This window comes from Cyprinus carpio, chromosome A25, assembly GCF_018340385.1.
Source record: "Cyprinus carpio isolate SPL01 chromosome A25, ASM1834038v1, whole genome shotgun sequence".
Classification (NCBI taxonomy): domain Eukaryota; kingdom Metazoa; phylum Chordata; class Actinopteri; order Cypriniformes; family Cyprinidae; genus Cyprinus; species Cyprinus carpio.
The window spans coordinates 15,722,274-15,794,362 of NC_056596.1; the positions used below are offsets into that span (position 1 = coordinate 15,722,274).

Sequence of the window (72,089 nt, forward strand, 5' to 3'; positions counted from 1 at the left end):
TCATGTTCAGATTTGGACATATAAAACTGTTCCAGAATAGCAGCTAAGGGTTGCCAGTTGCACCTTCTGCACTTGTCTGCGGATGTGTGTGCCTGTGTGTGTATTATGTGTGTATGACTAAGCCAAGTTCAACTTTACAGTGGCCTTGGCTCAGGGGCAGAGTTGAGCATGCTTTGGGGCCATGTCCAAAGGAAGAGTCTCAATTTACACATCAACTATACGACTCCGTTGAGAAGTGCTATAAATAACAGCTTGAATGATTGGTGGCTGGCTCTGCTTTCCACGGACTGTGAGCATGGAGAGTGAAAAACAAACGGTAGTGAATAATTCAGTGAATGACTTTAAACTTTGATGCTGTTTTTATCATGTGTAATTGGCATATTTGTGCAGCGGGGTCCAGAGACCACCAGCAAACTGATGCTTATCCTTCACATTTTTTCATTTTAAATGACATTACCAGCAGAATTATATATATATATATATAATATATATATATATATATATATATATATATATATATATATATATATATATATTTATATATATATATATATATATATTTTAATTTTAATTTTAATTTTTTATTTATATTTATTATTTCCATCTGTTGTACTTAAATAAAATAAAATATAAATTAATTAATATACAACAATTTCTATTTTATATGAGATCATCAGCAGTAAAATTATTTATTTGATTTTTGCGTTTATTTCACTATTTTGCAATTTAAACATATAAAACAAATAAACTGGATAACAATAAATAAATACATTTTTTTATTTTAAACTATATTATCAGCAGTACAATTATTTAATTTAATTTTTATTTGTGTATTTATTTCCTTCTTTTGCACTTGAAAACATAAAACAACCAACCAACCAAACAAACAAACAAATAAATTAATAAATAAATAACAACACTTTTACTTTACATAACATCAGCAGAAAGGATGTTCTTTTTATATTTATTTACTTATTTAGATATATTATCTTATATTAGAAATATTATCTTAAGTAAATCAAATAAAAAAATAAAAAAATAATTTTTATATATGTAAATAATTAAATGCAACTTTTGCATATGAAATTTATATTATCAGCAGTTAAATCATTTTCCTTTTTTGTATTTATTTCCCTGTTTTGCATTTAAACAAATGAAACAATTTAAAGTAAATAAATAAAAAACAATACAACCGTTTATTTTAAATAATATTATCAGCAGTACAATTACTTTATTTAATTTTAATTTTTATATTTAGATTTATGTCCTTATTTTGCACTTGAACAAATAAATAAACATTACGTAGAGAGAGAGAGAGAGAGAGAGAGAGAGAGAGAGAGAGAGAGAGATTATTTTCAATGTGTTGATGTATGTAACTCTTTGCATCTGCACATGCATCCATCTCTTTTATTCTCATGGAGCAAGTCTTCTGGAATGTTTTGGAACACCTTGATTTTTACAGTTGCAGATCTTTTTCATGTACATTCATGTAACATAATATCCCAGGCAATGCAATAACGGAAAATATGAGTGGCATGGCAGTCCCTCAAGGAAATATAAAATGCTGTTTGAAAAAAGAAAAACCTGCAGACCTTTACAAGCATAAGTATTCACTTTAAGCAAAAAGACTTTTCCATCTTCTTGTCTGGATCTTCACTTTACAATTTCCCCTTCCCTTTGGATATTTAATATAACCCTAGCTGGAAAAGTTTCCATAGCGTTTCTCGCGCTTGCTCTTCTGGCGTCTCCGCCACAGTTAACCCCAATCTTTATTTTTTATTTATTTTTCTGGTGCACATATTTCATCTAGCTAAACAAATTTCCATTCTGATTGCCTTGCTGACAGATTTTCCATGCAAATACATTTCCATACAGAATATTTTTAAGAGAATTTTGTTGAATTGGGTGATGGTAGCAGAACATAAAAACATTAATTTCTAGTAATTTACTGATTAAATTAAGCTACTAAAGTTTTACACTTTTTATTAATTACTAGCTAGTCTCTCTCTTACAGTGCGAGTCTAATGTTGTAAGCACTATGGTTTGTAGCAATTTGAATAAGTACTTAATAAAACTAATTAAGAATCAAATTTTCCATTAACTTTAATTAAGATATTTCATGAAAAGTCATTTTGTTCATTTTATATTTTACCCCTCAGCAGAGCAGGCATCAGTTTCAGTCACAAACAAACTGCATGGGCCAATCTATAAATGGCAGCATTGGAAAACAGTGTGTGAACAGACCTTTGCTTGAAGGTTGAGCGGAGTCAGGTTGCACGAGTACGTCTCCTCTAACCCACTCTTTGCTAAACATTGGCACATAGACAAGTAGCTCTCGCACTGTGATTCAATTACAAGAGCCTCGGCCAACTGTCCAAACCCCAAGAGCTCTTTCTAATCTCACTCAGGTAAACACTTACACTGACGGCCAGGTGCTGCTCGTCTCTGCTGAAAATAATCATTATGAGATTTTTGATAAATAAAAGTGACATAAAAAAATGAAAGAACCAATCTGGACACCAAATGGACAATTCTGATACCTTTATTTTTATTATGATTATTAATCACATGCATGTAATACGAATAACAGGCAGAGAGGTGGAATTAAAGGTCCTGCCGTAATAACAGTGAAGAATTTTAATCTTTGGCCTGTGTCCTGGTTAGGAGACCGGTATTTTAACACCCATATATTTCAGTGTTGGTTCAGGTTTGCAGATCACTGTTGTACCGTGGACAAGGCTGCCCTCTTTCTGTTGGAAAAGAGCTTTAAAACACCAACACTCAAAGAGCTACTGAGTTTACAATGACCTGCTGCAGAAGAAGTCTTCAGTTGTCATGTCTGTTGTGACAATGTAAATATTAATAACTTTTAATGAACAAAAGTTGTTGCATTTTAACGTAAGGTGACCAGGTTTCAAATGAAAACAAATTGCATATTTCCTAGTTCATTGGCCAAAATACCAATAAATCTCAATCATTAAATCTAAATTTAAAAAGGGCCAATCCATTTTTGTATTTTGTATTTTTACTTGTATTGTTGCATGCTCCATATAGCCTACTATTAAAATGATTATGATGATGATGTTTGCGGGTCAAACTGGTTTTATTCAAACCAAAACCCAACCAAAATACCACAACCTATCCAAACCAAAAATCAAACTATGAAAATCAGTAAATAACCATAGCAAATAGTATTACAACACAAAATAAATATTTTCTCATTTCTAATAAACATGGTCTGTTTTCATTTTGGCAAACTGTGAATGATTTAAACTGATTATTATATACGTAATTAGAAAATTTACTTTTTTCAAATGTTAATTTAGCCTTATTATTTTGCATAGCTATTAGGTTCATTTTGAGCGTGTGTTTTCAGTTGTATTTATTTATTTAGCCTGTTTACTCATACCCAGATAACCTTGAACTGCAAGATGTCTGTTAAAGATCGCTTCATCTGGAAAGCATCTGATAGACGTCTCTAAGATAGAACTAGGCTACATTCTAAATCACGAAGTTCTTAAAGACATTTTCTAAACGTCTATTAGACATCTGATAGGAAACGTCCAATAGACTTATTGCTGATGAGCAAACACTTTAAAAATACGTCTTCCAGATGTAAATGCAGACAGACAGACGTCTCCGTGATGTACGTGTGCTGTTAGGATAGGCTAGGGTTCCTGAAAGCACACGTACATCACGGAGACGTACATCTGCAAGATGTAGGCTATTTGTGTTTGCTCATCTGCGATACTCTATATCAGATGTAAAATAGACGTTTAGTCAAGATGTTTATGATTTATAATGTATCTTACAGACGTCTATCAGCTACACAACAGATGCTTAGGTCAAACAGACGTCTCCGTGATGTACGTGTGCTATGAGGGGAACGTTTCAAACGCGGGAACGTTTCAAATTTTGTGCAAAAACAATCCTGTTGAGACCCTGACATACAAACAGTATTACTTTGGTTTAGCATGATTAGTGGTTCTGCCTTTAAACCGATACATGGTTAAGTTATATGTTCAAACGCATCTCTATATAGATCTGTAGAAAAATTATTCTGGAAAGATATTCAGTTATTTGGAACTATATTAAAAAAAACAACAGTTTATTTTTTTTTTTCATTCCAACAACTTTTTTTTTTTTTTTTTTTTTATCAAACCATGTAGGCCTATGCAAAATTTTATACATTTCACAACATGTGTAAACAAAAATGTGACATTAGTAAACAACAGAGCATCTTTATTTTTTTTGGCTTAGACGCCCTATTGGCCGCTGGGCGCTGAGATTTGCGGCCGCCATTTTGAACCGGTCGTACTCAGTTTCGTTGCGTAGCAGCAGTGAAGATGCCAGAGCACTGTGCAGCATTTTCCTGTTCAAATCGGCGGACCATCGCAGTAGGGCTCGGGGGATTACTTTTCACAAGTAAGAATTAACACTAATCGTACTATTGGTTGTATTTTGTCCTTAAATCCAGAGAATTGAGAAGGAGCAAGGATCTTTGATAGTACTGTACTGAAATCGTAGCTAGCTAACGTTAGCTAGGCTATGTATCTCCCTCAACTTGGTCAGAGATGCTAGACCAGCATCATTTGACAAGAGCTACCACCTTCTAGCCCTGAAAAACAACGGAGGCCTAGTGATTCCATCACAAGGCACAGTGAAGGTGTGATTGTTATCGTATTTTTTAAATCTTTTAATCTTTGTATATTAAGGTTGCTTTGTTCTTATTTTCTCTGTTCTGTAAAGTGTATTTGAGTATTGTGTAAAGCGCTATATAAATATGTATTATTTTTATTATTATAATAATTTTATATTATTATATATTTTTATTTATTATTATTATAAGGTGCTGAGAGCTGAGAGCTGCAGAGAGGGTGATCCGCCAAGCTTCAGCAATACAAGCTCCTAAGCTGTCAACAGTCACACACATTGTGCGGGAGGAGATTGGGACAGAGGATGTTTTCCTTCTTGGGGATCACATTGAGGAGACCCAGTTTGGCATTGACAACCATCAATCTGGTTTGTTGTCATTGGTTGTGTCCGTGTTTGTAAAGATAAGGCTCCACCATGTTGCCTCTCTTGAACTACATAAAGGGAGCACGTGAAAGAAGCTCTGCAAAACAGTCCTCTTTCAGGGGTTTTAGTGTGTGTGTGTGTGTGTGTGAAAGAAGCTCTGCAAAAGTGTGTGTGTGAGCGTTGAGAGAGAGAGAGAGAGAGAGAAGAGTGTGTGTGTGTGTGTGTGAGAGAGAGAGAGAAGAGTGTGTGTGAGTGTGTGTGTGAGTGTGTATGTATGTGTGTGTGAGAGAGAGAGAGAGAGAGTGTATGTCACAAATCATTATAAATTGTTTCTTATTAAAATATTTTACTGCAACGATCTGTTTCTGCTTCTTTATCATATTTATAGTGTGTGATTTATAAATTACCTTATATCCTACATCACATATTTTGATTTTGGACGTCTGGTCACTTTATATCTTACATCAGAATATTATATAACTGTTAAGCCTACTATGAATATTAAAATACGCTGAACCATGTGTCCTGTATCATAGCATAGCGTCAAAAATCAGTTAGGTATTCAGTGAGATATGATTAATTAAATGCGCTGACAGCTCATTGCACCTGGCAAACAAGTTACACTGAGTGGAGCTGGCGACCGATCCAAGATGGCGGCTCCACGGCTCGACCGTGCCAATAGGCAGTGGCGTTCGATAGGGCGTCTACCTATATGATGTCTATGACATGTGTAAACAAAAATGTGACATTAGTAAACAACAGAGAACAGTCAAAACGTCTTCAGGTGACGTTATGATATTTCCATCAAAATAAAAGTTCCATTGAAACATATATTTTTGGTTTGAGGTAGATATAAACGTGCATTTATTTAATTCTTCTATCTATTGCAATACTGCATATGTGTTTATTCAACTGCACTGTCCAATCTATAAACGACAACAGTGTGGAAATCAGGACTTTTAATTTGAAAGATTTTTTGAGCAGTTTTCACAGCAGTCAGTACTCGAAGATCTTGTGGCTTGAGCACATGAAAATAAAATCAAAACAGCACATATGTGATTGTAAAAGTCCAGAGCTGAACAGGACATGTCGAAACGGATAATGTGAGTGTTTTCGTGTTATATGTAAATATGAACCGATGTGTTGTTTTGCATATATATAAATATATATATATAAATATATATATAAATATATATATATATAAATATATATATATATATATAAATCAGTAAAGATTACATTATTGATACTTTGTCCTTTCGAAAATGTGTAACTGTGTGGGTTTACTGTATGTATTGTAAAATTAGTACTCTTTCAAAAAGTGTTTTAAGGCACCATGGTAACATCATGTTTTGTGTATGGTAAAGTTACACTGATAATGCTATGCTTTCCAATACCATGTTTTTTTAGACATGATACCAGGGTATTACCATTGTTGAGAATAATACCATCGTTCTTGTTTACTGGTACCGGTGCCGCTGCTGAAACAAACAAACAAACAAACAAACAAACAGCCAAAACCAGCCTTAGCTGGTTTAAGAGGGTCCACCTGGTCGAGCTGGTTTTAGCTGGTTGGTCAGTCTGACTAGAAGTGGACAAATCCCTTCCCAAAGCAACCTGCTTACACCAGCTATGACCAGACTAGAAGACCAGCTAAAACCAGCCGACCAGTTTAGGCTGCTGTCAGCTGAATTTTTTTTTTTAGCAAGGATGGTAAAGCTACATGTATTTTGAAGACAAAAACTGGGCAATACTATAGAAAATACATGTTTTTACACATGATAGTAAAGTGATGCTCACTGAAGTATTTGAGTACAATGTAAAAATCTTGGTCAACGCATGTGGCATGAACAAAACTGTACAATAGTTCTTCCACATTTTAGTAAGGAATTGGAGCATTTCATTAGAGACAACTGGAAATTATACATACACACACACACACACACACACACACACACACATATATATATATATATATATATATATATATATATATATATATATATATATATGTATGTGTGTGTGTGTGTGTGTGTGTGTGTGTGTGTGTGTAAGTTAAATGCAGGACTCCTCAAGTCATGAAATGCAATGAATCCTCCAAAAATTAATTTCATGTAATTTTATGTCATTTCTCTTCTATTTGTTCAGATATCCTTTATACCAGCTCGGTAACCCACAGCTGAGAATATTCCGGCCCACCTTCAACCTGGCCCTGGTCAGACCCGGCAAAGAACAGCCACCTGATACCGTGCAGTTTCGCATTCCAATGGAGTACGTGTTTCATGTAATTTTCATCAATGATACCAGCCTTTTTTGACATTCCAAAAGAGGACACAACTAGAAATCAGTGGTTAAAGGGATAGTTCACCCAAAAATGAAAATGTGATGTTTATCTGCTTACCCCCAGGGCATCCAAGATGTAGGTGAGTTTGTTTCTTCAGTAGAACACAAATGAAGATTTTAACTCAAACCGTTGCAGTATGTCAGTCATATAATGGAAGTGAATGGGTGTCACAGCTTTAAGAGTAAAAGAAAAAAACACATGCACAAACAAAACCAAATTAAACCCTGCGCCTCGTGACGATACATTGATGTGTAAAGACACGAAACAATCGGACTGTGCAAGAAACTGAACAGTATTTATATCGTTTTTTTTTTTCCTCTGATTCACATTGACACTCCATCTACAGTCTCAGTTAGGAGTGTCAATGGTCCATTTGAGAGATAGGTGGCGGTAATGCACTTAAAAGTCTACGATCTGCCGTAAAGCAAGAAGAAGACGCGAAGGCGTTCAGGACAGTTTGGACATTGCGGTGAATCAGAGGTAAAAAGTTATATAAATACCCTTCAGTTTCTTGCACAGACCAGTCGTTTCGTGTCTTTACACATCGATGTATCACCATGAGCCGCAGGGTTTAATTTGGTTTTGTTCGTGTATGTTTTTTTGATTCTCAAAGCCGTGATTCCCATCCACTATCACCACTGACAGACTGCAACGGTTTGAGTTAAAAATATTCGTTTGTGCTCTACTGAAGAAACAAAATAAGCAGATAAACAAATTTTCATTTTTGGGTAAACTATCCCTTTAAGTTTTATTTACAGCACTGTTGCATATCAGTACAACCCAAATATTTGAGTGTGTGCAGGGCATTTTACGGAGGAAAATTTTCTGAACTTGGTAAGGGGTGTAACATTTCCATCACAAGCTTGAGAAATTCGGCCAATCACAACACACTGGATAGCTGGCCAATCAGGGCACACTGTGCTTTTCAGAACAATGAGCTTTGTAAAAATCTACGTGTTTCAGAAAGGTGGGGCATAGAAGAGCAACAATAATATCTTGGGTCTTTTGTAAAAGTTTTTTTTTTTGTGTGTTTTTTTGAATATTAATTGAATTAAACATTGTATTAAACATAATGTTCTTTTTAGTGTTATTTTTTGAAACATTTTATGTTTCCTTTAAAATTTTACAATGCTGTATTTACATTATTTTCCACTAGGTGGCAGACAAATCCCACAAATCTCTTTCATCTTTGCACTGTGAATTGCAGTGTGGGAATCTTATTGCACATGATTATCACAAATAATTAAACCGTCTTAAGTGATGCTTAACTATAATTGCAGACCGGTTAGATGCAACACAGCATTTTGTGACAAAACCCGGGATGACGTTTCCGTGTGCGGTTGCATGGCCGATGATGCCTTGGAGCTCCCTTGCCTGTCTCAAGATTTGTTTACAGCTCTTTCACCTGCTTAAAATCCGACATCTCGTTCCTTTATTGTTGACGTTTGTTAAACGTCACTAAAAATACAGCCGTAATTATTGCATTGCTGTGGTGTAATATGAAACAGGCAGTCAGACTGTTAATAATGGGTCTAATTGGAGTCCACACAAGAAAAGAGGACAAAGTCTGCTTTGTTTTCTGGAGAACCTCAGGGCGTACATCTAAAACAGTGACGGTGGAGCCTTGTTCCTCAGTTATTATTCCGCCAGTATGTGTTCCAAACCACACACGTTTGTAATTGGGCTATATGTTATCACTTGAACAAATGCTCAGAGGAAGCTTCTTTTTTTTTTACCTGCTTTTACTCCTTTGTTTTTACAGACTGTTTTGTGATCTTAAGTGTCTTAATCTGCATCAGGCATCCTTGTCACCTGAATCTAAACATTTCGTGCCTGTGCAATCAAAGGAAAAGGTTTTTTTTTCCTTCTTCTTCTTGTTTTGGAACCACTGCCACCTCATTGGACATCAAGATCTGTTTTGTCTCCTCCGGAGCTGCGTTTGACACAGTCCCATCGCAAACAGTATTAAAGTAGACAAGGCAACAGAGGTATCATTAAAACATTAAAGACATCCCCCTCTTCACTTTCTACTTTTCAAAGATACCCTTCACTTTGGCAAGGAGTTGTTTTGCTTGAAACCAACCTGGTTTGCATAGTGATTATCAGAGCCAAAGAATTTCAAAGCACTTGTTTTTGTGAAAGAGGGCCTCTTTACAAAGTGTTTTTACTTGCAGGATTTGTTTAACCTCGTTTATTTATCATCCTATGTGCCTTTTAAGTATTTGATCTATCATCAACATTTGATCTTTCATCTTTTTATTTACTCTTTCTTTTGAATGATTTCATTTTAATGATCTTTTCTTAGTTCATTAAAGCTATTTGTCTACTCTCTTGCCGCCTTTATAGTCCTAGTGGTGTGAATGTAACCTAGAGGTCACCGGCTAACAAAAGATCCCCCTTTTTTTGGATTTCCTCAAAATTTGGAGTGTTTTGTCCCTCTGCCTCTGAGTCACCTACTTGGAAAGCCTTTGAAATGGGCGGTGTGAGTGCACATGTTTAGAGATGAGCGTGGACTGTTTATGTGTGAAGGGTGGGGCGCGGCTCAAATTTGCAGTAGAGAGGATTGAACAACAAGGAGGTCTCTATCTTTATGAGACGTCAGTGCTTACAAAAGATAAGCCACAGGCGCAAGGCACTGTTTACATCTGCTGAAGGTCATGACTGTGTTGCCCAGTGCTTCATTTAATAGATTCTTTGGAGTGGAACTGAGAAACGTTGTCCAAACAGAAAAAAAAAAAGTACAGTATAAATTAAGTGATTACTAAAATTGCAATTAAATGGCTTGCCACTGTTTTGTCTTTATATCTGAGATTTCAATTTTAACTTGATATTTCAAGTTAAACAACATTTATTTACACGATTTAATGAAATATTTAATATTTCATTTTTAGTAAATGATTTATTTTATAGTGAAAGTAAATAAACAATATTATGACTTAATTATTACATTATCATCAACTTACGGACCCCCTGCAGTTTCCCTCATTAACCCACAGGGGTTTGTGAACTCCAGTTTGAGAAACCATGCTTTACATAATAGATGAAGAGGAAAATAAAAAAGAGGGGGAAAAAACATCATGGGGAAAAAAGAAAATACTATAGAAATATGTTGTAGGATAAACTCAAACCTGGATTTCCCATATCAAAGAGTAGCTTGAAACTTTAACAATGCTGTTTTTATTCCTTCCAAGATAAAGTGTCAGAAAGGGTTAGTCCAGTTAGTTTGGTTTGCCCCTCTGACCTAAAATGTTTACTATTATAGCTTAATATTTTAATAATTTAACAAAATTTTTTACACAATTTGTGTAAAACACAACAAGTGCTTATTTTGATTGTTTTAAAATGTATTTAAATTTTAATTAAATGTTACATTTTTCATTTTAATTATACAATGTTATGATTTAATCAATTATTTTCAACTGACAAACCCCTAGAAGGTTCGCCAACCCTTTTATATTTGCAATATTTTGTTGCTCTTCACTATTTTGTCTTTGATAGATGAAGTGGAAAATGTCATGAAATTATCACAGAAAGAAAGAAAATAGGATTGGAATATGTTGCAGGCCAAATTCGACACTGCATTTCTCATCTGAGCACCATTGTTCAATGTGATGGTTTTTCTGCCTTACTAGATGAAGTCTTAGAGATGTGGCCTCATGGTTTAAATGCATTTTCCAGACACATCGAGCTGTGTGTCTCATGTTATTTCAATACAACTCTGCATCGGGTCCCAGTCCTCCTCAAAAAGCCTAAAAAGTAGATTGATACAAAATTCAATCTTGTCATTTAACATCAGATGCTCCAGCCCTATACAGTGCTAGACGTGGATGGTGAAGCAAAGGTTTTTCCAGTTGGCAGAGCTGTCGAGTTCACCAGGGGGCTGGAATTTAAAAAGATCTCAGCTTCTCCACTCCAAGATCTCAGAAAGCACTTAGGTCTGCTAACTATTCGTCTCACTGTGGCTCAAGTGCTCTGCTCTCTAGGAAATCGCCTAACTCTCTCACTTTCACATAGACAAACACACGCTTGTACGCATCTCCTCTCTCACATAAATTACGCGGCCAAAACTCCACTCCACTTCATTGAAATCTGGGCATCACACGCTGGTGCTGTCTCGGAAAGATGTGCGTACAATATTCTTTCCAAAGGAGCATCTGTTTGTTGGGTTTCTTGGAAACCCTCTCCTTTAAAAAAGAAAAAAAAAATTACATGGACTGACTTGTGGACAAACATCCTTGTTTTTCAAAGCAGTTCATTATTTTGTTCCCGTTAGCTCCAGCGTCATATTTTCTGAATGGTTCTCGTTGGCTTTTGTGACTGAAAACATAATGATACAATTTTCATTTGTTTGTTCAAGAAAGCATGTCACAAAATGCAATTTATATCATTTCAGTCCTCGAAAAACAGAATGTTTCCAAAATAACTTGGGGTTCTCAGCATTGGGGTCTCCAGAGATGCAGATTAACATAATTTGCCACCTGTGAGATCCTAAAGCGTTCATCTTTAATTTTGTTATGTGGGTGGGCTGGGGTTGTGGGGTCACAAGAATTTTGGAACTTAAATAGATGGATCATGGACCAAAAAAAAAAAAAGGTTGGAAATCTCTGTATTAAATGCTTCCATATGACATGAATCCTAAGGTCTTACTTCAGTACATATAGATTCTCATATTTTGTTCTCTTACTCCATGGCAACTCTGAACCTCTATCCGTTTCAATTTTCTTCAAGAATGACCAAGTTTGATGTCAGAAATTATCTAGAGAAGATCTACAGCGTTCCTGTTGCAGCTGTACGCACAAGGATCCAATACTGTGAGTAAATCTTTCTGTCATTATATTTGATCTGGAGTGATTAATTTAATCTTGTAAGTGAACAGTATTTAAAGCTGATTTTGGTTTTATTAAACAATTTTTTTTTTTTTTTTTACAAGACAAAAATAAAAAAAAAAATTTTATCCCATATATATGTGAACAATTATAAGTAAGCCATCTTACTTATAACTGTTTGACGGTTGCTCAGTGTGGTATTAGTCCCGTCCCTCCTACACTGTGATTTATTAGCTGAATAAAAAGTGGCAGTCATGATTGCTGTGTTTTACCCAAATTTGAACATTTTTCAAATCTCGGCACTGAGGAAAAACAGCGTGAAATAAATGGTTAGCGTTTTAAAAAACAGGGCACTAACATTGAAAAAAATATAAAAATATGCTAGCTTTGGGGGGAAAAAACACCTTGGTGGAAAAACGGGATAAAACTGCGTATCTGTGCCACTATAAAACAATGATTTCGGGGTGATTATGATTTTGTATCAGTTTAATAAACTGGGAGGTTTTTTTGCAATATTTTATGAAATTATACTTGCTTTTCTGTTTGGTATTACAAGTATTTTAAACTTCACAGCTTTATTTTGAAAAGACACATTGCGGTGTTTAAATTCCAATTGCATCAAGTCTCATGTCTTTTTAGCGTCTTGTGCCATAATTGTTGCATTTTAAAGATGGCTTGATGATTAAAAAAACTAAAAGTGTCAAGACCTCACCATTCTGGTCCATTCCAGTACGTTTCTGCCAGCTGTTTTTGAATGCGAGAGCATGTCCTGTGAGCAGCCCCTCACTCTTTTGCACTTCTGCTCACTCAGGTTTTTTTTTTTTTTTTTTTTTTTGTCTACTCTCCTAGCAACGCAAGCCAAACTCAACTGACAGCAGAAGTGATGGGTCCTTATGAAGCCCTTATACAACATCTCACCAATGTTCTGTGTTTATCACTTGTTTTGCGCTCATGGGGTGGTCGGTCACCTAGATAGGGGTAATATGTATGTTAGTCAATGAGAATGATCAATACTGACAAGATGTTTTGTAGATACTTGACAGTCGAGCGGAAGTATGAATTATATGTATAAACATATGGCTAATTCAGGGAACTGTGTTTTCAGTGGGAGACACTGAGAGAGGGAAGGAGAGGGAAGTTTAAAGGAGTTGTTTGCGTGATTCCACTCACAGCTGCTTATCTCTCCATCCATGGCTGTAGCGTTCTAGTCTACAGTTGTCCTAGGATGCCCTGCCCTGTTTATTTCTTCACAAAGTTTGCCAATAGTGTTACACAACCATGTTTCTTTTTCTTTACACTCACTGTTAAAGGAGTAGTTCACCCAAACCTGAAACTTTCGTCATTTAGTTATTAACCATCATTCCAAAATTGTAGGTTTTCTGTGGAACACAAAAGGAGAATTTTTTTAATTTCCATGCAGCTGTTTTTTTATACAATGACAGTTCATAGCGAATTGTATTTGTCAGATGACCAAATTTTTTTTTTTTTTTAAAGTTAAATGTCCTGAAGGAACATTAAGGCTTTGTGTGAGAATTAGAAGATGATTCACCCTATTCATCCTTCCATTTGTTTTGTTTTATTTATTTGTTATTTAGACCCTGTATTTCTTTTATTTATTTTTTAATCAAAATGTCAAAATCCTCTACCTGGGAAACATCAGACTTCTGACAACGTATGCCTGATATCTCCAATCATTTTGTCAGCATAAACTCCACCCCTTTCTAACATAGAGTGCATTATTTCCCGCCCCCTTTTTCAGCAGCACTGATTCTGGAATTTTCTAACTTTTTTTTTTTTTTTAAGTTAAAGCTTTATAAGACATGAATCAAGCCAACCCGCTACGAGGTCAGTCACAATGGTACAAACTATGTTTTTAAGCAAAAACTTTGATGAAAATCAGACAAAAAGTTACAAGACTGTGTACTCAATTGCTTTAATGAGGGAAAAGAACTACAACCCATGAACGTTGCAAGTGATATATATATATATATTGTATGTAGATTTAAACAATATATTTTAAGCTCACAGTATGCATGTTTTTAAAGTTTTGTAAGTTATCGTTAAAAAATGATTTCCCTTTCAAGACAATTAATGCCATTTTGACTTCCGGAACCTGACTGTTGCACTGTATAGGTGGCAAGCTTGCATTCAGATCTGCCTGCATAGAAACCCGCCCCGTCCCTGCCCTTAAATTTTATTTTCTTCTTTTATAACCTGTTTCATTCGAATGCACATCACAATACAGTAAAAAAGATCTGTCGCTACTTCAGTTTCAATGCGACTTTAAGTCACTATCATCTGTTCAAATAGAAATTTCACAATTTCATTTTGAAGTCATTTTACTTGACATTACACAGATTTATTAGGCAAAATTGTACATGTTTTGAGCTTTTTCTATTCAGTGAATTAATCTGGTTGGCAGACCGGACAAACAGTTAACAGTTCTGAACTCAGTGTCTCAGTGATTTGCAGTTCTTAAGTTAACAGCTTACTTTGGGGAAGATTTTCAGTGAATAGAGTTTAGGTTCTTCTGAAATATCATCTGACTTCAGAAAACATTTAATATTGTGCTTAAGTTGTATCGACCACTTTTAATGAGGCTTTTTATTATTATTATTATTTTTTTGTTCTTTTGAGCTTAACAGCTGTAGTCACTTTCAGCTTCATGGTATGAGAAAGATTTGCATGCAGTTTTTCAAAATATCTAGTTTTCCACATAAGAAAGTAAGTCATATGGGTTTGGAATGACATGAGGGTGACTAAATGACATTTAAAAAAATGGAACTATTCCTTTAAAGCAGTGGACACCAATCTTTTTAAGGCCAAGATTTCTTTTCCCTTTACTAGCAAATTGGCAGAATCTTATACTGAATATTTTTTTTTAAAGCAAATTTATTTATTGGCTATTTGCTTTATATATATATATATATATATATATATATATATATATCTTTATATATATATATATATATATATATATATATATAAACTGGCCTTAAACATAAAATATCTGTAACCATCTAAAATTAGATGCAACCACTGTATTTTAATCACAATCCAAGCAAAGATGCTATATACATGTTGCACGAGCAGTTGTTTTTTATTTGAATTACATTGATTAATTTCAGGGTTTAAAACAAAAACAGAATTGCCTGACTTTAGGTTTTATTTATTTTATTTTTTTGCTTCATAAAACGATAGACTGTATAATATAAATCACATCTGCATGAAACAAAAACAGCAGGTCTGAATTAGTTGCAAATTCACTCTCTGACAACAGGTGGCGCTTACAAACCAGCCACAATATATCGTTTCCTTGGTTACCGCTGTAGAGCATTATATTGCGGTAAGAGGAGAAGAAAATGCCACTGCCATCGAAACTTTTCTCAAGACAGTTCTCTTCAGGGATACATTAACATAACCCCATACCCCCAGTTCAGTATTTATATTTTCTTAATATATTTCGACCATCGTGAACACGGTGGGCTATTGTTCTCTGCCTGCTAACAGTATTTTCTCTTTGTGCTCATCTACAGCGTCTCTGACATCTGTTAATTCCTATTGACAGACTCTGGCATGATGTCTTTTTCTTTATCACTGCCCCAGTAGATTCTGAAAATAACTGAAAAATATAGTACAAAGAATGGAAAAATAATGCATTTTTGTACTTATTGTACTGTTATTTTCGGGATCTACTGGGACAGTGATAAAGATCGCGATCAACGGGTTGGCGGGTTGGCGACCACTGCTTTAAAGCATAAAGGTTATGTTAATATAACATAAACAATAATGCCTGAGGGTAAGTAAATAATGCTAGGATTATTACAGGCTTTACCGTCTGGTTAACGCAGAGGGAACCACTTTTACGAGCTGCCAGTTGGGTTTTCGCCACTGGGATTTTTTCCTTGCCGTTTCCACGCCAACATTAGAGATGGCCAATAAGCAAAGTGGTCATTTTTATAGCCACAACATAAAAGCTGAAAAAAATGCGGAACACCCATTAGGTGAAATAGACCATGACAGAGAAGGTGTTTGCTCTGCGTCATGGGCTCCACGCCGCTGATGGTTTAAAGGATGTGGAGAAAAGGGGGGCACGGGTGGAACCCCCAGGCTCAAGGCGTCTATTCTTTTTCCTTCCGAGTATTTTGAAAGGGGTTTCTATAACTACCCCTCAGACCTGGGATTTGTAACATAATAGTAACCAGCCAACACACAACCTCAAAAGAGAGCTTGATTGAATATTTATTTATACTATATAATGTTGGGTGGGAGTACGGGAATGGAAACAGGGTTCGCATACATGTACAAAAGCACTTCTCACCTGTTTTGCGGGTTGACCATCCAGTTGACCCTAAATGGAGGGAGTGTTTGTGTTTATAGGGTTTCCTTGTAAAGGAAGACTGCCAATCTTGTATAGGAAAACTCATCACACAAACTGTCACTGAAACTTTTCAGTTTAGCAGGTTTTAAGGAGAGATTTTGCCACAAAATCTTGACATTACTATATAACTCTCATATAATTTCAAACCTTATATCATTGCAGAATATTCTTCTGTGGAAGAGGAATCTAAAGAAAAGTAAGTTGCTTGTGCTAGTACAGCTTTTAAGCTCCAGCAGTGACTGTCAACGAATCAGTACTCACTTATATTTTGGCCTATATTGTATGGCTTCAGAAGACCTGAAATGTAGCACGCACATTATATGTACCACAGTTAAATTGCATTTCGGTATATTTTTTGGTCTTTTTTGGAGCTTAGTAGACGTGGTCACTATGAACTCGTTCAAAAAGAGCTGCATGATGAACTAAACCTTTGAACTCTACAAAGTACCTTTCAGACCAAACTATCCACAGGGCTCCAAACTGCGACTAAAACAGTCGCATTTGCGACCATATATATTAATTTGCAAGTGACGTTTTTGCTTAGGTCGCCACTGGCGACTACCCGCCGAAAGCTCCTCAGGATTTAACGCTAAAAAAGTTTTCTCAGGTGGGTGATTTGCTTCATTCTAGCAGCGCCCCGTCTGTGATAAAACGAACTCGGGCCGAAGGTTAATACACACAACTACACCGAGTGTGGACCTGCTGCGTGTACAACAGCTTTCAGCCGAGATCGGCCCATAGAGAAAAAGCCGTCTGTCAGCCAGAAGTGTTTTGTAGAGTCGGCGTGGCTCTGGTCCATTATCTTCTCACCGATGCCGAGACTGAACCGACAGAGACGCATTTCAGCCAGAATCAGCCCGAGTGTTATTGCTATCTGGGTATATATTTACATGTTATAACTTAAAACTTTGAATGTAATGCATTTTTTCCTAATTGTTTTGCGATCAAATCTTTTGCTATGTTCACGTATTAAACTGAGACGATGCACATTAAAGTTTTAGTGGAAACAGAGAGTTTCAGACAGTCCTCTTCTCTGCCGCACATCAGTGCTGCCGCACACAGTCTGATAAACGCAGCTCCGCTGTGCAGCGCGAGAGAGAAATGACGGAGACGTAAGAAGGGAAAGTGCAGAAAATACAGCGTCTATTTCGTGCACAACTTGAACAAACTAGAACGATATTGGCAATATCGTTAACAATTCTCGTTTATAATAATTACTAATATGGCTTCTTCTAAACAAGATCTTGGTCTGTGTTCTTTTAATGCGTGAACCTTCATTATTTGAAGTTCAACTGCCGTCCAGTAATCGCAAAAAGCTCTGTGCTTTGTAACTTTTTAATAAAAAGTACCAGCTTTAAAATTATTCCGAATCCATAACTAAATTCAAACAATAAATACAGTTTTGGCGCTCCTTAATGCGGCAGGCGCGGTCGCTTTAGCGCCTCAGTTCAAGGGCAAGTGAACCCATTTAATCTTTCTCTTTAGTACTATAGTACATAGTGAACATGAATTAACATCAAAAGATAGGCTATTTTATAAGAGTTTCTACAGTATAACTTACTGGTATGTCTTATTTAGGTGTATCATGTGTGATGATTGTGGTTTATGATACTTGTTAATGTTATGTGTTATGTGTAATGAACAATTCTTTGTGACTGTAGATTTCAAGCTGCATTTAGTTCCCACTTTAAGTGAACCTTAGTTCCCAGGTCATCTACAAGATGGATTAAAATGCTGATAAAGTCAAGAAAAGATGAGACATAAACACGTGACAGTATGATTTAAATGTTGAAATGTAAATAAATAAATAATAATAATCATAAAATAAATAAAACACGTTTATTCTGTGGCACCTAAAAAAATTATTTGGCTCTTAGGTTTTTTTCTTATAGGAGCCAATGGCTCCTTACTCGATTTTTTTGCTTGGAGCCCTGTATCCAAATGTCATGCTGTAAAGTTATTTTAATGTGAAAAACAGCATACTGTTGTTCACAGAGTGGGTCCTGTCAAATGTTTTTAATGATTTAATCTTTTATATTCTTCTTGTACTGTCTTTTATTTGTTTATTTATTTTTATTTAGTGATTTGGTACTTGACTCCTTTCTCTGGGTTCTTGTGAATATTATCCAGCAGGCTTTGTGCTGTTACATCAAGGCCAGCTGGGAAAAGGTTAACATGCATTCCACAGTTAACAGGATTGAAGACATGGGCTTCTTAACAGATAAACCCAGCCCCCTGCTACCCCAAAAGACATATTGGATATCTGAGCTGTTCTGCAAAACATAATATTCTTTGAAGGTGTAATTCTGTCATTGTAAATATACCCAGCTGCAACACAGTTATATAGTAATGGTTGTTAGAGTGGGTATTTTTATATCCCCTGAGCTCTTACTAGTCAGCACTGATCAGATACAGTGAGGGGAAAAATTATTTGATCCCTTGCTGATTTTGTACGTTTACCCACGGACAAAGAAATGATCAGTCTATAATTTTAGTGGTAGGTTTATTTGAACAGTGAGCGGCAGAATAACAACAAAAAATTACATATATATGCATTTTAATGAGTGAAGAATAACAACAAAAAATCCAGAAAACCCACTCCTCTTTCCAGATCCTCTCCATGTCATTATGGTTTAGAGGCTGACGTTTGGCAACTTGAACCTTCAGCTCCCTCCACAGATTATCTATGGGATTAAGGTCTGGAGACTGGTTAGGCCACTACAGGACCTTAATGTGCTTCTTGAGCCACTACTTTGTTGCCTTGGCTGTGTGCTTTGGGTCATACCCTGGCTGAGGGAAGGAGGTTCTCACCCAAGATTTTATGGTACATGGCCCCGTCCATTGTCCCTTTGATGCAGTGAAGTCATCCTGTCCCCTTAGCAGAAAAAAAAACCCCCAAAGCATAATGTTTCCACCTCCATGTTTGACTGTAAAGATGGTGTTCTTGGGGTCATAGGCAGCATTCTTACTCCTCCAAACACGGCGAGTTGAGTTGATTATTTTTATTTTATTTACCTTTATCTAATCAGGAAGTCTCATTGAGATTAAAATCTCCTTTACAAGAGAGACCTGGCCAAGGTAGCAGCCATACAGTAAGACATATTTTAAAATACAACAGATACACATTAAAACAATATTTAAACACAATATCCTCTCAACAAAAACAATCACAAGCCTCAATTACCAATCTCTTTATGATGCCTTTAAATTCACCAATAGACACAAATTTATCAAGTTTTAAATCTTTTTGCAAATCATTCCATGCCCAGGGAGCATAATATGAAAATGCAGTTTTCTCTAGTACTGTGCAAATTCGAGGTAGGTTAAAAAGCAAACACTTGGAAGAGCGTAGCTGGTAACTGCCGGAACTAAGACAAAGGAGGGTACAGAGATAAGATGGAAGTTTACCTAACATTGCTTTATAGATAAAAATGTAACAGTGCTGTTTTCTATGTATAGCTAGTGATGTCCAACCCACCATCTCATATAAAATGCAGTAATGAGTACTGGATTTTGTATTTGTAATAAAACGTAATGAAGCATGGAACACTGAATAAAAGCTCTTTAAGATCAAAAGTAAAAATACTAAGGTTATCAAGTACTTGTGACTGAGCTTTTGAAAAAACTATAAACTTTGTTTTCTTAGAATTTAAAACTAATTTTAAGCTCACCAGATCACCTTCCAATGACTGAAAAGCAGTCTGAAGCTCTTTTACCGCCTGTGTTATAGATGGAGCAAGTGTATAAATAATAGTATCATCAGCATAAAAATGTTTTTTTGCTTGAATGTCCTTACCTAAATCATTTATAGAAATCGAAAACAAAATAGGTCCCAAAATGGAACCCTGGGAAACCCCTTTAGCTATATCAAGAAAATCTGATTTGAGATCCTCCACATGAACACACCGCTCTACCAAGTAATTTCTAAACCAGTTCAACGTCCCTGGCCCGAAACCAACACTGCTAAATTCATTTAGCAGCAATTCATGATTCACTGAATCAAATGCCTTGGATAAATCCACAAATAAAGCTGTGCAGTGCTGTTTTTTTTTATCCAGGGCACCAATAATGTCATTTATCACTACCGTAGCAGCAGTAATGGTACTATGGCCAGTTCTAAAACCAGACTGAAAAGAGTTTAAGATATTATTTTCAAATAAAAACTGTTTTAACTGTACATTTACCTGGGATTCAAGGATCTTGGCCAAAATTGAGAGTTTGGAGATCGGACGATAGTTGTTCATGTCTGAGGGATCACCACCTTTAAATAATGGGAGAACATAAGCAGCTTTCCAAATTTTAGGTAAAGAATTCGACAAAAGACTCAAATTAAAAATGTGAGTAACTGGCTCTGCAATAACATCTGCTGCCACCTTTAAAAGATAAGGGTCTAAGTTATCTGGGCCTACAGATGTTTTGTTATCAATGCCTTTCAACACTTAATCAAACACATCCTGATTTTCAATAGCTGGTGTAATCACTGAACATAGGACAGTTGTATTTGCATTTAAACTGTCAAATACGGACCCAACATGTATAAAGTATTTATTTAACTGGTTGATCATAGCTACTTTATTGTTTATTTTATCTACGTCAACCTGAATATATTCAGGAAGGCTAGAGGCTGCATGAGTCCCTGACAAGGATTTAATTAATTTCCAAATTTTTGAAGGATTATTTAAATTCTCTGTGGCTGACTTTAAATAAAACTCTGACTTAGACTTCCTAATCATCAGTGTGCACTTATTCCTTAGTGATTTAAATGTAGACCAATCAGTAGAGGTGTTTGAAAATCTGTCTTATGCCCATGATTTATATCTTAAATGAATTAGTTCTGAAAGACTATCTGAAAACCAGGGATTGTCCCTACCACTGATCCTGAACTTCTTAATGGGAAAATGTTTATTAGAGATGGACTGAAAAATTGACTGAAAATATTCCCATGCCAGTTGAACATCCTGTATTAAAGTTACTCTTCTAAGATCACTATGGTATAAATCATGCAAAAAGCTTGCTCCTCAAAATGTTTAAAATATCTTTTAAAAATAAAACGGGGTTTTACCTTAGAAATTTTTGTATTCCTGACACAAGCAATTACACAGTGATCACTGATATCATTACAGAATATGCCAGTTGAAGTAAATTTATGAGCACTATTCGTTATAATTAGATCCAGTAAGGTAGATTTGTGTTGCAATTTCGGATTTGGCCTTGTTGGTGCATTAATGAGTTGCACAAGGTTTAGGGTGTCACACAATTCTTTAAAACAATCTGAGGTCCCTAAGAGCCAGTCCCAATTTAAATCACCCATAAGGATAAACTCTGAGTCATTTAACTCATGTAAAATATCTGAAAAACCTTTAAGAGCATCCTTTGTAGCAGACGGAGGTCTGTAAAGGTCCCGGTATACTTCAAATGAAATCAAAGAACGAACTGATATGACGTCATTTCGAACAAAATCAGGCCAAAACGAAGATCGTTTTGAGTTTGTTTTGGCGGTTCGAAACAGCTCACCAAAGCAAACTTTCTGGGGGAGTTCGGCTCCTAAACACCTTTGAGATTCCATTGGTCTGTGAAGGTTATGCAGTCGGTGGGTGTGTTCTCAAACTCCACCTTCGTTGACGTGCATTTTTTTTTTTCTCGCTTCGTTCCTCATTCTGCGGAGGTCATGCAGGAGAGCAACATCTCCTGAATACACTGGAGTGTCGAATAACTGAGCTGCACAAATATATGTGTATATGTACGATCGCTCGCGGACAGACTTTAAAGATGTAGAGACAGTATTTAATTCCTAGAAAGAAATTGCAACGAAGCTTGGTGTCGATGACCCAGAGTTATGCAAAAAGCAACGCAGAGAAACATCTAAGACAAGTTTTCAAAAGCCATAAAAAGAATGAAAGGAAAGAGTAAAGATATATTGTATCAAGTACCAAGTATCAAATACATGTTTCAAATAAATGTTACACCATACTGCTGCTGTTGTTCAGCGAATTTATAGGGTATACAGTAAATGAAAACGCTAATAAAATATAGTAACAAACTGATTCCAATATTTTTTTTCCCACATCATGCTACAGTTTTCAGACTATGAGCCATTCGCACTTCCCATAAAGGACTGATTATGGTTCTTTTGTATTGCAAACATGATACTTGACTCTGAACTGCTGCTAATCATTATTCTTTTGTCTATTATATTCTGACCGTTGGGGCCCGTCTCACACCTAGATTGCCTACACTTCTTCATTTCATCGTTGTTTTGTTTAGGGGATACATGCATGTCGTGACATGTTTATATTAATCTACACCCTGCCTCCAGCAGCGCGGGGTTGTTGGAAAGTTCGTTAACAGTATACCGTCGCTCAGCCTCTTTAAACTTCTTTTTGCCCCGAAACGAAAACAAACTTTGTTTGAAGTATATCGGGGCCTTAACAGCCAACCACAGTGATATTTGAGACTTTGGAAACACCCACTTTGATGGCAAAAATCTCAGTAATTGACAAAGTTACAGAGCCTAACAAACTTAGATTTAACATAAATGGCCACCCCACCTCCTTTACCCACCCAATCAGTTCTGTACACTTTATAGCCCTCAATAAAAATTAAATCATCAGTTATTGGTTTCTTAAGCCAGGTTTCAGAAAGAACAATTATGTCAGTGTTTTGTCGTATTTACCTAAATCTTAATCATATCCAGTTTAGGAACCAAACTTCTAACATTTAAATGCATAAACCCAAGGCCTGTTCTAATTTTAAAATCTGAGGGAGTGGGTAAACAGTGCATAGATGTAGTAGGCCCAGGATTAGGCTGAACATTTCCAGATAACATCAATAAGAGCATTATCATACCAAAGAGTATGATGCCAAAGAGCTCGATTTTGGTCTCATCTGGCCATAACACTTTCATCCAGTTCTCCTCTGAATCATTCAGATGTTCACTGGCAAACTTCAGACAGGCCTGTACATGTGCTTTCTTGAGCAGGGTGACCTTGCGGGCGCTGCAGTATTTCAGTCCCTCACGGCGCAGTGTTTTACCAATTGTTTTCTTGGTGACTATGGTCCCAGCTGCCTTGAGATCATTGACAAGATCCTCCCGTCTTGTTCTGGGCTGATTCCTCACTGTTCTCATGATCATTGAAACTCCATGAGGTGAGATCTTGCATGGAGCCCCAGACCGAGGGAGATTGACAGTTATTTTGTGTTTATTCCTTTTGCGAATAATCACACCAGCTGTTGTCACCTTTTCACCAGGCTGCTTGGAGATAGTCTTGTAGCCCATTCCAGCCTTGTGTAGGTCTACAATCTTGTCCCTGACATCCTTGGACAGCTCTTTGGTCTTGGCCATGATGGAGAGTTTGGAATCTGATTGATTGATTGCTTCTGTGGACAGGTGTCTTTTATATAGTTAAAAAGTTGAGATTAGGAGCACTCCCTTTAAGAGAGTGTTCCTAGTCTCAGCTTTTTATCTGTATAAAAGACACCTGGGAGCCAGAAATCTTGCTGATTGATAGGGGATCAAATAATTATTGCTATTAATTTATAACTTTTTTTTTAAATGCATTTTTCTGGATTTTGTTGTTGTTCTGTCTCTCACTGTTAAAATTAACCTACCATTTAAAATGATAGACTGATAATTTCTTTGTCAGTGGGCAAACATGCAAAATCAGCAGGGGATCAAATAATTTTTTTTCCTCGCTGTATTGCTGGTTGAGTTATTAATTGTTGAACAAACACATTAATAGTTTTTACTTTGTAGCAGTATGTTTTATTAAAATTTCTTTAGGCAAAATAAAAACAAGTCGTTTTCATTAACTGTATATCTGCAATTTGTACCTCCTTTAGTTGCTCCAAACATATTTGAAAAAAAGTTTACTAAACACATCATTTCTAAATAAAATTCAAAATAAGTTTTGTATTACTATGCATTACAGTATTGAGAATTGGGTGAGCAATTGTTAATTATTATTGCAATAATCTTTTAACTAAATACTTCTAACCACCTTTTTTTTTTGCTCCTACCGGTACAAACAAGAAATGAAACCACTTAAACCAGCGAGTGAAGAGGCCAGATTACAAAGTGGCATATGTTCAACTGGTGCGTGTTATCCTGTTGCGACATGTATTGTTAAAGTCCCCGTCTGTACTTGTGGTCTCTTCTGGCCATCTTAAATTTCAGAAAGTGCCCCCATCATTAATACAGGACAATTCAAAGAGAAGGGCGTAGGGGTGTGACGAGACACTTATCCCACGAGACGAAATGAGACACGAGACTGGGTTCACAAGAATGAGACGAGACGAGATTTTTAAACTTTAAATAAATCCTCAATGATGAAATATATAGGGAAAATTTGTCTTTTATTTAACTAAAAAACACAAAATGCAAAAAATTTCGGTGCATTTTGAAATCAAATTGTATTTTATGAAATTAAGCATCTATTTTAATAAATTTTATGCAGGTATAAACAACATGTAAACACTGCAAAAGGTTTTGCCACAAACTCAACTGACAGGCAAGTAATTGCACAAAATTATATAGTATACATAAAAATAAGTAATAAACAACACAAATAATATCCCTTTAAAGTAGCAGTCAGTCAAGTTGATTATTTAGTAAACTGATTTCCACTTTAATAAAAAAGTTTTTTTTTTCCATTTAGTTTTTCTCAACTCCTTTTTAATAGTATATACATTTTCACATCAATTTATTAAAAGTTTAACAAAAAATACATGTTTGGGGCCCTATGAATTGTTTTATTTTTTTTCACCATATTATTTATATTTTTTTATTGTTACCAAATTCTGTGTTTTAACTATTTGAATGCATAACACAACTTAATTTATTCATTTTATTTTTTCTTAAAGTAGCCTTGAGAATTTTTTCCCCTCAGAAATTCTGTGTTGTGTATTTACATTTTTCTGGTTATCAAATGAAGGCATAAAACATTAATTTTATCATTTAATTATTGAAATTTAAGCAAACTTTATCTTTTGGCAAACAAAGGGGATTTACAATTAAAATTAAATCATGGGAGAAATGTTGTGTGATTATTCCTTTAAAATAATGTTTGTTTCATTTTAGTAGTATTAATAGTAGTAGGCTGTGTACATTCTATTGTCGTTATTTCAAACCGGACTTTTATTTTGACGGGTTGCTGTGAATATCCTTACAGTTCTGTGATATAACGCTAGTTTTACTCAAATCAAACGGTAAAATGCTCATGAAGTGACTCTCAGAGCAGTTCTAGAGATGTTGTTTATGTGTTTATTTTCCTTATTTAGTGAGACGGTTGACGCTGAAATCACCGCGAGCGTCACGTGCGCTTCAGTGTGTGTGTGTAAACCACGCGCCTGCACAATACATTAACAGAAACAGGCAGAACATACAGGATTCATATTTAAATCGACTTTTGTGGCTTTATATTTACAGATACTAGTCCATGTCGTGATTTGATTTAAGTGTAATGACCTACTTTTGGTTAATTAATTCAAAATTTGAGAAATTCCGTGACATTCCACGTTAAACTGTGAATTCTGTTTTTATGACACGATAAAGATTTAACTGCGTAATTTTGCCACTTATCATGCGGCCACTTGCCTTTTGTGAACATAATATCTTACATATCTTACATTACATACCACTGGTGAAAGGGCCAGTGTAATGCAAATGTATCTGAAAGGTCTGCACGAGGATATCGTCACCTTCTCGCGAGACCAGTCAGATCTCTCAAGACACAATGGATCTCGCGATATCTCGTGCCACAAGATCTCGTCACACCCCTAGAAGGGCATCAACTGTAAAATAACCTTTCAATACTTTATTGATTATGGGTACTTGTGTCAGATGCATTTTTTTAGTTGAAGTTATTAAACAAAACAAGACTCCCTTGAGAAATTGGATGTTTGAGCCCCTCATTTTTATTTATTCTTTTTTTGAGGGCCCTTCACAGCTCATGTTCCCTTGAAAAATCCTAAGGTACAGGTACTCTTTGATGCAAAACCATCACCTTATTGTGTTCGACTCCCTGAGTCTGCACTGCTTGTTTAGTTTCTGTTTCTCCCACATATTCGCCCTTGCCCTCCTGAAAAAGGCGGCAGTTTAGTTTCTGTCTTTGGCCAAGAAGGCAAGAGGTCGTCTTTGGTTACATGGCAGACTTTGTGCAGGAATTATAGTACAAAGTTCCCAGAGAGCTATGGTTATTATCTTTGGTGGATGCAAGAGCTGTTTCTTGGGGCATCAGAACGTTAGCGTTGATCGTGATCCAGTGTTGAACCGCACTGCTGGTTTCACACCTGCTTTTGGGCAGAGCCCTGGGCTGTTGATACGGACCGTGTTTGAAGTATGCCGTTGTGAAAATACCTTAATCTGATCTCCTTTGATTCATTTGGGAAAGCTGCTTTTGTTTCTTTACGGTTTTTAGTTTTCAAGAGAAGCATTAGATTGTTTGCTCTCTTTTTTCTTTCAGCCATCAATCAAGGCAGGGATAAATAATTAAAGTTGTCAAAACAGAGCAGCTTGTAATGGGATACACAATAAAAAAAACACAAATTAATATTTAAAGGTGAACTTCCTCTTGACAAGAGTTGAATGACTTCCTGTGTGGCTTTGCGCCATCAATTGAACCTTCTCATAAATCCAGTTAGGGACTTGTATCTAGAGAATTACTGCATCCTGTTCTGAACATTTGTCTTCTTTCAGATGCAGTGCCATATTTGCTTGAACATTTGAGGAGAGAACTACTTCCTTGTTGTTCAAACTTTAAAAAAGTCCTGCTTATTTATATGAATAACATGCAAGCTAAAAAATCTCAGACTGCAGCGAAAAACACTGATATGAAACCAAATTTCCGGCCACTTTCTTCTCCTTCAGCAGGTCTGCAAAGAGAAAAAACACTGCCCAAGAAAAGCCCTCCTTTCTTTTCAGTGGTGGGTAAAAACAAGATTGTTCCTAATTGACACCACATGTGGGGGAGTGTTCTGTGGTTGGATACCCTCAACAGTTCCCACCGCCGGCCCTTCCCCCCAACGCACTACATCAGCTAATATTCCAGAGGCAATACGGTGAGGAACACTCTCTACAACACCCCCAAACCCCCCAGATTTTACAAACTCCAGGTTCGTTGAAAAAGCCATGTGTTAGTACGGTTCCTTGAAGGCCATTCTCTCATCAGACCTCCTCACGGTGGGGAGGAGTCCGGCAGGAGAGAGAGTTCATCAAGGAGTAGGAGGGGGTTACGGATGGAGTCGACACATGAAGCGAGGTGAGCGAGGGCACCATGGAGCCTTGCCAGAACAGGGAGGTCCAGACAGGGGTCAGGGAAATCTTAAGCAACATAAAATCTTGAGAAAATATCAAGGCTTTACGTACGACCGCTTTGTATGTAATGCTCTAGTTAATTGCAATGATATCCTGTGCTTCCCTTGACAAGGCCGTGACCTAATTCGGTCCTGGTATAAAGGTTCTGTTTGTTGATGTTGCGTCTATAGTTTCCTGGGCTGGTTGACATAATGCACATATCACATTTTATTGTATAGACCTTCTCTATCAGAATCACTTACCCCCTACACTGAATTTCACTGATCTGTACTTTTGGATAATTTGCCAGCATTTCGCTTACCTTTATACTGCCCCACAAAGCCAAGATTTTGCAGGAACACTCAAGTTTGCCCACTTGTCGACAACAACTGTTTATTTTTGTCCCCCCAGCTTTTTCCACAAGGGTCTTGTGGCAAGCATCAGTATTTGGAAAGACAAGGCAACTGTTGTTGGTACTAATGGATGTTTGTTGTTTTCTGAGAGCTTGTTGCTGAGTCGTTGTTTTTTGGGGCCGTGTTTCGGTCTGGATCAGCTGGTAGCCAGGCTACCTTTCAGATCGGATCACAATGTTCCACCTGAACTTGTGAGTACACTCTGCTCAATTACCACTGAACAAAACCGAGTGAAACTCAACCTTGCTAAGGCATACTATTATTTTTCTTTTCAAATGGTTTCCTTCCTGTTACACACATCTCCCCCACCGAATGCCCTGCACAAATTAACACCCTTGCAATTTTTGTTATTTTAAGTTGATGGCTTGTGAAAGTTCACATTGTGATCTTATCAACACTAGATGGCAACATTTGGCTTCAGTGGTATTGAATGAATGTAGGGCCCTACAACATTGCTGTAATGTTTTGCAGCTCAGAGTAATAAAAAAAAAGGTACTGAAAGAAGAAAACTGGCATGTCTATTAGTAATTCACATTGCATGCCTTCGAACATGTTTTGAAATATAAATTTTACAAGCAATGAGAGAGTCAAGTTTATAACTGTAGAATAGAAAAGGTATGAGAAATTTGTTGTTTAGAAAAGTTACTATGTTATCATTGTACTGTAGAACAGAAAAGTTACAGGGTAAGTTTGTCTTTTAGAAGCGGTATGAGGTAAGTTTATCATCGTCCGGTAGAATAGCAAAGTTACAAGGTAAGTTTGTCTTGTAGAAAAGGTACAAGGTAAGTTTATCATTGTACTGTAGAACAGATAAGGTACAAATTAAAGGGTTAGTTCACCCAAAAATGAAAGTTAGCCCATAAATTACTCACCCTCAAGTCATCCTAGGTGTATGACTTTCTTCTTTCAGATTAATCCAGTCGGAGTTATATTAAGTTATCTTTGATCTGTCAAGCTGTTTAATGGCACTCAGCGGGTGTTGCAGTGCATCAGTCCTAAAGAAGTAAAATAAAAAGCACCCATCCTTAATTAAAAGTGTCTCACATGGCTCCAGGGGGTGAACAAAGTCCTCCTTTAATGAATTGATGCGTTTTTGTATGAAAAATAACCATATTTAAAATGCAATAATCAATTTAATCTAGCTTGTGCTCACTGTTGTACAAGGAAGCAGCTCCAGGCGAATGACGCATGGAGGTCAGCTTTGAGCATGCGCCGCTCAGAAGTGACGAACAGTGAAGCACAGGGGAGAGATCAAAACAAAACAACGGTCACTAATAAGAAGTGCAAAACAAGGATTTGTAAAGAAGAATGTTGGAGGATTTCGATATAAGCCAAGAAGAGACTGGTTTTTCATTTGCTAAAATAATGAAACTTTGCTTCCTTTGCTCCTGTTAACAAATGTTGGTTTTCATGAGACTCACTGGCGCATGCGCTACGTCAACCTCATACGTCATCCTCCCGGAGCTGCTTCCATGTATAACTGTTGGCGCAAGCTACATTAAAGTGATTATTACGTTTTGAATATGAATTTTTTTTTCTACAAACACGCATAGATTCGCTACAGGAGACCTTTGTTCACCCCCAAACTCCCCCACACCCCACCCCCCCACCCCCGGAGTCGTGTGTGACACTTTTTTTTATGGCTGAGTGATTTTTATTTTACTTCTTTTGGACTGATGCACTGCAACACCCGCTGAGTGCCATTAAACGGATTGAAAGATCAAAGATGATTTTTAATATAACTCCGACTGGATTAATCTGAAAGAAGAAAGTCATATACACCTAGGATGACTTGAGGGTGAGTAATTTATGGGCTAATTTTCATTTTTGGGTGAACTAACCCTGTAAGTTTGTAATTTAGACAAAGTATGAGGCACATTTTTCATTGTACTGTAGAACTCAAAAGGTTAACCGGCATAAGTTATGTTTGTAATTTTTCAATAAAAAGCTACTTGTTAGGTTTGTTATAACAAAGGCACAGTGTAAGTTTAACATTAAAAAAGGTATGATTTATACATTTGTCATTGTAGATTAAAATGTGCAAGATAAATTTGTCATCGTAGAATAGAAAAGATAAGATGTTTGATGGGTTTTTTTTTTCAATGGTGGAAAAGGTACAAAATGTTGACACCATTTTTCAGACTTGGTTGTGCATGTGGGGGGCATTTTTAGGCAGAATTATTTATCTAACTACAATTTTCAATTGCAAATGTACAGTATTTCATCCACCTCAAAGATTTTTGTAAGACTGTGTTCGGATGAAAGAAGCTCAGCATGAATAATGGAAAGGCCAGTGGGATCTCTGGCATCCTGTTTGAAGCTAGCACACACACACACTCAGCTCCCCAGTGTACGTCCACTATGAGACAGCCTCTGTGAGTGCCAGCAGATGCAAGCAAAGAAGATGATATTGAAACCCTTCCTCCAACTCCAATCCACGTCCTTTATGAGCCGTGTTCTGTGTATTTCTTGCATTTCCCTGAAGTCACTCTCAATTAGTATTACTTCAAACACCCATTGTCATGAAACACTTTTGTACCTGATCTTTTTCCACCTCATTACTGTTTTTATCAGTCTCTCAATGTCCAGGCACCACCCAGCTTTATTTTGGTATCATTTTCAAAAGAAATTACTCCGATACTAGTAATGCTTTTCCTGTTATGGTACCACCTTCTCAGTTTTCCTGCTTCTATCTCTGTCTCTCACATGCGAAAGTAGAGGTTATCTTTGATTGCTGTTGACCGTGTCCAATATCCTAGGGAACCAAAGAATAACCAGGACTTGGGCAAGTCTGAACAAGTCGACTGGTCACAAATGTCATCACTGCAAACATGGAACGAGTGACTCAGTGGCTTAAAATGACATGAGGGCTGATACTGCTCTGAATGGAGACTTTGCCACCCCTTCTTTTAGATTGACCACTTGGCTTGACCGTAATGATTTAACAAGCCAGACTGTGTGCCAGCCGATTGTCTACACCAGTGTATATGAGAAACAGTTCCCCAGTTGCAGTGGAAACCTGCTTCTGTTTTACAGTAATGGTTACAAAAACGTCTGGCTTATGGCTGTCCTCATTGAGGAAATATAATATGTTTTGTTTAATTTTTCCCTCCGCACACTTTTCCCTGGCGTTGAGGATTCATTAGAGTGGTTTTGGGAACAAAGGCTCTGGACCCCCACACATGTTTGGCAAGGCAGTTCTGACTTGGCATGGGGAACGCATTGCATGAATCATGTTCTCTACTGCTGTAGCCAGTCAGGTTTTGATAGCTGGGCCACTATACCCATGCCTGAAGGAAGTGTTTATGCACAAATGCTGGTCCTCTGCTGGGAGGCAGTCAAGGCGTCAGAGTGAAGCAGAGCAGAGCAGACAGACAGACTGGCATGAGCCCAGATAGGCCTCAGATGGGCCAAATCCTTCGTTCTCTCTGAAACGCTTTATATCAGCACCTTTGGTCTGTGCTGTTTTTCACAGAGGGAGCAACAAATTCAGACACAAAGACTGACCAGTGCTTGCCTCATTCATCCCATTCCATTCCAGTAGTAGTACTTGTCTTTGGTTTCCGAGACAATGAATTGCTGTCATTCTATCATGAGTTAACTTTTTCACGCACTTTTGTTATTTACAAATTTGGCAGATGGGTTTTATCCAAAGCCAGTTGCATTTAAAGTAAACATTATTTTATTTTATTTTATTATTTTTATTTATTTATTTTGGTATTTTGTTATTTTTTTTAATATTATATATATATTATTATTATTATTATTTTTTTTTTTTTTTTTTTTTCAGTTCACGGGTTCCCTGGGAATCAAACCCATGATTTTTGTTGTTTCTTGAGATTAAATATGAAATGCTACCATAATCCCAAAATATGAAACACTACAATAGTCCCAAATAGTCCCATTGTCTATATTGTTTTTTACAAATTTTTGGATTGTACATAGGCTGCATTCCACTTAAACACAATTATACTTTTACGTAAACAAACCCATCCACATAGCATTTTGTTGGTCACTGTGGTTTAAAGGTCACACCAAATTTGCAAGTTTATTGAGATGGAGTAGAGGTCATGCACACATTGGGAACATCCGACTCCTCCCTTGTGGTCAAGTCTGGGAGTTTTCCATTTGTTTGTCCCAACCTGAGTCTTCGCTACTGAGACTAGCTTTGGAATTTCTGCCTAGGCATAGAAACAATTCTGAATTGCCACTTTGATTTGCAAGAACCATTAAAGCTATAAATCATCTGTTTATCAGGAGCGTGTCCCCACTATCCCAGCATCGTTGTGACTTTTGGCTCGATTCAGGCTCAATTTTTGGTATGGTATGTGTCAAGACCAAGAGATATGAGGTATCATAGGGCAGCCAAATATCTGTTCTTAGTGAGTATCGGTTGTCAGCTAAGACTGTGGACTCAGAGGAAGTAGCAGTGTGGCCCACCCAGTGAGACTGGCAGAGGGAGCTGTTTACAAGCATTTCCCTGCATTTCCTGCTCCCCGTCTGGTAATGAACTAGTTAATAGACTTCCAACATTATGTGAACATTTCCTCGTCAATTATACATCCGGAAAAATGCAGTCACATACAAAGAATGTTTTAGATTCATACATTTTGTTTGGCTTTAACTCCTTGGTGCAAAATAAATCAAAATTGTTATATTTCCATTCTTGCACCAGTGATTGGCCAAGGAGAAATAGAGATAAACATGAAAAGAAAAATTAATGTCTCTGAGGGGACATCGGCATGCCCCCAGGTCTTGATCCCACTCCCATGGGAGGATTTTGCCAGTGTATTTAAATATTACAACCTTTACATTGATACTCCCAAACCAGTTCATTCTGTTTTCTTCTGGTACTTGCATTTTTTTCTCAGAAGATAACTTAATTATATTTTCCCCTCATCTATGGGATTATAAAGAGCATTGGACACATTTTATAAAGTTTGCATGTAAATTGGAGTTTCTGCTTCTGTCTAATAGTTCAGCCATCATTGTCATAGTGCAAACAGTGGAGATAAGGCAGCGACTAAAGAGGAGAGGGTGGTACTTTATGTACGGAAACCCCATCTACTGCTAAACCTTTCAGACTGGCCCAAGTCATGCCAGCTGTTCCCGTTTGACTGATCTTGAAAGTGATTCTGGGATGTGAGTCACTAGAGGTCACCAAGAGTGCTAGTGTTAGGGCGGTTACTGATTTGGGGTGACTGCAGACTCTATTCGTTAAAACTAACTCTAAGAATCTTTAATGGTGGGCTAGTAATTGCTATATAAATTAGACTAAACAGATGAAAGGTATAGTCTATAATTTCTGTGACACTAGCACCACCAAATGGAATTGCTGTATTCAAAGAGATTTTCTGAACACTTACACTTCCCTGTCCACCTTTGGTCAGTACATTGTGAGTGGTTCTTGCCGTATAAAATTTTCCAGCACAATGCTGACTAACAAACTATGACAGCCTTCTAGATATTTCCTAATAGGTGTCCTGAGTGGTTCCTAATGTCAAGATGACAGGATGATTGCTTGGATATTGCTTGATAGTTGCTAATTGCTGGGCATTACTAAGTGGTTGCTTACAGGCCCAAGCCCACCGCCAAGTTTATATGATATTTTGGTTGCTAGATACAGTGGGTAAAGAATCACCCCCTTTAATATTTTGTTGCTTTGCAGCCTGAAATGAAGACGGACATAGTTTTTGTTTTATCCAGCTGTATTTACTCAGTGCAACTTACAACATCCAAGTGAAAGATATAACACCAACATGTCAGAAAAACATAAATAAACAGAATCACTGAGTTGAAAAAAGGACACCCCCCTAAAAATGACTTGTAAACTCAATCAGGTGTAGCTAATCACCTTCGCAATGGAACACAAAACCATTTGACTTTCAACTGTTATCAGCTGTGGTCATTTTGATCAGCTAAGCATGAAAAGAGCTTTTCTGGAGCATTTCAGTCCTTGGTAGTGCAACTGAAGCAAACAATCAACTGTGGACTGGCACAAGTCAGGAGATGGCTACATAAAATTTCATAAGGCTATTATTAAGAAGTGGAAGGTATTTGGTAAAACACAGACCCTCCCTAGATCAGGACGTTGCTCCAAACTGGATGAAAGAGCCAGAAGGAAGTGTTCCTGTGGCTCACTGGTAGAGAATTGTGTTAGAAGCGCAAAAGGTTGTGGGTTCGATTCCCAGGGAACACGTTAGGTAGAAAATGTTAGCCTGAATGCACTGTAAGTCGCTTTGGATAAAAGCGTCTACTAAATCCATAAATGTAAATGTAAGGAAACTGCTCAGAGAGGCGACCAAGAGGCCTACAGCAACTCTGAAGCAGCTGCAGGAATTTATGACAAAGAGTGGTCATTGTGTGCATGTGACAACATCACAAATTCTCCACAAATGTGGCTTGTATGGGAGGGTTGCAAGAAAAAAGCCACTCAAGAAAGGTCACAGGCAGTCACAACTGAGCTTTGCCAAAACGCACCTTGAGTATTCTGAGGCAGAAGAGACTAAAATTGAACTCCAAACGATATATGTCTAGCGCAAATACAATACAGCTCACCATCCAAATAACCACATTCCTCCAGTAAAGCATGGAGGTGGTAATATCCTGTTCTGGGGTGTTTCTCTGCAGCAGGGACTGGAACACTTGTCAGGATAGAAGGAAAAATGGATGGGGAAAAATACCGCCAAATTGTTGAGGAAAATCTGCTGCCCTCTGCACAAAAGTTGACAATGGGAAGAGGGTTTACCTTCCAAAATGACCCAAAACACACAGCAAAACTGAGCACACAGTGATTAAAGGAGAAAAGGTGAATGTTCTTGCATGGCCTCGTCAGAGCCCAGACTTAAACCCCACTGAAAATCTGTGGAATGACTTTGGAAATACCCATACAAGAGTACCCATTCAAATGTCTTCACATCAAGGACCAGATCATGGAACAATGCAAACAAAAGCTCACCGCGATTGACTGAACGGAACATCCTCCAAAAAAAAGATATTTATGAATTGTAACCTGTCAGGAAGGTCTCAAAAATACTGCACACAAATTTAAAACAGTCCACAACGTGTGACGATTCAATGATCCATAAATGCATGTAACATCATTCATAAATGTGTGATGGAAATTAATTCAAGAACTTGATATATACAAATTTGTGTAAACATTTTTAATTTATTAAGGAAAGTGCATTTGTGTGAGCATTTGGGGAAATATTGATCTTTTTACTTGTGCATTTATGAATTGTGTTTTGAATTTAAAAAACGGATTTTGTAAATATAAATTGTGCTGTGCATTTATGAATTTTGTTTTGTAAATTTATTATTTTTGAGGCTGATCTGGCTCCATAACAAAAAGGCACTTGTTTAAGGTACATTAATGTTTTGGTGGACACTCATGTGGTGACTTGTTTTTGTTATTCAGCCCCCTCTCTGTCAGGGCTAAAATGTCCAAACTTTTCTACTTCACTCTTGGATTGTCATGCGAACGAATCCCCCTGGTGGTCTTTAGTCGTAGGGTTTTTTTTTTCAAGGAGAGTTTACTACAGGTGAAGGAACAGACATTTTTTGGCATCAATTTTAGTAATCTGTTACTAAGGTACTGTTTTTAAAAGGTTTGGTTCTTGTACTTTCACTTGGCTGGACTCTGTGTTTATAGTGTGAGGTTTCGCGTTGGAGTGCCACTGCCGAGCTGTTGATTTTAAGTGTTTTACTTTTTTCCCTCCTTTTTTATTCCACTATTCTTTTGGTAATTTTGCTCACTTAAAAGTTACTGTATTTGTTACAAAGAATAGGGCCAAAATAATACATCATCCCAGTAGGAGCATTTGTTTCAGAAAGGCACTGCTTTTCATTAGCTGTTAACTCACTGCAATCCCTCTTTCCTCCTGCTGTTGCCACACCTTGTTTTATCTTTGCAACAATATTGATGGTCTCTGGTATGCAGACAGACTAGGAACATTAGCACATTGTCTCTCTGTCGTCATGCACAAGGCCTGACGCCCCCCCCGCCCCCCTTCCTGTCTCTCTCTCTCTCAAAAAAAAAAAAATTACATCGTTTTAGAAGGACCAAGTTTTTTAGAGTCAGTGTTGGAGAGCATGAGCTCCAGAAAAGGGCACTGTGTGCTGTCCAGTGAATTGAAATGGATTAACAATTCCTGTCAGTAACATTAAGCGTTAAAGATTTTACAAGTGTTGATATTTACTACTTTTAATAGGAAGCATGAGGCATTCTTAAAAACTGCTGTTCCCCTTAAACTAAGTCACAGGTTTGGAATGACCAAAGGGTGACAGTATTCATGACAGACAGACAGACAATCATTGTTTAAACATTGAACAATTCCTGCGTTTCTTACAGGCTCAGCAGCAAACCTTCCAGTTCCCAGATATCTTTCCTGAGAAGGATAAGAAGCTCTGTTGAGGAGATGCAGGAGAAGTTCATGGAGGACGAGTGTCAGAGGCAGAAACCAGATCCCAGAAGAGGAGGAGTTACTGAATGGTTTGGCCTCTAGACAGACAAGTGTTGAATGAAGAATGACTTCAGAGAGGCAACAGCTGAATGAAGAATGTGGTGCATTGTAGATTATGTATTTGTGCAGGAAGAGTCATTTACAGTGATCTGACCAGTGTCCATAGAGGGCCGTTTGCAGTGATCTGATCTGACTCGATGGAAAGACAGACTGGCTGGGAGAAGGCTTGGAAATCCATTACTCCAATAGAATCTTGTGGTCTTCCAGAGAGCACTAATGTCTACACAGCATATGATCACTCCTAAGCTTCTGCCATGTCACGAAAGTTTTCAGGTTGTGTTCACCTCCCACAAGTCTCAGAAACTTGCTTAAACAAAAGTCTTCCTTGCAAAGTCCTTGAGCATACATGTTTTCTTTTCTTTAAAGTTCCTCCAAAATGTTTTTCCCCTTGCGGATCTTCAATATAATTCATGAAATACTTGCAGTAAATTGTCAATCTAATCAAGTGACTCTCCAGTTTTCACGCGAAATCATACTCTTTACGTTGTTCCTGAAAGCTTTTTTAAAAAAAAAAAAAAAAAAAAAAAAAAAACTGCATACTTCAATTCCAATAAAACAGTACAACATGACTTGTTTTTGTGTTTTCTTCAACTTTGTTGGCTCTAGAGTTAGCTGTTCTCCACAGATGTGTTGGATAACCTCTTGCCAGCTGTCATACCACAGAGGCTTACCTCACCCAGCCAACCTGGTGTTAGCCAGGGAGAATGTCAGTATTGATAACATTTGTTCATTGTTTTGTGCTTGTACTCAAGAACCCCCTGCATTGCAATTAAGCAATTTTATTTAAGACAAAAAAATGCTTTTTAAGGGGCCAGCTGGACAACAAAGAAAGAACCCTGGATTTTTGTCCAGTATCTTCATTGCTTGAATGAATGAGGAGAGCCTACGTTATATTCGGGAAGTCTTACTGTGGTTGCCAAGGTTGGCCTCCTTCATCCCAGCATCCCTCCCTGCAAGAACCCAATCAACTTCCCTTCTCTTGCCCAAACCTTATAAAACCTTGAAACACAATGCATTTAACTGAGCTTTACACACACACAGCTGGCACAGATTTCCTGATTTGTTAACTTAATGTACCCAACACACTGATATTGACCATAATGTTCTGGATTTGGGAAGCCTTGGATCCTTGATCTCAGACCAGCAATTATTGTTTTGTTTTAAAATGATGCTCCCCTACTGGTGATGAAAACAAAATGTGACCTCAGAATTAAGGAGGTAAGGGGAAAAAATAAAGAACTGAGGGATTATGGAAGATGCGTTATTATTGAAAACTAAATGTGCGAGTCATCTGAAGCACACGTTCTCTACTCTCATCTCATCTCCTTTCTAACCTTCTCCGTTCTTTAATGTCTTATGAAATTGACAGTGTGAGCCATGTGAGCGGTTTCTCCATGGAAAGCTAATGGAAGAGGGTTGAATATTTAACAGACTCTCTTTGCCTCTCATTCAGGCTCTTGTAAGAAAAGTGGGCATGACCCTATTTTTTTATGGCAAGTTTGGAACTGACATGACATCATCGTCTTAAGATAGAAGATGATGTAATTGAAACTCTGCATACTCCCATCACTAGCTGTACCATGAGATTGACACTCATCATTCCAATCATGCCTATATTAGATTGTTCCTGATGTTGGCAATTCACTTGTCCAGATACCCATGACCCATTTTAACCCTAACCCTAAATTGCACATTATAAAATTACACTACTAATGATATTACATAGCTGTTAAATCCACAAAATGTTGCACAGACATGCATAATCCCTCAGTGAATTCATCTGTTTGATAATACAGTTTTTCTTCCTCCTTAAAATTACGCAAACAGGCCATTTTTAAGCCAAATTTTTCACTTCACGTAAGTGCATACCTCCAAAGCGTCTACTGGTAGGGAGTATCTTTGTTAGCGTTCTCCAAATACGCACTACTCAGATGACCTATTATAAACTGTAGCTTGTTTCTCTCAGAGAAGTAGAATTTATAAGATCTATCAAGAAAGATAAACTAACCTTTTCAACAATATGAATATATCATGGTTATTGTCCATTTAATAAATGTAAGCTTTTGCAATCATCCTGTGTGGTCTGCTGTGTCATACTGTAATGGGGACTCCGTCCCCAAAAATCAAATATTTTGTCATTCTTGACTCATGAATGTGGCTGTTTTTCAGTGATGCTTAAGCCTTGGAGAGACACATCTGGGTCTTTAAAATAAACATAATCATTCCACAGCTTCAAACCCAGCAGATTTTCTTGCTGACAACATTCATTTGGGTGTCGATCATGAAGCTAATGGGCAAGTATTTCATTTTGGCAAGCTTCAGAAACTCAAGCATTTATATTGATGCTCCTTTAGTTCCAGGGCATGGTGCTGCCTTGAGTGATCTGCAGGAAAGGATGGGATGATAAATACTCTTCCTATAAATAGCTGCGAAGCAAATCTTGTGAAAAAACTTTGCACTCACTACACATTTTAGTGTCTCTGAAAGATGTTCTCTAAGACAACCAGAGCAGGCCCATAGTGAGCAGGAGTGTTGGACAGGAGCCATAGACATTCCTGACTCCCCCAGGTTGCTGCTGGTTCATTTGAGCTCAGCCAATGCACTCTGTCACCCCACATTTTCTGTCTTGGCCTAGTGCACAAACAGCAGTGCTTTTAGCCCAGCAGGAAGCTCTGTTGAAGTGCCCATATGCACAGCTGTATTCAAAGGAGATATGTAGGGGAATGAGCTTACATTATGTCCACTGTCCCATACTCTTAATATACCATAGTTTACAAATAAATATAGCAAAGGAACTTCCCTCTTATGAAGAACATCCAGTGTACACAACTGGATTGTCAGATATCAGTAGCAGTTATTTTTTTAAGAATAAAACAAGGAAACAAACCTAACACAACTGTAAACTGAAGGTCCTTAGGATTTGTGACAACAGCCAGCTGTGTATGCTTTTTGGTTGTACAGTATGGCTGTCCCTTCTGTAAAAAACAGAAGTCTTGAATAAGAAGTAATTATGCCATAATAATCAAGTGGCAGTGTGTACGTGGCCAGTTGTTTCAAAACATCCTGCACTGATTTATTTCTTGGAAAAAGCCTTCCAACCAGAGCTAGCAGATCCAAAACATCAAGTAATCAGTCAGATCTCAGAACTGTTGTATATTTGTTGCACTTTTCAACAAAAAATGTCTGATCCGGCACGTTCACATTTCTTGCACCAGATCAGTTTCATCTTGACACACATTATTACACGTTATTTTCTTTTTACCAGTGATGTGTTTGCAAGTCTCCTGTATAGTGGTTTGCCTTAGGGGGTTAAATAAGTTCCCCCGGCACCCCATTACTTCTTATCTGCAATCAACAATGCCTTATTCCACTGGGTGGTCTTTGTCCAAAGCAGTTGTTCAAGAAACACATTTGCATTTTAAACAAGCTAATAATAATAATGAAACTCGAACAGGAGGTGGGGGCTGTTTCAATGTTCTGAATGTGACAGAAAAGGGTTTTAGTCTTAACAGTTTGTGGCCACCTAACCTGCTCTTTTAAAATACATGATTTTGGACTGTAATGCTCTTTTGGCGGGCCTTCCTGCATGTTCTATCAAGACTCTGCAACTGATCCAGAATGCAGGAGCGAGAGTTGTCTTCAATGAGCCAAAAAAAGCTCACATAACTCGTCTCCTCATCAAGTTACACTGGCTACCAGTAGCCGCTCAATTTAAATTCAAGGTACTGATGCTTGCCTACAAGACGACCACTGGCGTGGCACCAATATACCTAAACTCACTAGTTCAAACTTATGTGCCCTCCAGAAGCTTGCGTTCTGCAAGTGAACGGCGCCTTGTGGCGCCATCTCAAAGAGGTTCAAAATCACCTTTTCCTGGACTGTGCCCAGCTGGTGGAATGACCTCCCAATCTCTATTCGAACAGCTGAGTCTTTACTCATCTTCAAAAAACATCTAAAGACACATCTTTTTCACCAGCACTTGACCAACTCATAATAGCACTTACCTTTTCTATTCTATTCTATTCTATTCTATTCTATTCTTGAGAAAAGAAAAAAAACATAGCTACGTGCTCTGTGCTAGACTAACTGAGACTTTTCATGGCACTTGTATACTGTTGTTGTTCTCTCATCAGTCTGATTGCTTCTATTGTTCTCATTTGTAAGTCGCTTTGGATAAAAGCGTCTTCTAAATGATTAAATGTAAATGTAATGATCAATAGAATCATACAGATGAGAATCATTTAGACAGTGTTCTTCTGGCAGTGATTGGCTGTGGTTCTGTAGGTCCTCTTAATACAAGGTTATGCCAAATGTGAGCTTTATTCTTCTGGGTTTTAAACCAGGAACCTCAACATTCCACCTGAACAGCAAGACAACTGTCTGAGTTTAGCAAGTTGGGAAACCTGCAAGGTTAATTGAATTGCATCACTTGAAATATTAGAGTCTGATTAACTGATATCAGGCAGCAAATACAAAAAATGTTAAAGGATTTCATTTAGAGATTCTTAAACGTCTGAGAATGCTGTGGTTTTTTATTTAATGGATATGTGCCACCCCCGGGTCTTACTCAAATGGATAGCTGGAAATAGTTTAGGCAGCGCTACATTGTTAATCACTGAAAGAACACACACACACACACACACACACACACACATCCTCTGATATCATTCAAATGGGGCCAGTAGGTGATTGGAATGCAAACCCACTCAAGAGAATTCCACGTGTTTTTGTAGGGACGGTGTTTGAATTTTACTTTTTTGGAAACCTCAGCCAACCTTTAGCTCACAGGGAAACCTTGTGATGTGTCCTGTTTCTCATTTGCATCCACTTCTTTTAGCTCAGCTGTGAAGATTGGTGCCTACCCTGGACCGATCCAAATGTGTGGCCTCAACCCACCATGATCTTTAAGGACATTTTTGTTTCTCAGGGAGGCATGCGAGGTGATGTCAAGGCATTTCCCCAGCCAGTGGGATAGGTGAAAGAAAAGGAGTGCCAAAACAAACTCTTTGATTGCTTGGGGTCTGACCTTTCAACCCATCTTTCAAATGTCAAGCAGGCTGAAAGGGGAGGCGTGGGGGTCATGTGGTCCTCTAAGGCGAAAGCTCAAGAGTTTGGCACCAGGCCTCACACAGATCCTAGATAATTAAACACAATGCAATATAGATCATTACTGACTCCAGAACCCCTGGTTTGTGAGCAGTGGGTTCTCGAAAAAAAAGACCTCTTGATTCAGATTGGAACTTTTAATCAAGAGCTGCCATTCTTCAATCTCTAGTCTGCATAAACTTGATCCACAATTGCCTTTTTGTTTAAAACAATCGTGTGTTTGTTGATAAGCAGCAGACAAAAGAGAGTGGGAGAGGAAGAGGAGTTTTGCGTGTGTTGGAATAGTGAGTACAAGAATGAGAAATGGGATGGCGAGAAAGAACGACTGCGACAGAGAGGGAGCAAGAGAAGAGAAAGGCGTCCTGTCCTCAGAGCACTGGCGGTGTGGTATGGTTTGGGTTATTTTGCAGCTGAAGCCTTGAAAGAGGGAGGCGTAGCAACTCGCACATACCCGCGGCACTCAAATGGATCTTCCATTGGGAGGTTTTAGGCTTCAAAATGGTTTCCTGTGACGTCGATTGTATGTTTGATTTGCGCTTTGCAGGGTTAGAGTTATTCTCCGGGGGGTAGAATCTAGCACGCTTTCATTTCCGCTCACCCAACAGCCAGCACAAAGTTGGCAGTGAGAAGCCTAGGGATTGTAAAGACAGATTTTCCCTTACTGTTAGAAGCACATTTTTAGTTTTTCTGTAGCTGTCGCCATTCCAAGACTTGTGCTTGCAACTTGATGAATTGTTCCTCATAATTGGACTGTTTTTTGGCGGCTGGGGGGTTTGGTATGGTTAAAAAAATAAAGGGGGGGGGGGGGTCACAATTCTTGGCCAGGGCGAAACGCCTTAGTACTAATTGCGCACACTGGATACTGGATGGGAAATGGTTGCAGGAGAATTGAATCAAGGTTATGTTAGTTCAGCTGGCACTTTGTAGTGTGAGAAGCCGTGCAGTCCCTGGTGTAGATGAATGGTGCCCAGGAGTTAGCGTCAGTTCTGTTGTTGTTGCAGTGAATAGGCTTCTCGTTTGTAGAATCATCTCGCTTTCCATGAAAACCATCACATTTATTGTCTTTGCCACACGCGAAGTGAGATGTCAAGCTTGGACGACACTCTGAGGACTCATCTTTCTAGCTCAACACCTTCAGGCAGATGGTCTGCTAGGCCTACAGACAAACTCAGAAACATGAAATAATGCATTGAAGAAATTGATGTAAAAACAAATCTTAAAGGAGATTTTCCTTCACAAATGTATAAGAAACCGATAGAAAAGAAAAATACCAAATGAGATTTTGTTCATTTGAATTGTTTCTTTTAGAGGTCAATGCAATTAAATTGAGAGTGAATTGAGAATTTACATGAAGCATATGATTCTTATACAATAAGTTTTTCTGAGGAAAAAAACACCAGCTAAATCTTGTCTCCGCATTAGATGTTTCAGAAGAGATCACAACAAAGTCTCAAAAAAATGTGCTCAGATTTGATTAGTTTACCCCAAAATGCCATATAATTTACTCACCCTCATGCTGTTCCAAACTTGTATGACTTTCTCTGTTGAAGAACACAAAATAAGTTTGCAAATGTGTTTGCCCATTCTATGAAAGTCCATTGGCATCCAAAACAACATTGGACCCCATTGACATTTGGACAAAATTGTGAAACCTTTGTGTATTTGTTATTTCTCCTTGGGATTTTAGAAGAAATATATGCGATTCAATTAATCAAATTGAAAATTTGGAATCCATTAAGTCTCTTGAGCAACTTGAAAAGCTTATAAGCAAATAAGTAAATGTCCCTCTAGGTAATACAGTTAAGTACATGCAATTATCTATATATTTATGGTGTCATCATGTTTGTTTAGTTGCAATATGATGACTGTATTTCATTTTTAAGAGTAAATACTCTCCAAACAACCAATATCCTATTTTTCAGATTTATTGCAATGCACTAATGTCCCGATATGTAAAAACACCAGCAGCAGGTCTTCACTAGGTTGTGAACAGAGAGGATGTTTATTTTGCAGCTTTCTAGGGGTTGAAAAGTTAAGATGCTGAGCTCTACACCACAATCCAATGATATAAAAAGTACGCAGGAGATAATCAGAATGCACTCTTATTATATTATACGCATTTAGAAAGAAGATTGTAATCTTTGAAAGTTCTTATGCAGATCAAATTTCAACTGGCCTTCTTCCCATTCTGTAAATTCACGGTGTTATTGTCAGACAATGAAACTTTTTTTTTGATTTTGGTAAAGCCAGTGAGATCAAAAACAGCCTTCTATTATTTAATGTTATTGTAAGTGAATCCTTGACTTTTGGGCATAGTAACAAGAAAAGGAAAAACAATGTTAGCTACGCTAATCTGAGGCCAGAACAAGGCATGTGACCAAACATGTTCTGCCCCTGGAGGGGGTCCTAAGTTTGGTGTTCTATACAAACATTAGCCTGGCCCTGTGTAATTCTGTTTTTTTGGAGGGCAGACAAAGGGAACAGCTCCATCTAGCAAATTTTTGGTGTTTACAAAAAGACCACACAACAGCATCCTAGCAGCCAATCAATTTGTAATTAAAATGTTTTTCTTTTTCGACCTCATGATGTCCTAATTCAGACATCAAATCCATCTGTTTTGACTGAAAGTTGTTTTCATGTCTAGCCTCTGAAACAATTTACCTTCACCCCAGCTGAGGATACTTGGAGGCTGGAAATGATCTACATTACAGCAGCATTCATGATTTATGCTGACTTTATCATACACATACTATTTCACTTACACTGATATCACTTTTTTCCATTTCATCTATCTATCTGAGGTTCTATGTATTTCCTGACCATTTCTCAACTTCTGGCAAATCCTTAGTCTGTACACTGCACTAAAATTTAGTGAGTGATAAAGCAGTCCCATAATGCATTTCAACAAGCAATTTTTCAATATTGATTAAAATAGTTCATTCTAATTAAAAATTGTTAAATAGATTTAAAAGGACTACTCTATTTGTATCTGCTATGTGTTTTTATGCTTATATAAGCACCATTAGCTTTGAAACACCAACACCATTGTCCATTGTCATTAGCATGGAGAAATCTTTCGTCCCTCAAACAGATTTACAAGTTTTGAAATTGCTGGATTGTATTGTAAATTGTAAATGGATGATCTGGAAGCTATAGCTGGAGATACAGGTAGAAATTTGTAAGAGTGACTCATGTATGAGTGACATTAGAAAGATTTTGGTGAAACTGGGGAGGCAAAAACATTGATTGCCAATACTGCAGTTATGTTTGAAGCATAGTTCACAAAGAAGGTGTTTTCAAACCAAGCAGCTTTCTATTGGATAGTGCACTAAATTCGCTTTACCAGCCTGAACTTGATGTAAAAATCTGTGCCTATCAACAGTAAATGTGATGCACCTTTAGATGTCAGCAAGGCATTTTACTAGGTTTCTGACTGTCAGTTTGTAGGCTTGTGGTCATCTTTTCTGTTCACGTGTCACATTTTACACTCATGCTGAATCTACGTGTCATATGTGGACTCAGGTTGGAGTCAGATGATTCAGCTTTCCCTTGTAAGCAGATTGGAGAGTGCTTTTAAACCCCTCTCCCCCTACTTTTACAAGAACATAAACATTTAACAGGGGCAAAAACAATGTAAAATAGTACTTCCTGTGCTGCAATGTTTTGCACACCATTAAATGTGAAGTCATATAATTGTGAACTGCCAAATGTGTTTGCTTTTCTCCACGTGGAGCATAACTTTACTGTGAATATAAAAATCACCCGTACAAATTTCTACCAGCATCTCCTGCGGTAGCTTCCAGATCATGCATTACAAATAGAAGTAAATGATTCATGTGTGCTGTTTACTGGCAACATGCCTTTTTTGTATCACGCTGAGGAAAAACTGATGTAAAGGAGCTCAGCAGAGAGCAATTGAACTTTTTAAAGGGTTGAAATTCATAAAACTGCATTTTCTAACAGATGGATCTTACAAATCTTTCAAAAATTTACTTTTAAATCCCATTTTTTCATAGGCCTATTGATTTTATTAGTATGCTTGATGTTGATCAAAAATAAAAATAGTAATTAACACTAAACTGTCTGTTCTAGATAGCATTCCCTTTTTTTAAGTGTTAGTGTGATATACTGTATATATGTCGCAAGAACTACAGAAATATATGTATTTTTACATTTTAATGACATGAAGTGTTCAAACTCCCTCCAACGGACGGCACATTTACCACATACAGAATTCCTAGAAATCTCCTCTGGAATTCCTAGAAGAAGAAAGAAAAAAAAAGAAAAAAAAACCCTCAAGGCTGTCTTTCTTTAAACAAACCCACGCTCACAGAGCAACAGCTTCAGTCAGACATCTTCGTTTTTGGCAGAAACTAAACAGATTGTTGACCTCACAGATGCAACTCACCCTGGCTTTGCAGTTTTATGAGAAAACAGAGAAATGTCATCTCTCAAGTTCTTCATCCTGCTGATGTTTGACATATTGTTAAGAAATCCCAAAAGCTCTGAAGTTCAGAGACAGTCTGCCAAAATTTAAGGTCTCACAATGAGGATATCCGACACGTTGTTTTTGCTTTCTAGAGTCACTGGCAGGCACTGAAGTCACGAAGTAAAAATAGATCAAACCCAAAAGGCTGTATGAAACCATTCCTACTGTGATATATATATATATATATATATATATATATATATATAGTAAAAAATATATATGTGTGTGTGTGTGTGTGTGTGTGTGTGTGACTACATAATTGAGTGGCACATAGAAATTAAAAAAAAAAAAAAAAAAAGTAACTGTTTCCCAAACATGCTCACCCTCTGCCATTGATCGGAAAACCAGACAGCCACACTGCCAAATTTTAGCCATTGGTTAAGCCACTGTTGCTGTGCCTGGCAACCGTTTTTATACTTTTTCAGGGAAATCAACCTAAAAAATGTCTTGAGAGAGGAGGCACATTTAATTTAAAGAACATTGGGACTGAATTAGATAGACAGGAATTTCCTTTAAAAAAAATGGAAGGTTACAGTTCAATGTCTGTGAATTTGGTTCTGTTATGATAATTCAAAGCTTGATTTCTCTGTAAACCCAATAGTATGTATGGTAGGTGATATTAATAAAACACTCTGGATTCAGTTTATACATGCTGATACATATTGTCTCATTGTGGAAAGTTTGTCAAGGATTGAGCTCCATGTTTGGATAGTTGCCATTGGGACACAAAACAGAGCAACTACACTGATGACCTTACATGGATCCGTCTTTACAAATACATTGGTCGGAAGTTTACAGCAAGGCAGCAGCTGGTGGGATTTAGGAGCTGTCCATTCTGTGAGATCGCCTGAGGGGCTCTTTATCCTCATCTTAACTCTAGGGGAGCTGGAAACGGTTCACAGCGTTTGGAGGTGATGAGACCTGTAATGGACGAAGTCGTAAAGAGTCAATTGTGATGACTTTGACTTTTTTCAATTTAATAGGACTCTTGATTGTTTAAAAAAATAAAATGTATTATAAAATTAAATGCCAATTAAATACTCAAATTGCAATGAATCATATATATCAATATTTGCAGAGAAAATATGCCAAGTTAAATGTTTTATCTTTTACAACTAACTTGTTAAATTGAAAACATTATTATGATAAATATTATTATTGAATTATTATATTGACTATTTGAGTGATTGGTGAATGTATAAATTAAAGAACAACAATAAATCAAAAACTTTATCCATCTCTCTTGACCTCTGATTTTCATGATTTTCCAAATTCACGCCACATTAAAGTAGTGCCGGCACTCAGGCAATCTGCTAACTTCAGACAAAAATCCTTATAAAAATACCAAGATGACCACAAAATTATTTTTCTGACATTACAATGCTTTAGAATGTTTGAAGTACCTTTCCAAAAACCTTGATTTGAGCATTGTGTATAATGTGTCTTCTACACAGGCTTGAATTAAAGGTTTTCCAAAGATTTCCATGCCCTGTTTGGCTGAGGTTTTTCCATAATTATGCAGTGGAAGCATAATTGACTTCTGTTTCAACACAAACAAAACTAGCTTGTTGAAACTCAGGTGGAGCAGGCCAGCAATCAATTTTGAATGTACCCATTATGACATTTGAAGAGTGTGTTAAAGTACAAAAGCATATATGAGATTTTTGTGAGGCATTTTGTGTAATTTGTTTAACTCAAGAGCACAATGAACTCACTGTAGGGACAGACATTGTACCACATTTTCCAGAGCAGTCTTGAGTTAACTGTCTATTATAATAGTAACAGTATAGGATCGTCCAGTTCCTGGGTCACCATGTTCTGGCATTAAACTCTTAGTTATTTCAACAACCCCTGATGTAGATAATAATAGGTCAATGCGATTACAAGGAAAAAGGGGGCGAAAAAACAGACAAGATTTTCTTCAAACTGTAGCTCCACTTTTAAAATAATTGTTCTAAAACAAAAAAGTAGAAGAGAGTTCATTCTCAGGCCTGCCATAGCGCCCCTTGTGGCAGTACTGAGAATTGCGGTTCACATTTCGGAATGCAATGACACAAAACTTGAGTGCATTTTTACTTTATTAAATAAAGGAGACAACACCATAAACCAAAAAAAAGAAAAAAAAGAAATGGAACTTCTCCAATCATAACAATCTGTTTTTCATTAGCGGCTAAGACCGAGAGAGAGAGAGAGAGAGAGAGAGAAAGAGAGAGCATGCTATTCATACCCCTATCTATATGTTTTGAGTCAAAGTCAAAAACATCCAGCTGTTTTGTATTATTTTCTCCTTTGGTTCATTGAGACATAATTACATTCTGACTTCATCGGAACCTTAGCGTGACCTCTGCTCCTGTCAGACACACACAAACATGCACAGACTTCTCAGAGAGAGACGAGATCTCACAGCACTCACGCTGCCACCACAATGAACCTCAGACACAAACCTGCTCGCCCCTGAAACACAGCGGGTAGGGGAAAGCGAGAGGGTGAAAACGAGACCCACTGTTTCCCTTCATTTAAGGAACCTGCGGCGTGCCTCACTGACTGGAAACCATTGATAATCAGGCCCAATTTTTGACCCTTTGCTGTTTTTGCTCCTTCTCATTTCGCTCTCCCCCGCTTAATGTCTCTCATTTGGAATGATGTCATGGATTTTCCAGCTACACTTTTGGAGAGTTTTTTTTTTTTTTCATCCTCTCAATTAACCAACAGGGCTTCCCCACATCAAACCGCTTGAGACGTTTTCCCTTTTAAACTGCTATGAAATGCATCCCCCAGATGACTAGCTTATTGTTGACTTTTATTCCTTTTTTTTCTTACACATGCATCTGTCTGTTTACCAGTGCGCAGATTACAGACGTCATAAGCGTGACGTGATGTTTGGAATCAAGAAATGTCCTTGAAGTGTGTATATGTGCTGTCTAAACATCAAATAAATATTATTTTCTACTATTAGCTGGATATCAATGGCCAGGAAAACTACAAATGTGAGCAATTATGTCTCTGTTGGCGTTTTTCAGAGCCATCTGCAGTGAGAGGCCCGTTCCAGAGTTTTCCCAAGACCCTTTGCTCTGGTTTTTTACATTACATAAATTATACATTTGCTATGTACTCTCAGTATTATGCAACTAAATCTAGTTGTAATAATTCTCTCCGAAATATTGCAGTCTTCATGTATGTTTGAACTGCTTGTACCGAAGAATGAGTTATAGCGCACTAAAGCTAGTAAATTTACTGGATACTTTTCTTTTTTTTTTTTTTGTCGTTTGGAAGGCAAAAGGGGTCTATTTTCATTTCCTTTACCGCATTTTTCTTCTGTGCTCATTTTGAAGTACTCATAAATAACTCCTCTTTATAGAATGCTGCATTTTTTTTTATTATAACCCTGACTTGATTAATGTACCTTTTAGTTATTTGCCCTTTCCTTGATCTATTTCAAGCATCAGACTGTGGCTGCATGGCTACATATGAGTGTCCATAAGCAGCCATTGGGTGGGAGAGCAGTGACTCAGCATTGCAAACATGTCTACATCACATTTGAGTGTTTCTGTGTATGCATCCAAATTTTACTGGCATGTTAAAGCTATTTAAAGAAGATAACAGTGTCTAATCTGAGAATATATCTGTTCGAATGTAGAACCCAAGAAAAATCAACTCACAATAATTATGTTGTTGCACATGTTCAGAGTCAGATGCATATATAGATATATATATATATATATATATATATATAATATATATATATGTGTGTGTGTGTGTGTGTGTGTGTGTGTGTGTATGTATATATACATACATATATATGCATACTGTACATATATGTTCTGTACAGAAAATGCAGTCTTTTACCATTTCATTTAAAGAAGAGCAAGAGGGTGGCTAACCACACACTGATCTACTCAAGACTGAAAAAAAGTCTACAAAAACATGTTTTTTTTTATTTTATAAATTGCATAGTGCAAAGTGCATGTGAATTAAAAGAGACGAACATGAGCAAAGGTTTCAGCACATTGCTATCTTCATTGCTTGCTTAACCATTATTCACCCTTTTTAAGTAGGTCAGCAATTAAAGAATTAGCTGCATTTAGTTATCTCAGGTGAACCTCAATTAAATCCCAAGCAGAATTCCAAGAAGGTTTGATCATTCACATACACAGCAGAATATTACAGGTATACAACTCCAAAGAATGACCAAAAGTTATAAATACAACAAACAGCAGGGGAGAGAGAAGATAAAACAGTAACAACAATAACAATTTTACAAAAAACAAGAGAGTTCTAGTTCTTCATTCATACCCTCAGGAAATAAAGAGTTAAGTTCAAAGATCCAGAAAGCCTCTCTTTGTAACAACTTCTTATCTCTATCTCTCCCTCTTATATGAGGTAGGATCCTCTCGATGCCCAGGAATTTTATGTCAGACAAAGTGTGGTTAGCAGACTTAAAGTGACGAGAAATTGAAGATGTATCATCCTGTCTCCTAATGGCACTTGTGTGTTCAATCATTTTTGTACGTAATGTACAGTATGTGTAGTTTTGCCAACATATAGTTGTGAACATGGACAGATGATAATGTAAATAAAATATGTACTCTTACAAGTGATCAACTGTCTAATCTTAAAGATTTTTAGTGTACGAGGATGTGAAAATGATTTACATTTAACATACTTAGTACAGGAAGTACAGTTGTGAAAATTACCCTGGGCATTGACAAGAGTAGTCGGAGAAGAGATGTAGGTGTCAGCATAAACAAGCTTATCACTCAAATTAGAGCTCCTGGAATAGACAAAGTGTGGTTGGTCACTAAATACATTCAGTAACTGGGGATCACTTTGGATAATGTGCCAATGACTCTTGATAATAGTTTTAATGTCACTACTCAGTGGACCATATGTGGATTTAAAAATACATGAAAAATTCTTGTTTCTTTTATTCATAGTCAAATTTCTTTCCTCCTGTTTTTGTAAGCTAGAAACCTTCTCAAGTGCAGTGTCAAGCTACTTATTAGGATAACCCTGTGGCTTAAAGTCCATATACAAGTTCTGGGCTTTAGCCTCAAAATCATCTTTCTTAGAACAAATGCGATGGAGTCTCAAAAACTGGCTATAGGGTAAACCACGTTTTAAAGGCACTGGGTGAGCATTCTTAGCATGAAGACGACTATTCTTAGCAGGGTCTTTTCTATAAAGAGATGAGACTATTTGATTATCCACAATTGATATAGAGGTGTCCAAGAAATTGACATCAGTAATCCACACATGATGTGAATTTGTTCATGTACAAAACAAATGCTTCAAAGTCACTTTCAGAACCTTTGTAAATAAAGCAATCATCACTGTATCTCTTAACAAAATTGTGTTTTTAAGGAAAGGATTATTGTTGAAAACATAACTGTCCTCCAAAAAAAACCAAGTATAAATTAGCATAATCTGGAACCATAGTGGCCCCCATGGCGATGCCCTCAACCTGTAAATAATACTGATTTTCAAATAGGAAATAGTTTTTAGTGAGTACCATTTCAGCCATTTTAATGATAAATTTGGTTGGAAGACATTTATCATCATCGCGCAAATCAAGAAAATGTTCTAAAGCCAATAAACCTTCATGATGTGGAATGTTAGTATACAGTGAGGTAACGTCCACGTCCAAAACATCCTGATGAACAGTTGCTAAACATTACAGAAAATCAGCTGTGTCTCTAGGATAACTTGGAAGGGAAGTGACCAAAGGTCTAAGAACTAAATCAACAAAATTTGAAAGAGGTTCAGTAAGACTATTGTTTCCTGCTACTATAGGTCGTCCCGGTGGATTGACCAAGCTTTTAAGTACCGGTAAGATGTAAAAAACAGGTCTAGTCGGAGAGCAATTCAACAAATATCACATCTCTTTATCAGAAATTAATTGATGACCGTGCTTCCTGAATAAATTTCTTGATCTCACTTTGAAACTGAGTCGTTGGATTGGATGGCAGAGCTTGATAGTAACTAGTATTCTCTAGTTGACGAAGAACCTCATGGTTGTAAAGCGCTCGAGGCATAATCACCAAACCACCTCCTTTGTCTGCAAGTTTGATGACAATGTCTTTATTTCTACACAATTCATCAAGAGCTTCTTTTCCAGAATGTGTCAAAATTGACTTTTTGTTCTGAAATGACTGCTCGAGTAAATTGGTCACATCCCTTTCCACTAGCCTAAAATATGTCTCAGTAGATGGATTTGACACAGGTGGACAGAAAGTGCTTTTAGGCTTGAATTTCGCATGGCCATTGTATCTTCTATATGCATATTATATGCATATACAGTAGTTTATCAACTTTGTCGTTTTTGTACAAACATTTCAATCTTAGTGTCCGAAAAAACTTAATTAAATTTTAGTGACAAAAGAATCTATAGCTTTAGTTAGAAAAAAGCTTAGACCTTTATTCAGAAGACTTATTTCTTGCGGATGTAATACTTGACCAGTAAGATTGAAGATCAGGGCCCATATTCACAAAACATCTTAAGGCTAAAAGTAGCTCCTAACTTGCCGATTTAGGAGAACACCTTATAAATAGTGGGCATGTCAGTCCTAAATTTAGGACTCCTAAACTTTTACTTTAAGAGTATTTCACAAAGTGTTTTAGTGCTAAAATTAGCTCCTAAATCTGTGAAGCGTTAGGAGTAGTGAAGAGGACTCCTAAGACACTAAGACCAAATCTGAAATATCCTAAAATGGTTGTTGCCGGCAATCTACCTCGGAATACAAACATTTTAGAAACATTTTTTCTAATTGGTTTGGTTTGGAGGTTGTCACAACACCAAATGTTTGATTATATCCTTAATATATAGCTGTCCTTATAATTTTTTTCTTGTTTGCATGTCTTACTATCAGCCATGATTATTCTGCTAATTAAAAGGCTGTTTATATGCATATTAACAAAATTTTATTAGTCGCTTTGTCGCAGAAAAAAATAAAAAATCCACATGAAGTGGCGAAATCACACAGTCTGTGACGGACAAATCGTTAACGTCTGGTCTATGTGGTAATATAGTACATTGGGCAGGACATCCATGCTCACCTAACATTCATCGACCTCAAATATAGCTTATCATCTGAGATATGTATGTAGTAGCAACTTTACATGGCAGCTCAATCTAATGTTAGCCTAGAAAAAAGTGCGCATGTGTGTGCAGAGTGTGGAAGCTGAACGTTACTGCAGGACAGATGGAGACGACGCTGCGATCATTTGCTCTTAAAATACTTTGTCATTTTTTGGTCATACAGATAAGAGTAATGCATCTTTTGTATTTGTAAAGACTCTACGTTTATTCATGTGCACTAAGAATAGCAACGAAATGTTGCGCTTTTGTAAAATAACTAAAGCAATCAGGATGTGCTTTCTGCAGTCTTGGACTCTGTGAACTTGAGCGCGTCGCTTCAAAACTCTGTATGCATGCCTTATTACATTACATGAAAAATATATCTATAGATAGTGAAACTTTAAAATGAACCAGTTCAAACAGAAAACAAATATTCTCACATTATGTAATCCATATGAAACATCCATACAGGTACTGCGGAGATGAGTCAGTGTTGCAGACTTCATCTCTTAAACCAAAAACAGAAAGGACTAGTGTAACAATAAATTACGTTGTTACAATAAATTAAAATGCTAATGCATTGTTCTCACTGTTTTTCCCTAACAAATTCATAATTATTATGTCTGCCGGTGTGCTGTGGCAAGCCTTTTTTGCATGTGTTTGAGCGCTTATTAGGCTATTAGGCAATTAAAGGCTCATTATTATGATTTATATGGTTTATTAATAAAAGTGTGACTAATAGTCGACTTAAGCTTAAAATGAACGACTTCTAGTTGACCAGAAAAATCTTTAGTCCAGGGCAGCCCTAATGCATATTGACTAATTGTTTATGAGAAGCATACATACAAGAGGCTGACAATTAGCTGACTACAATTAGCTGACCTACTTGTTTAATTAGTGACACTTAGCCTTGCATTTTAAGATCTTTATTTGAATGTGGCAATTAACATTTTTATTTTAAAACCTTTATTTGAATATGTTAACACAATATTGCACTCTACAATATTTCTATGAATAACTCTCTGACAGAAACTATCAGCCAATCACTGTGTGCATAGTTAGTAAGTATGCTGACATCATCCATAGCAACGAGGTCAACTCTTAGCTTAAGACTTCTCTCTATTCCTTAGTAAAAGTTTGTCTCAGCAGCTTTGTGAATAGGTAAAAAAAAAAAAACTCTTAGCTAAAAACTTTTATGGCTATTTAGGAGAACTCTTAGTGGTAAGATAAGATTTTTGTGAATACGGGCCCTGATTGTCTTTAGGCGGGTTCCCCTCTTCCGAGCTGGTTGTTGAGTGTCTCCTCTTACCACCACGTCTCCCACAATGAGTGGTCTTCTGCGAAGTGGGTATTTTTATGCCATTCTCGATTGTATGATCTGACAAAAAAAAATAATAATAATAATAAAAAAATCCACTTCACTATCACCACTAGATACAGAAGTGTTCAGAGCCTCTTCTTCAAACCATACCTTACGTGAGGGTCTTGAAAACATGCTGTTGTGATTAAGACAGGGATAGACTATGCTTTCTTTGTAGTCTAATGGGTCTCTGTGGAATTTACTGTAGTATTGTATGTATAACTGTTGTATACCTTGCTTGAATTCTGCCATAGAATTCATATGGGATGCTATGCTAGATTCTTCGGTTTATTCAATCTTTTCTCTCACCTTCTTTAGTTCCTTCAGTGTGAATTCAATAACAAGAAGAGTGAGGTCCAGTGAAGCCTTATTCTGAGACCTCTGGGAATTCTGCTTGCTCTCGAGTATTCACTTAGAGTTGAACCATGTAGAGTGTACCGAATCTCTTTCTCCAAAAGGTACTTGTGATGTTTCTAAGTGTTTTGAATTGTTTCTGAGTTGGTTTCAGCTCTTGGAAAAAGGATATTCTCAGAATCTTCATGGTTGTAGGTGAAGGTAGTAGCTTTAAAGTCTGATTAAGTTGATTTCAGCAAACAATGACATCTTCAATTACAAAGTGGTGAAAAGAGCAGCATGCAATATAGAAATAATGTAAAACTTAAGTAAATTGCAGCGTTCCAAACAGGAAAAAAATATGCCCTTGTACTTCAGATGCGTACAGCCAGTATGATAGTTGAAAAAGAGTCATTCTTTGAAGTTGTATACTTGTAATATTCTGCTGTGTATGTGAATGATCAAACCTTCTTGGAATTCTGATTGTGATTTTATTGAGGTTCACCTGAGATAATTGAATGCAGCTGATTCTTTAATTGCTGACCTACTTAAAAAGGGTGAATAAATTATCTTTTATTAAAAAAGGTTCAGGAGGAGCGTGTCAGATATTTAGCCTAAATAGCACAGGTGGAGCACACTCAAGTTAATGAACACCATGGTATAAATACAGCTGACTTACCTCTAACCATTGATGGTTTATCAGCATCTTGGTTCGCTCGTCTACAACCATGTAGCAATGCCATATCTCCTTGTCTGAAGACGAATTCAACTCACCTCCGATCCCATCTCCGCAACCAGCCAGCTCTAAGACCCCTCCTCCTCGGCATGGCCCTGCAATCGAGCCCCAGGCCCCATCTCATGGGCACTGTACGTCTCGAGCAGCCACTCACCTCCCAAGACGCTTATGCCTACCCTCGCCTCCTCCGGCAAGAACCCCAGTCGACTCCCCAGCATCCTCCTATCGCTCGGCCAGGCCAATGATTCTGCCAATAGGAAAGTTGATGGTGTCGAGTCTGAGGCCTCCACTGTCCTGCTCCTGCGCAAGGCCCAGCTCTCAGCGATTATCAAGCCGCGGCATCAGGCCATCAGCAAGCCTGGGCTGCACCCCGGATCCTGCTGCCACAAGGGTGCATGCGACATAGGCCGCAGCCCAGCCTCTCACCGCGGCTTCTATTTCAAATACGCAGGGGACTGTAGCTCAAGAGAGCACTTGGCCCTCTCCACCACCAATCACAGCCCCACTGCATGCAACTCAGACCTCGCAGCCCAAGCAACCACTTGGCAGAACTGGCTATTGAACACAGCCCCGCCGTCCGCCACCTTCAGTTCGGGGCCCACAGCCCAAGCAAGTGCTTGGCCGCACTGGTTGTCACACACATTTCCTCCGCCCGCCCCTGCCAGCTTTGGGCCTGCTGCCAAAGTAAGCGCTTGGCCACACTGGCCATTGATCACAGCCCTGCTGCATGCCCCTTTCAACGTGGGGCCCACGGCCCAAGCAAGCACTTGGCCGAACTCGCTGTCAAACACAAACCGTCAAATAGATTGCGGGAATTTCTTAGTCACCTTAAAAAACCCTAATCCTCTTTCATCAAGACTACTTTCTTTTTCTGAGTTCACCATTGCATTAAGTCATTTCACAGAGATCATCTGTTCAGCCTTCCCCCACAGGCAACGCAAACTCAATGATTATTTGTCAATCATAGCCAAGCTCGTGTTGTACTATGGAGGGGGACATTTTTACAAGTACCACAAGCTTTTTTCTGCAAAATGAGCAGTAAGAGTCAGCCAATGGAACCAGTGCCCTTACTGGGGTGCAATCGATACAGATCTCCACAGCCGGGTATTTTTAGGCTACAGGAACATTTCCTGTGCAGTTTGTAGGTCAGTCGCTCACTCCACCATGACTTGCCCACAAATCAACCCCTCTGTACCCCCATGCACTGATACTTCCTCGATGAAATCCACCAGCTATGTCCCAAGATCCGCAACTACTGCAAACTCGGGTCCCGAGCAAACTGCCGTCCTACGTCAAGAGTCTCGACCTCCTTCCGAATGCTCTCAGCTAAAATTCAAGTCTTTTCTCCCCGCTTGGCGAGTCTTACCTGTTCAATGTCCTGAGTCTTCATCTCCCATTGGATGCTGCGAGAGCCCTTCCGAGTCGGGTTCTCCTTTTCTCGCTCCCTGCCCAGCGAGGCTTACCCGTCTGATGCAGAGAGTATTGATCTCCTGCTAGATGTCAGCGAGAGTACTCCTGGTTGGGTTTCTATACTTGCCACCCGCAAGCAGGACTTAGCAGACCTGTATGCCAACACTGTGACCGATTCCAGTCGATGCAACTCGGGCCCTCCTGGTCGGGCTATACAATCACGCTGCTCCTCCCTCATTGGCCTGTAGGTCTCACCCGTTCCAACACTGTGAGCTGCTTCCGTTGAGCATCGGCTTGAGCCCTCCCGACCAGGTGCCCCAAACTGCGTAGTCCAGTACCAGCAGCCGGTAGGGCCTACCCTTCCAATGCATAAGTCGCTCCCACCGGAGTATGTAGGCTCTGCCGGCCTGCCAACCAGCTGACTTCCCAAATATCAGCCCCTGCCAGATTTCAGTGCTTATTTTGGGGGGGTCCTTAGTCTGGAGGATGTCTTTTTGCTCAGTTGCTTTTTTGGGGGGTACTCTAGGTTTGGGCCATTCCCGAGCTCGGAGCCTTTCCCCGGACAGCACACCAAATATGCATTACCATACTTCAACTAATTATATGTAAACGTGAACTTGTGAATGGTTGTTAAGTGAGTACTGAAGATAGCAATGTGCTGAAATGTTTGCTTGTGTACGTCTGTTTTAATCCACATGAACTTTGCACGTTTTGCACTATGCAATTTATAAAATAAAAAAAGATGTTTTTGTGGACTTTTTTCAGTCTTGAGTAGATCAGTGTGCGGTTAGCCACCCTCTTGCTCTTTTTCAAGTATGCTACTGGCTCTACCCACCTGCAGTACTAGGACATATTTTTTTTCTCTCTTTGGAGCGCTACAATTTTCTTAACCATTTCATTTATATAAATCTTTTGAATTGGAAATGACCAAAAGGGAAGATTTCCATGTGGATGATTAATTATTTATATAATATAATATAATATAATATAATATAATATAATATAATATAATATAATATAATATAATATAATATTTATATGATTTATTTATACATTCAGATGAAAAAAAAAACATTTAAATAGATAAATTATTTTAAATGATTTATTCATTATTATTTTAGTAATTATTTTATTAATATTTAGTTATTTTAAATACATTTTATTTATTTATACGTTTTATTAATTTATAATCTATAATTTTAATTTATTAATTTAATTAGAATCTATTTTATATATAATTTTCTATATTTAAAATATATATAATATATACAAATTTAATTCTATATATTAAACAACAAATACATTTATTATTAGTTATTATTACTTTAATGTTGTCATTATTTATTTATTTATTTAATTGACTGGATCCATCTGAATTTGTTTACCCTCCTTAGAGAAACACTACCTATTCCAAAAATATTTTTTAAATAAATTCATTTTTAGTGACTGGATTTGCTTAATCTTGCAGAAAATTGATTTAACGAGTTTAAACCTAACATTATTTTAGCTGTTTAATTTGATATATCAGAATTTTAGATAATTTAAAACTGTTAGTTTGTTACTATGCAATAAACCTTATCAGACATTTGATGTGTTTAAAACTAGCTACTCTTCATGCTGCGCTAATCTTATGTAAGATAATAGTTTTTCTAGCATACTAAACAGGATTTGTACCTCTAATGCTTTAAAAAAAAATGTCATTGGGCACCAAAGCATATCCTGTTCGTGGAAGTGTCATCTACTAGTTAATGTTTACCAGACATTTACTATTATTGTTTTCAATGAGCCCACACTGGGAGAGAGTCACAATAGGTGAGGAGGCCAAAAGGTCTAAGGTGGCCTGTTGGGATCCCTGCTGTGCCGAGCAGTTTGTAAACGCAGTAGAACAAGTTCAGAGAGCCGTTTCAGCTGGCCGCGGTGTGTCTGTGAATCATGGGGCCAAGCTGGGAGCTGTAGTTGAATTGAAATGAATGAGTTGTTATGTAAGTTCTTACGTTATTGCTAAATTATGTAAAAGACTTCGTTGCTACACAACAATAGTCTGCCTGTCAAAACATTAACAACCATACAAATAGCCCATTTTGTAGAATGCTAAGCTTTTGTTGAGCTTTTTGCCTTTTGTGCAGTTTATAGTTACATCTAATAGATACAAATAGCAGAATGTGGAAAAGTTGAACAAAGACTAACCGAAAGTGCGTTGAAGGGAATGAATGACGATATTACTCAGTCTACTTGTGGTTGTTATGACTGCTCTAATGTATAAAGCAAAATTTCTGTCATGATGAATGGTAAATGTCCGTGATGGGTGTCCGGAGGTTTCTTTATGGCCTCGTCTCCAGCTGTGTGTTATCATTTCCTTTCTTCAAAGGAGTCCCACTTCAAACTCTTCCCTCGTGTGCCGCTGGCTGCGCAACTGATTCTCATTAGGCCGAGTCACTAAATATTTTGGCCGAAATAAACACAGCGGTCACAGGAAAACAACGACGTGATGGTCTATGTCGGAGACACGTAAAAGACACAAGAAATGTGTCAGCGAAGCCAACCTGATGAAAAAGCAGAATGGTTGAATTAATTGCACAAGCGATATTGTTTTAACCTTTGGCAAATCCACTGGGTGTCGGGACAATGTGTTTGTTTTTAAGCCCGAAGCTTTGCCAAGGCCTTCCTGGATGTGATCCTCAGTTGTGTTCCCCCTGACGGTGCTTTCGTGCAAACCTCCTGAGCCAGGCCGTCTTTCCTTTTCATGCCGAAGGGGCCACTTCAACGTTAAGATTTATGATCAGCTATTGAGAGATAGCGAGCAAGCGAGCGACCTTGAAACGGGGGTTACAGATGCCTCTCAGCTTTTTTTTCCAAGCGAGATGGTTTGCACTGGCTAATTATTCGTGTTTAACCGTTATGAATCATTTCCTTTTCTAGAGGGGGATGAAACTCGAGCATCTCTGAGAGAAGCCGAGCATTGTGTGTTCTCCGCATCTGATCATCCTGCTTTGGCTCACTGATCCATGGCGAATGCCGGCGGACGTATTGCATCCCTCTGTGTATTCCACTGATCACATGCCAAGACCGTTTGCCGCTCATCTGCCTCCCACATTCGGCTGTTGTTCGGTGCAGCTCGAAGCCGAGAGCAACTTCAAAAAGACCTTCCTGGGAGAGGTTTTCAACTCAAAGAGCATCCTGGAAGATGTCAAGTTTTCTGATGGATGAGTAGTGAAAGCAAAAATGCAAAATGAGATGGAGTGAATTATCAAAAAAAAAAAAAAAAAGTAGCGGGATGGCAGGAATAACAAATATTATTCCAACATTTTTTCACGTAAGTTTAATAGCTTTAGCTTTAGTCAGTGATAATAACCCTGGTTGTCCTTCCTTGAATTCCCTCAGAGCAAGTCAAAATAAAAGGTTGGCGGTCTTAAGTATTCACACTCTCTTAAAATACACTTTTGACGCTCTCGTATCTTATATAATCTGCCCAATAACAATCCCCAACAAAGTGAAAAAAGTGAAAGTGAAAGTGACGTGACATTCAGCCAAGTATGGTGACCCATACTCAGAATTCGTGCTCTGCATTTAACCCATCCGAAGTGCACACACACAGAGCAGTGAACACACACACACACACTGTGAACACACACCCGGAGCAGTGGGCAGCCATTTTATGCTGCGGCGCCCAGGGAGCAGTTGGGGGTTCGATGCCTTGCTCAAGGGTACCTAAGTCGTGGTATTGAAGGTGGAGAGAGAACTGTACATGCACTCCCCCCACCCACAATTCCTGCCGGCCCGAGACTCGAACTCACAACCCTTCGATTGGGAGTCCGACTCTCTAACCATTAGGCCACGACTTCCCAAATGGACACAGAAACAGGCTGTCATCTCAAATTCACTATTCATTCTGTTGCAGAAATGACAGTTGTGGAAATGACATCTCCAACATTTTTGCAATAAAATATAGCAAATTTCATAGTTAAATTTTTATTTATACATGAATACACACAATTATCACTTTTTGCATATCTTGATCGGAAAAAGGACGTATGATTAAAAATTCTAATCAAGTGATATTTACCCTCATTTTCTTTGTTTTCTACACACATCTCATATTTCATCTCAAGCTCTTCACTGACACTGTTGTGTCACTGATTAATAAGTAACTTTTAACTTTTTTAAGTGAAATATTTGGCATTTCTGTCTTTATTTTAACTGGACAATCAAAGAGAGATGAGAAACTATTGGATTTAAGAGGAAGATGGAATCGCAAGCCAGACTCGAGTTTAAGTGACCCAAAGCTCTCTTGTTCCATGTATTGAAATGATACGAATCTGAGGCTCTTTATATCTGGCAAAACTGTCGGCTGACATGTAAATGAACCATAGCAACAGTATGCTGCTTTAGCATTGTTTGTATCAGTATTGTACAATACATCACCAATACACTGAAAATGTTCTGAAAAGCAGAAAGTATCCAGTGAGCAGCACATCTGTGGGTGAAAATGCCTTGTTGATGCCAGAGGTCAGAGGAGAATGGCCAGAATGGTTAGAGCTGATAGAAAGGCAACAGTAACTCAAATAACCACTTAACTGAGAACAGCATCTCTGAACATGCAACAGATCAAACCTTGAAGAAGATGGGCTACAGCAGCATAAGACCACACCAGGTGCCACTCCTGTCAGCTAAGAACAGGAAACTGAGACTACAGTTTGCACAGGCTCGCCAAAATTGGACACCAGAATATTGGAACAAGGTTGCCTGTTCTGATGTGTTTGATGAGATGATTTGGCATAAACAACATGAAAGCATTGATCCATCATTCCTTGTATCACTGGTTCAGGCTGCTAGTGGTGAAGTAATGGTGTGGGGGATATTTTACACTTTGGGCTTCTTATTACCAACTTAGCATCATTTAAATGCCACAGCCTACCTGAGTATTGTTGCTGACTATGTCCATCCCTTTATGACTACAGTGTGGTCCTATACACAATACTGCAGAAAGTCATCACTGAATAATTCACAAACACCTAAATCTTAAAAAAAAATTATAATAATAAAAAAATGGGGTCAAAGGTGCTGGATACCTCACTAGTTTTAATGATGTTTTAAGAGGCCACAAAAGCTAAGATAAAATGAGGAAATTCAAATCAATTTCTCAGGTTGGAAATAAGAAAATACCTGTCAATCAAAATCTCAGATGTTTGTCTTAAAAATACCAACAGAACAAAATGAGACCACTATAAGTCTAGATTTTAAATGAATGCTTATGAAATGGTTCAGATCGTTGGTACACTGATGAATTTGATGAGAAATGTTTGAGATTACTGGTGTGTTTTTCAGAAGAAAAACATCTGAGAAGCAGGAGAATGTGTGGGAGAAATAACAGAGTATTTGTGATTTCATAATTTGCCGGCCTTCATAACTAGACTGCGCTCAATTTCGTTCTAGCTGTAGCTGACCAGAGGGAGCACAAAAAAAAAATCGCAACACGTCAATAACAAACACAAAGAAGTGCACGCAGCTGCCCCAGAGACGTGGCAAATGCCAAAATGACTGTATGTTTCCTTGATTATAATCTAGACGCTGAATTATGACAAATACAGATTGCCTTAATAGAAAAGTCATTCTGTGTGTTTTTCTTTCTGCCTTGTTTTCAAGAAATGCTGTTAAAGAGATGGGCTAACTTGTCACATTATGTGTATTGAGCTCTACGCGGAGGTCCATCTTGCTTCAATTAAAAGCCATAAGCGGCTGGTTTTGATCAAGATCCTTGGCAAAGCCAAGGTGATTCCTTTCGTAATGAAAAACAACAGAGGCCTTACACTCTAAACACTGTTAAAGAATAATAGCCCCTCTTGAGGGAAAGTAGCTAGCTCTCACACCACTTCCTCAGGAGTTTTCTTCATTTTAGATTATATTGCAAACAAATCGGATTCATGGACGGAATGAATAAAGGTTGTGTGGCGGAAGAAAAAAGAAACAGCTGTCGGGGTCTGGGAGCAAGATGTCTTTTGTGATGTTGGTCTGGGGAGATTGCTGGGTCTTTGGAGGGTTTCCCTATGAACAACTCTATGATTAACAAAAGAGAAACAACGACTTATGAGGTCACCTCATGAGGAAACAAATCTTCCTTGACCTTTTCGGTGATCTTTTCTGGTGTAGGAAAATGCGCGGTAAGTTTCAGAACATAAAACTCCCTCCCAAGTCCAAAAGGAGCATCGAAATAGGCCCTCAAAACCACTTGTTTTGAACTTCTGCAACTTCTTGACATAATATAAATACATCAATGACCATCTACATTTGCACGTCAATTAACGGCTATTGCGTGACTAGAAACTTGGTCACAGTGAGGCAATATCATTATAAATATATCATTGGTCTGTCAGAGACGGCACAAGATTCACACAATGGAATTATATGGGAACAGAATTCTATATCAGTAATGCAAAGATGCATTGAACTGATCCCAAAATTACAATAAAGACATTTATGATGTTACAAAAGATTTGTTTCAAACAAAATGTATCATGGTTTCCACAAAAATATACAGCAGCACAACAGTTTTCAACATTGATAATAATAAACGTTTCTTGAGCAACAAATCAGCATATTAAAATGATTTCTGAAGACTGGAGTATTGATGCTGAAAATTCAGCATTGATCACAGGAATAAATTACATTTTAACATATATTCAAATAGAAAACAGTTGTTTTAAATGGTAACAATATAACCGTTTTTATTGTGTTTAATCAATTAAATACAGCTGTGGTAAAACAAATCTTACTTACCCCAAACCGTTGAACGGTAGTGTGAATACTGTATATTTCCAAGTGAATTGCAAAATGAATGATTTCCTGATTTTTGACTAGCATTCTGACTAGCATACTACTCTTACTACCATGACAGCCATGCCAGAAATTGAGTAGAATAAGTACTGTAGTATGCTAATCCAGGGGTGTAATATACTTGAGTAATTTTACTGGATTACTGTACTTTGGTATTATTTTGGGGTATCTGTACTTTATTCAAGTACAATTTAAACTCATTACTTGTACTTTTACTTGATTACATTTCTGAAGAAAAAAACAGTACTTTTTACTCCTTACAATTTTATTTCAACTTGAAAAATACTCATTACATTTTTTATTTTCTTTTATGCACATTTAATATGATAAACAGAAGCTCAAAAGTGCTTTTGACGTGTGAAAACCAGTGAGGTGTGTTTTCATGCATCAAGCACACACACATTTCAGCTTCAGTTTTAACTTTCATCAGGTAAATTTCTGGCTTCAAAAGTTTGCCATATTTAAATTTTCCCTAACTGATTTTATTTGCATTCAGCCAATATTTTACACAGCTTCTTCAGATTTGCTAATTCATGTTGTGGTGGGAATGATTACTTTTTAAAATTACATATAACAAATAAGAAAAAAAATGTAATAGTAAAAATGGTTAATTGTAAATCATGTGTAGTGATGCTCTTATTATGGAGTGGATCCAGTGGTATTAAAATACTATATATTGAGTAACAGTTGAGACTGTCAATGACTTGTTTTTTAATCTAAATAATTACATTCTTTGCTCATTAATTCATTGAATTAATTGGAAATAATTATATATCAGTATTTGCTGAGATAAAACTCTTAATTAACAATTAAAAGATGAATTATTGTTACAGACAGTGTGTTGAATAGACAACACAAAAAGTGGCCTTTTCAAGTTAATTTGGTATGTTTTAATTCTATGTCTCTGGTCTCTGCATCACATCTGGATCTTTGAAGGGATAGTCCATCCAAAAATGAAAACTCTCTCATGATTTACTCACCCTCATGCAATCCCAGATGTTTATGACATCCTTTCTTCTGATGAAAACTAACAGACTTTTAGTGTGTGTGCAAATAATGCAAATGTACAGGACCGCTTCAGAAATCACATAAAGTGAACATGACAGTAAATTTTAAAATATTAGTATTTCACAAGCCTATCATTTCACTTAAGAAGATATTGATTCATCAATAAGTGTTGTTTGGGTTACCGTCATCTTCATGCAGAGAGATTAGAGTCAGTCATATACATATGGGATGGCATGAGGGTGTTGTTTTTTGTTGTTGTTGTTGCACTAGATGACTTGTACAATTGTGTGTTGTTTTGTTTTTCACTTTATCCAAACATTTGTACAGTATGTCTGTCTGACAAAACATTTTATGCAGTTTAATTTTAAGCAGTTTCACTTTGAATTGAGAAGATGGTTCAACATAATAATAATAATAATAAAAATAATAATGCATTTTATTTAATGGCGCCTTTCAAAAAACCCAAGGTCAGTTCACAACCAAGCACAGATAAAAAAATAAAAATAAAATACAAATCACTACACAGAAAAAAAAACACAAAAAACACTCTGCATATACAGATAAAGTGTAATAATGACTCAATAAAACATTATAAGAAAGCCTGTATAAAAAGATATGTCTTAAGACGTGTTTTAAAAGTCAGCAGGCAATCACTGTTAAGAATATCAGGGGGAAGGGAGTTCCATAGGCGGCGGGCAGCATAGCTAAAAGATCTGGCACCCATAGTAGTTAGTCGAATCCGTGGTACCACAAGAGAAATTGAAGATGGGGATCTAAGAGCACATGAAGGGGTGTAAACATGAAGAAGTTGAGTAAGGTATTGGGGTGCAAGATTATGAAGTGTAAGATCATGAAGTAGCAAGATCTTGAATTCAACTCGATACTTTACTGGAAGCCAGTGGAATTCCTGAAGAACTGGAGAAATGTGCTCAGTAGAGGGTGTTCTAGAAAGAACACGAGCTGCAGAATTCTGGACCAACTGGAGCTTACGTAGCAATTTAGAGGGAACATTAGTGAGAAGGGCATTACAATAGTCTATTCGTGAAGTGACAAGTGTGTGAACAAGAACTGCTGTATTATTGGTTGAGAGAAAGGGACGGAGACTGTTAATATTACGCAAGTGGAAACAAGCAGTCTGCGTGATATTATTAATTTGAGTTCCAAAAGACAGTGTCCTATCCATGATAACACCCAAACTTTTAACCTGATGGGAAGGACAGATTGCATTATTGTCAAGGTACAAGGAAAAACAATTAGATTTAGAAAAAACAGATCTAGTGTCAACAAGAAGGGCCTCAGTTCTGTTCCAATTTAACTTCAGGAAGTTAGCTGAAAGCCAATCTTCAATTTCAGCTAAACAACTGGACAAAGATGGTGGAGGAAAAGAACCAGTGGGTTTGGCAGACAGGTAAAGTTAGGTGTCATCCGCATAACAATGAAAATTAATACCATGTTTCCTAAAATATAACCAAGAGGGAGTATATAAATAATGAAAAGAAGCGGGCCCAAAACAGAACCCTGGGGAACACCAGTGGTGATTGTAGATGTTCTTGATCTGAAACTTTTTAATTGAATACGCTGAGTGCGTCCAGAAAGATATGACCTAAACCAAGACAAAGGAGTGCCAGTAATCCCAATAGAAGATAATCTGTCGAGAATTATCTTATGTATAACAGTATCAAAGACAGCGCTCAAGTCAAGAAGGACAAATATGGTTAAAAGCCCAGAGCCCAGATGCCAGCAACAGATCATTGGTTATTGTGACAAGAGCAGTCTCAGTACTATGGTGGGGACGAAAACCAGATTGAAATTGATCATACAAATTATTATTAGAAAGATATTCATAAATTTGAATTGCAATACACTTTTCCACTATCTTAGAGATAAATGGTAAATTTGAAATTGGACGAAAATTATCAAAGTTAAATGAATCAGCCCCTGGTTTCTTAAGTATGGGAGTAATAATAGCAGATTTAAGAGATAGAGGCACAGAACCAGAAACAAGTGAAGCGTGAACAATTTTAGTAATCAATGGTGACAGGGCTGGTAAACAAGCTTTCACTAAAGTAGTTGGTAGAGGGTCTAACAGACAAGTCGAAGATTTGGATTTATTTATCAGACCCACTTTCTCTGAAGTAGTCGGTAGAGAAATAACGATCTCCTGAAGTACTTGTACTTTTTTAATACTCCAATAAAATTTAAAGTTGTACTTCTTTACTTTTACTCAAGTGTGCTTTTGGCCAGTATCTCTATTTTCACTTAAGTGTAATTTTTGAATACTTTTCCCACCCCTTAATTTAGCTACTGTTTTCAAACAGGTTTCCTGCTATTGGTCGCCATTGGTTTAACTAAAGTCTTTGGTCAATGTTTGGTCAAGCTGTTCAAAGAAACTTTAAGTAATAATGATAATTATGCAAAAGTATGATATACACCCACTGAATGAAATGAATAACCCCACCATTGCATGACAGACTTCATTTTTAATTTCACAAGCAATTCTCAAGAGACCAGCATATCACATTTTGCGATCGTGTCAAAAGCCAGAGTTCAAATTCCAGATCAACCATAAACCTCATATGAATCCACATTAAAATTTTGCACACATTTAAAACGATTGAGTTATTCCACCAAACCATGAGGCATTCAAGAGGAAACCCTCAGACAGCTTTCATAATAGTGATTCTACATCTGCAAAAGATTTGAAGGGGGTGTGACCAGGATATCCACTTAACTCCAGCGAGGAGCATACCAGCAAAGCACTCAATTATCTCTGACAAATTCCAGTGATTCACTGTCTTATCAGGGAAATTAAGGAAACTGGCTATCTGTCTCCTCTTTTCAAAGAATAGCCAATCTACAGGAAACTGAGCTTAAGCGCACATAACAGACACATGGACTTGGCATCCTCACCATCGCTTTTATTTTGCAGTCTCAACCGTATCAAAGATTGGAAGCGACTCATAAACAGAGCTAGGGAGGGATAAAGGGTTTGTTCATCTGTGTCTTCAGCCAAATGCAGAAGCCCATAGATGAGCCATGTGGCTTTTAGATAGACCGTTGATATAAGTTCCAAAACGCAAAGAAGAGGAGGAAAGAGAAAACATATAAATGTCTTGTATGATTGTGAGTGACTCTGACATTTACGCAGTGTGAGGCGCTGCGGCAATTGTGGCCGTTTCCCCTGCGTGACCCGAAGGGAAAGAAAAATAAAGGGGAGGAAATAGAAGAGATATGCTGTTCTATAGGTGCATGTATTTTAGCGAAATATATGAGTGTAAACAAAAGCTAAAGTGAAGGATTATGTTATGATGGGAAGTCCAACTCATTTCCACGAATTGGTTCTTCCGAACAGTTCAGTGGTCACTGACATCATGGCATATTACATGCTTGTATTGGTGCTTGTGTATATACATATTGTGTATATACAGATGTAACTGTTTCATTTGTTATTCAATTGATCAATTAATCCATAAATATATTTGCACTTCCTTTTATTCAGAGCTATTTGGCTATTAAAGTAACTTTTTTCTTCCTCCTCAAAAAATGACTGACTCAAAAGATATGACTCTTGGTTGAATGAGTCAGCGAATTGACTCAAGGACTACTCAGAATGATTCAGTTGACTCAAGACTAATTCAGTCCTAGTTGTAAATATTCAGACAGGTTTTGTGAACCACCTCTACCATTTCATTGAATAGACATGTCTGAAAAATGGTTCTTTCACAAAGAAAGTTTTGCTATTCAGATGGCAATTGTTTTACATGATCTAATGAAAACGAATACCTTGAATACAATGAGAGTCACTTTAGATAAAAGCCTTTGCCAAATATAAATATTTTATTAATTAATTTAGCACATAAAAACTGTCCTTTCTAACCTAAAAATAATTTATTTACAGTAAATAATTATAAATGTTTTAATAAAATATTGTCATGGTGTGTTCTCCAACCCTGCTCCAGGAGAGCTACCTTCCTACAGACTTCACTTCCAACTTTGGGGATAGTGAAAATGTAAAGCCGATGTCCTTCATTCATTCAAGAACAATAGCGCAGAGTCTATGCAAAGTTGTCTTGAACCCTGCTCCTGGAGAGCAACCATCCTGCAGATTTCAGCTCCAACCCCATTAAAACACACCTAAACCAGCTAATCAAGGTCTTCATGGTTGCTTGATAATTACAAGCAAGTTTGTTGGAGCATGGTTTAAACTGAAGTCTGCAGGATGGTAGCTATCCAGAAGCAGGGTTGGAGATCACTGGTCTTTACTATGAACTTAACATTTGAAAATCCAGTGTTTGACAGAAACAGCTTTATTTCTAGGTGGACTGTTAAAGAATGCAACACACGTCAGGCGACAACTTCAAACCTCCTTAAGTGTTTTCCATTTTGTGTGCCTTACAGTAGGTATCAGGCATTCAGCCTTTCATCACTCTTCTGTCTTCTTATTTTCAGTCATCCAAGTATAAGTCTTGTCTAACTGAATATGGAAATAACTGAAATATCACAAACTGCTTGCCAAACTCTCATTTCAATAAAGTATTTCAAAACAGCTATAAAATCTGACATGAATAGTATTATAAATGTTGTTTATGATAGTAACACTGAAAAACAGTGCATTTCAGATTAGTTCAGCCAATTCACATGAAGAAAGATTGAGTGCAAGTTTCTCATAAAAACCAAATGGGGGCTTTGCTGATTGACGTTAGTCTCTGACCAAGGTCTACCAGCTGGACCATGCACCAGAAAGACCTAGTTTTGCTGGAGAACAGCATGGCTTGTCCATTAACAGACCAACATGAAACCAGTATAAACCAGCCTGGTCCAGCAAGGAAATTTATGCTAGTCTAAGTTGGCCTTTTAAGGTTGTTGGTTATGAACTCTTTTAACTTATAACCAGTTGTGCTTAGATACTGTAACAATGCAATTCCAGTAGTGTTACAGATTTCTCTTGCAGTAGAATATGGTATAAGCAATGCCAAGGTCATGGGTTCATTTCCCAGGGATTTCATGAATTGATCAAATGAGTATCTTTAATGCAATGCAAGCCCCTTTGACTAGTGTATGCCAAATGCTTGAATTTAAACTGGTATATCCTGAGGAATGACAATGTGGAGATTAGCCAATCAAAGCAGAGGTACTTACAAATAGTAGCCTTAAAAGTACAGTAGGAAAAATGTTATTACTATATTAATTATGAAGGTCAGAAAGGGTTAAAAATGTTGATGCAGACTAAATTATGAATGCTATACAATTGTGGCCTCTTTATGTCTCATTCATGTGATCTTTGTGAATATTCATGCCAGTTTTGCCCATCCTAACATTCATTGTGTGAGGATCAATGGGCCTATATGATTGGACATGTCTCAGATCCTGGAATTTTAATAACTGCTGGCATTCTCACAGGCACCAGACCGACCGAATGGAGGGGGATGGTTGGTATGTGGAGTGTGTCAGTGCGCGTTTATGCCAATTTAATTGTGTGTTACTGTATTCTTATTCAAACTGATAGTTCTGAAACGTTCCAGATTTATGAATTTGGACTGCTACCTTTTGTTTATAGTTATGCATGATGCAAAATCCAAATTAAATACGTATGAAAAAATTTAGCTTGTCAGGATGGAATGACCTTAAAGGACCAGGCACAGAAAGATGCACCGTTTTGGTGAACTCTTCAACATGGAGCCTAGAGGGTGCCAAGGCTTTCTTGTTTACAAGGTCAGAGAGCCAGTGAGGGAAAATAAAAGCTGTTTTGTCTTTAACAGCAAACAAGCTTTTGTGACGCTATTAACTGTGATGTTCATTAGGACCAACAAAAGGACCAACAAAAATTGCTGTTGAACCCCTCCGCATCTATAGGTTTACCAGTAGGCCGGTGTTCCACATATCTCATCAAAACTAACCATATTAACGTATTTGTTGCCTCATTTTTTGTTCTCTTTTGGACTCTGAGAGACTCTTAATGACATTTCGATGAATTGAATACAGAGGAGGTTGTCAGATGGTTAATTGTGTCTCACATTTTGGGAATGCTGGTGGGTTTGACCAAGCCTGTTCCCTCAAAAGAACCACACTACTGATCTACACAAAGGTCAAAGGAAAGCTTGTGGTAAATGGTCTTCATCTTCAACAATGAAAGTACTCAACAGCACACTTAGCAGGGGACTTTTCTCTAAGGACGATCTCTGGAAGTGGCTTTTCAGAAAAAAATTGGACATAATATATTGAATTTTTTTATGATATATGAGAGAAAACTTTTTTTAATTAATGTTGTTCTGGTCCTCAGTGAGCTGTTAACCTCTGCAACTGAATCACTGATTCAGTAAGTTTAATTTGAGAAGCTGATGTATTTTCCAAAAGCATTGTTAGACAAACTATGTTCACAAGTTTTGTTGTTACCAACAATGATTTGGTGTTTCCGAAATCAAACAAACATTCACACCCTTACAAAAAAGAAGTTTATTCAAGTGTGCTATTAGTATACTTCTTTTAAACTAAAAATAGGAAAGTATACTTTTAGTTTACTTTTTATATACTTCTCAGAAATGGGCTTTATGTACTCCTCAGAAATATAGTTAAAATGACATTAAAGTATACTTGACTTATACTTACAAAAAGTCTAAATATATTTGAGCTATACTTGTGCTCCTAGAATCGGTGTTTTCATTGTTAGACGGTAGAGGGCGTTAGTACACATCTTCTTTAAAGAATTTCCAAAAAAATCACAAGTGAAGAAGAAAAAAAATGGAATAAAATGTCGACTGATGAAGAGGTAATAATTACAGTCAAGCTTTGGGGTGTTGATCTTCTCCATCTACGTTTTGATTATCATTCTGAATCCAAATCATTTTTCAGCTTTTTGTTCAAAATGTTATTTCGTCATTTTTTATGAAACTTATTAAAAAAAAGAATTCATGAAGCTAAAATAAAATGTTTTTGTTTACAAGCA

At 37.4% G+C, this 72,089-nt stretch overlaps 1 pseudogene; it reads left to right on the forward strand.

Moving 5' to 3' along the window:
• The first annotated feature begins 5,970 nt into the window (after positions 1-5,970).
• LOC109062783 lies at positions 5,971-37,367 on the forward strand (annotated as a pseudogene).
• The last annotated feature ends 34,722 nt before the right edge of the window (positions 37,368-72,089 follow it).